This window comes from Neopsephotus bourkii, unplaced genomic scaffold (genome assembly GCF_033783945.1).
Source record: "Neopsephotus bourkii isolate Nb327-2 ecotype Australia unplaced genomic scaffold, CSIRO-AGI_Nbou_v1 NB_168, whole genome shotgun sequence".
Classification (NCBI taxonomy): domain Eukaryota; kingdom Metazoa; phylum Chordata; class Aves; order Psittaciformes; family Psittacidae; genus Neopsephotus; species Neopsephotus bourkii.
Window position 1 is genome coordinate 5448299 of NW_026900684.1, and position 62096 is coordinate 5510394.

At 45.0% G+C, this 62096-nt stretch overlaps 1 protein-coding gene across 9 annotated transcripts; it reads left to right on the plus strand.

The window, feature by feature from the left end:
- The first annotated feature begins 13800 nt into the window (after window positions 1-13800).
- IRF2 (interferon regulatory factor 2) lies at window positions 13801-56077 on the plus strand. 9 transcript variants are annotated; one of them, XM_061371970.1, is made up of 10 exons: window positions 13801-14080; window positions 31744-31877; window positions 33289-33392; window positions 38739-38838; window positions 39435-39611; window positions 40741-40787; window positions 44475-44586; window positions 48131-48295; window positions 53355-53401; window positions 54726-56077. In XM_061371970.1, the coding sequence occupies exons 3-10, from the start codon at window positions 33306-33308 to the stop codon at window positions 55035-55037; spliced, it is 1047 nt and encodes a 348-aa protein (XP_061227954.1). In that variant the 5' UTR covers window positions 13801-14080; window positions 31744-31877; window positions 33289-33305; the 3' UTR covers window positions 55038-56077. The 9 variants fall into 9 exon arrangements, with proteins under 9 accessions (XP_061227954.1, XP_061227962.1, XP_061227971.1 ...); XM_061371978.1 differs by having other exon boundaries at window positions 31744-31873; window positions 33300-33392; XM_061371987.1 differs by having other exon boundaries at window positions 31744-31838.
- Window positions 56078-62096: the final 6019 nt, after the last annotated feature.

A 62096-nucleotide genomic window follows, 5' to 3' on the forward strand; every position in this document is an offset into this window, starting at 1 on the left:
ATCCTTATGCTGAATGCAGTCAATCCATCCCCTTCCCACAGTAGCCTCTGAGAGTGCATATTTCAAATCTAGTTTCGTTAAAAGGAAAAAAAAAAAAGGGCATGTCAAGCACTGATGCTTGTATGTCCCATGGAAAAGGTCTGCCCTTGGGAACAGAACCCACACTTCTGGTGCTCTGCTATCCCAGCTGAAACTGGGACACTCCGTAACAGAAGAAAACCCATGCAAATTACTCAAGAATGCAATTTTTGTGTTGCTCAGATTGGAGAGGAGAAGGTTCTGGGGAGACTTTATTGTGGCCTCCAGTACTTAAAGGGGGGCCTAAAAGAAAGGTGGGGAGAGGCTCTTTACCGGGGCCTGTTACAACAGGATAAGGGGTAATGGTTTTAAATTGAAAGAAGGTAAATTCAGACTAGATTCCCTATATCAGACTAGATACAGGGAAGGAATTTTTTACCATGAGGGTGGTGAAACAGTGGAACACATTGCCCAGAGACTTGGTAGATGGCCCATTGCTGGAAACATTCAAGGTCAGGTGAGGAGAGGCTCTGAGCAACCTGATCTAGTTGAAGATGTCCCTGTTTATTGCAGGGGGTTGAAACTAGGGGAGCTTTAAAGGTCTCTTCCAACCCAAACCATTCTATGATGTGTTAGCTAGTTATTACGTCCTTTTATAAATATAATGCATTCCTCTTGAAAGTATATATGGTTTCTCCTTCATTTTAAACTAGATTACTATGCATTTATATACAATTTATATTTTTAACTATAATTTCACATTTATTTTTCTGCTGAAGCTTGGCAGTATGCATATGAAATCACTTTTTGGGATATTAGCAGTATGAGTAATAATGGCTAAATTATAACAGTAATGGGAAAATACATTCCTATAAGGAATGCTACTCATTACCCGGGAGAAGTACCTTTCAGCTGTGTATTTCCTCCTGCTACTGGCTGCAGTCACAGCAGTTGTGTTTCCTAGAGGTAACAGTGCCCAGAGAGCAACTACTGCTTCATCACCACAGGGTGTCACTGCAGATAGCAGAATAGTGGCCAAGCTCACATTAATAAACCATTCAAAAGTAAAACCAGAATCCTCCTGAATGAAGCAACCCCGTCACAGCTCTCAGGGGTTGCTTGCTATCAGCTTGAGCGTTTATTACATCCTGGGACTTGCATCCTGAAGTATGTGAGAACATCGTGTTGCTGTCTCCCTGTCTCAGTGCGTATCAGAGTAAACCAGGATCAGCTCGTTTTGAGGCAAAGAGCATTGTCTCTGCTGTCCTAGACCTACCTAGGGAACTCTTCCAGTCATGCAGCATTCTTCCCTGCAGTTCCCTGCCATACCACTGATAGTCCTGAGACGTGTAGTGAAAAATAATCCCACAGCATCCCCCTGAAACTTCTGCCATACCTGTGGTGACTGCCTTTAAGCAGAAGGATGATACAATAGCTTGCTTTGCTGCATTGTGAAAGGAGATTACTGAAAGCAGAACTTGACTCTTAAATTTTATTCTATCTTAAAGACCAAATTCTGAAGTTGGGATTTTCCTCGATAATCACAAAAAAAGACCTGACTTTTCCACCCAAATGAAACATGATTTATTCTTGCTGGACACCAAGACGTTCTGTCATGGAAAGGTCACATAATTAAAATGCCTCGAAAGGAAACAAGGTGCACAGCTGTTGTTTTCCAGCGTGGTCTTGTTTAGTGTTTGCAGTCAAGATTTGGCCTCAGATTCAATAGTTCACCACTGCTGACCCTGGCGGTGCTCTGCCTCTTCCTGCTGTGCACAAGACTAAAATGTTTCTGCCCAGCTGAACATAGTGAGTGTCACAGGGACTTACCCAGTGAAATTCAGTAGCATGGGGTGTGTAGAAGACTGACCTAGATGATTTGATAGGTCCTCCTGGCTTCAAATTATATACTGAAAGGGGCCACACAAAGCTGTCTCACTACATCTAAAGGAGGACCAGGTAACAGGTTTTCCTGCATATGCATAAAGCTATAGTGTTACTATGAGGGGTTTGAGAGTATCTGATGTAAATATGTATCTGTGGATGAAGAGCACTTCTATGGATGAAGAGTGGTACCATAGTGCTTCATGACCATTAAGAAAATACTGGTTCCGTATATTTAACCACAAGACATTTAAAGAGAGCAGTGGAAACAACTAGCACTGTGCAATTTACACTCTTCTGTACAAAACCATGATTAATGCTAAACACTGACTTACAGGGGGATTTAAATTTGTAGGATCCTTCTTAAGAGAAACAAATATTTCCTCTTTTGCTCTGTGTCTACTTCTGGTACTAAACAAGGAACATTTGGGGTTCCCTTTTATTCCATTCAGCTAAAAGCAGCTTCCCCAAACACAGAGCCCTCACCTCTGCATGATGCAATTCAAAAGGCTGGCTGAAGGCAGATATAACCCCTGTGTATAGAGCAGCTCTCTTGCAGAGCCCCTTCACCCTTCTTTGCCTCCTCATCCCCAGCTCGTTCTCTCTGCTCTGCTCTCCCACTTCTCTTCTGCCGAGGCTGTGGGATTTCTGGGTGCGGGCTGACCTTCAGGGCACATGGATGCTGCTGCTGGTGCCGCCGCTGCTGCTGCTGCAGGAGGTCCTGAGCCCAGATGTGCACTCAAGGTCTCATTTCCTCACCTGATATCTGGTCCCATTGTCCAGACTGCTGGTAGACCAGTGATCCCATGTGTGTGGCATTCTCCATTCAGCCTGCCTGTTATTAAGACCTCAAGAAGGCAATAAATAACCCCAAATGAGCTGTGGTCTCTCTGCCTTTCAAGCTTGACATTGTGAACAGACACAGGTGATCCAAGAGTCCATAATTCTGGGTTAACCTTTTCTTGCCCAGGATAGGGTCTATATAAGATTACAAGATTACATCTCTTATGATAAAAATGTCTCCTGAGATCTATGGAAGATAGGAAAAGCATCAGAAGCAGGAAACAGCTTTACTGAGCCTTCGGTGGCACACTAGGAGCTGATGCCACTTGTGTTACGCTTAGTAGCTGGTGCTTGTACTGAGCAAAAGTATCTAGGAGTGAAATGAAAACCAGACTCTTCCCCGTATTTCATGCCTGCAATCCTCCTAGGGGTTGTATGTGATGTATAAGCCTCACTGGCCAACACGCTGCTGTAGCGGGGAGTCCTGGTCGCTCTGTAGCTCTAAGGGCCACTGTTGCACAGGGCTTAGTGGTCTGCAGGACTCTGGGTTCCTGTAGGCAAGCCCAAGGGATGGCCCTGTCTTCCCTTTGTAAGTGATGGAAGAAGGAGTGGGGTTCAGTTGTGCTGAAACCAGTTAAAAAATGACAAGTGGTTTAGCTGCCCAGAGTGTCAGGGTCTGTGATGACAGCAGGACAACAGCCACATACTGCTGAAACCCCCAGCAGCAGGGAGCGACAGGAGCCCTCTGAGCATCACCTATGCCCGTGGTCCCAAACTGGGTGCTATGAGGGCTGTATGCCCTGGGACCAGGTGCAGGCTGTGTGAGCTGGGGAGACCCTGCTGTGGTCTGTGGTGTGCAGGCTTGACCTGCTGGGGCTTCTTTTGATCAAATGCAGGCATTTTTTGATCCATTTTTCCCAAGGGTACCTCTGTGGGAGGGAGCAGGGAGGGCAGGGGATGGGAGGGGGGCAGCAGCGAGGTGGGAGACCCAAGAGGGACATAGCACCTTTGACTGCAGCCTTTCAGTACTGCCCAGCAGCTCTGGAAACCTCTGGAGCAGAAGAGGCTTTGTAGCAGTGTGTCAGCTACTCTCTTTTAACTTGGAAGTTGACCTTAGGAATGTAATCAGAGAGCTGATTATAAATAGTTTGCACAGTTGTTGACGAGATTAAAATGTGCTGTGGCAGGCGGTTCAAAGCAGAGGGTTACTCCAGTGTGTGCCCAGGATGCTGCACCCTCGTCATCTACGGCTGCACGGCAGGCCTGAAAAAGGGAAGTGGCTCAACAAATGGTCCCGGGGCAGGAGGGGAAGAGGAAGCAGCCTGGCTTACAAAACTGGGGTGAGGGACAAGGGGAAACAGGACAGGGAGCAGAGAAAGTTAAGGAGGAGGGAGGACAGTCATGGTGAGGGAACCAGCAAAACCCTAAAACTCAGCAGAATGCCCTGAATGACAGAACTAAAAAGCGCCAGCTGAACCATCGGTGCTAATTCATGTTGAGATGGCAGCGTGTGATGGAGCTTGGGAGAAAGAGAAGGAAAAGGAGGTGGGGGAAGAAGCGCAAGAGGTGGGTGACCCAGGAGGTCAGGGCACCTGCTTGAGCCGAGAGCTGTGGCAACACCCTGAGGCAGGCACAGAATGTCCCCGGGAATGGCTGTGGTTGTATCCTGTGGTACAGTGGTTGCATCAGCCACAAGTTTGGGCAGGAGCTGCTGCCAGACCTGTGCTGCCTCGGTGAGTGGAGGAAAGCCACTGCCTCCTGGAAAGCCCCAAACTTCACAACCTCAAAGATTTCACAAGTGAAGGACAAGGAAGGAACATGCAAGTAGGTCAAGTGGGGCAGGAAAAGGAGGCAAGGAGATGGTGCTGGGCAGTGTAAAAGGCAGCACTATCAACCTGCTGTGGGGCTTTCTACAGTTGCTGTGAAGAGTTTGAAGGATAAAATGGAGAGGCGTCCGGAGCTGAGTAGAATGCTGCTTTAGAGTGTTATCCAAACGGGAGGGCAGCTGGGAAGGAAGCAGAGGAGTGCTTGCTGGACATCAGGGCAAGGATGGCTTTGGCGGGCAGTGGGGGACCAGGAACGGCCTTGAAAGCAAAGAGAAGCAGGCTGTGTCAGAAATCTGTATTTGGAAGAGAATGGTGAAGCAGCAGAAGATGCAAGAGGAACAGGGCAATGACCAGTGGAGGGCTGGGAAAGCCACCAGTACAGTCACCTCCAGGAAGCTGCTGTCCATGGGGAAAACCACCTGTGAAGAGTACTGGTGGTGGCCAAAACGTGGAGCTCTTGAGCGTGAATTGTAGTTGTGTATCCATGTATCCATCCCTGGAAAGGCCAGGCCATGGGATACTTGTGTAGGTAAGGTGAGCTCTGCCGGCATCCCGAATTGCAGAGGTGCTGAGGTCCCCCCATGCTGGTCCCCGCCAGCTCATGGTGCAGGCAGATCTACAAACAGGTATTACTGAGAACAGATGGACCTGGAAGCTGCAGGTTTCTTTCTGCCCTACCTCTGAGGGCCACATGGATTATAGTTTGACAGGAGAAGAGTGCTAGAGCAGGGAGTGGATCCATCAGTCAGCAGCACAGGAAATGGAGTCAGGTTTGTGTCTTTGGATGAAGTAATCCCCAAGAAGTGTGTCAGAACAAGAGGAAGAGACCAGTGTGAAGCATCCCTCATTCACTGCTGAAACCTGGAGGATTTGTGAGAAAAACTGCTCATCTGTGTAATTAATAGATGGCAGAATTTTGATGACAGAAGCATCTAAAACAATGCTCTGAAGGATTCAGAGGAGTGCTCTCAGAGATGCTACAAAGCACATTATTTTCTTCCCCTTACTTTAAACAAAGTAGTAATTATCAGCCTTTTCCTGGTGACTGAAACGTACAGAGCAACTGAGAGATGTCTTATTGCTGATACTTGAATTCATGCACAACATAACAGCAGCAACTTTCACAGATGCCAAGCTCTATAAACCAATTTAAATCAACGTAATATTCCCATTGATCCAGTCTTCTCAAGCTCTGCCTGGTGCTGTACCCCTATGGCTGGACTTCAGCATCCTTTGCTGAGAATTTTTAAGGTTCAGCATTACCAGGTTGTAAAAGCAATCCATAGCCTGAAGGAGCCATATTTTTCCTTCCCAGGGTCTGAGCAGAGTGAGAAAATGAACGCTCTTCACTGACATAAAGCAAGGCAATAGAGCTAGTAAAAATAATGCTTCTATGAACAGTGAAACGTCAGTCATCGAATTTCCTGTGGCTTTATGTTTCCTGTTTATGTTCCTTTCATGCCACGTGTACAAAGGGTGAGCTCTCTTCAGGGCCTTCTGGGTGCTTTGTACAGTCCTGGCCCCCCAGCACCGCAGCTCCTCTGCACCTCTTCTCCAGGCAGCAGAGGGGAGGGCCAGGGAGAAGGGGCATTGACAAAATGACAAAAGGAAAGCTGGCTGAAAAACAGCAACAAAAGCAAAACCAAAACTCTCATCAGAACAATCGACTCCTGTGCACGTTAATTCTCTGAGGAAGAGGGACAGTGACAGCTGCCACGGGTGATTTGTTCTTGCACTGATTAGCAAGCGGGACTCCAGCACCCAGAGATTGATGTGCTGTTGGAACCTGCGCACAGTGAAGCAGAGTGGAAGAAGTGCAAAGAGAGCATGACCTTCTAGGAGTCATTCATTTTATTGCTGGAGGTGGTTTGAAAATAAAACCCACTCTGCATTTCACAAGGTTGGTAACAATCCCAGTAAACCAACCACCCTTCTTTTGCTATCTAGCATTTACATTACAAGCACAAAGCACTGGGGAACTTCATGGGGAGCCAATTCTCCCAGTGGCTTTACTCAGGGTTAAAAAAGCCATATTGCTTATAATCAGATGTGCAGCTGCATCATGATAATAGGGGAATAAAACCACTTTAGTAGCAAACTTAAGCTGAGAAACAAGATTGCAGCATAGCCGTAGATGCAGATGCTGGCACTGAGTGAGAAGGCAGTCCTGTGCAAGGGCCCTGCAAAAGATCCAAGCAAAACGTCACAAACCTCTGGAATACAAAGGTAGGAGTTGAAAAAGTGTGAAAATAGAGAGGCAAGCCTCCCCTCTCTGAGGTGTTCTGGCTGTGTCCTGATCTCTGCGTAACTGCAGGAGATAAGGTGTCTGCAGTGCAGTTCCCCATTTACCTCCTTTCTAGAACAGAAGATCGTTTTTTTTGCCACCTTGCAAAATACCTCGATCACTGATTGCGGGTGCAAGTCAACAGCACTGCAGGTGCTGCCCATTTCCAGGCTATGTTTACTCCACGTCCTGGAGCCATCCAACAGACAGTAGCACGGCCACAATAAAACTCAACCCACTGAGATCCCGCGGGGAATTTGGCTGGGAAATGGGAAGACCAAAACTCGGATCTAATGAGACTGAAGTGAGATGAAGGGGTAAAAAACCATCAAGGAGACTTTATCCCTGTTGTTTTAAGGCACAGGAAGCCCTGCTAACCTCACCAGCATTGTGATGGGCAGTGAGGTCTCACCTGCGTGCCCCACCTTATCTGGAGTTCCTGGCAGTGCACTGGGGCTTGCAACATTCTGGGGGTTTAATATCCAGGCAGGATTAGCTGGTTTTGGCCTGCCAAAATTAAGACAGCCATTTTGGGTCAGGGCTGCAACTCTGCTGTTCCCAGTTTACCATAAACACGGAATAACAGAGACGGCCTGTGGACAGGAGCCTTGTGATGATGGACACTCCACGAACCCTCCAAGCCCCTTGGCTTTTGTCTTTCAGGCATTTTCTTAGGTTAGCAAAATAACCATCAGCTTTGTGTGCAAGCAACAGCATCTGAGTTCTGGTGGGTGGTGGGAGATGAGATGAGGAGCAATCTCGCAGGGCTGAGCTTTTAGAGAGGCCATGTCTTTCACCAGCACCACTAAAAGTAGGAGAAAGGTTTTGAGCAACCTGTCTTCTTTTGCCTTTCTCAGTGCCCTCAGCTCATCAGGAATACCACAACCCACAGCCTGTGACTTCAGAAGAAAAACAATAGTGCATCCTGATCTTCTTTTTTTTTCATTGATATTCTGGTTTAGGTGTGCTGTTGGTCAAGGGACAGAAGAGGAACAGTGAAGTCGAACTGCCTGACATGAGTGATCAGATGGGACAATTGTCTTGTCTTCTCAGAGCCTCCTTCAGTGTTTGCTCCCTTTTGCACATGAAACCATATAATGCAGCAGCATTTAGGTTTGGCCAAAGTGGAGAAGCTGTTCAGGGAGACAGGCTGTGACTTCCTGCTTGGAGAAGTGAGAGAGATGTTGCTGATGACAGAGACAAAAAAAATCTCACCACTCTGGACAACGGGCCATGGGGGAGCACCTACAGCCAGCACATATTGGCAGATGAGCTGAAATGTTCTTTTCAAGCAACAAGATTCCCCTGATCGGGAAAAGAAGGGAGATAATGTGATGCAAACTTTAAATACACAGCCAGAAGAAAGAGGGAAGCCTGTGCAAACACCACCAGCAGAGCTGCTAACAGCTTTTGTGTATATGTTCTCTGCAAATGTTCCACAAATTATTTACAACTGGTTTATGTGCATTAAGCATTGGCTTGCCAAACAGTGAAACATTACCCTTTATTTGAAGCTGACTGGGAACTATTAACACCTGCTTATCAGGCTTTTACGTATCTAGCCCAAGGTGTAATTTATAAGGCTTTCCCACACAGAGAACTCCTGACTTTTCAGCCAGATCCACTCCACAAGTGAAATGGTGGTGCAGGAGGAAAAGAAATGCAGTAAAATTACATATAATTGCTTTGTCTCCACCTCTATTATACAGTGAGTAGGTGAGTCAGCATTCCCATAGAATTGCTTTACTGGGAAAGGAGGAGCTCTGCCTCGGCCTGGCAGCTGTCTGCCCTTGCCTCTGTTTTTGGTACCTGCATACTCTAACTTCCCTGGAGGGCTGCTTGCTGCTTATCAGCGCCATAACATGCATACCTGTGGAGTACTCCTTTCTGCTTTCATTAGAAGGAGATACTTCATCTCATGATTTCATTTCATCCCACATGTAATTGTTTAAAGCAAGGTGCAAACGGGCAAATAGTAACCACAGGCATCTGAGTTGTGTTTTTCAAAACAGTCCCACTAATTTAATGTACAACTGAGTCCAGCTAGGTTCATGGGTCTAGGTGTCTTGCCATGTTTTACAGAGCTAAGGAAGCAAGCTTTAAGTCGCCCAAATAGCTGGTTCTGGTTGTTATTTCCTTGAGATACAGAAAACACAAATAACAAACTGAGCTACTAGAGAACTGTTGTGAGGAGCACTATTATTTCTTCTCACACTGAATAAAAGCAGGGCTCCTGAGAAACGGAGACATGTTTGTGCCAGACACTGTGTAAGACTAAGACGAGACAGCTGTTAGGGAGCTTCCGTTAGGGAGCTTGCCATCCACACAGACATAGAACACACAGTCTGAGAGAATAAGAGTAGCGGGAAAACCTGGTGGTGGGCAGGTGAGGCTGGGAAGGTAACTTGCATTTCCTGAGCCTGAGCTGCACTGACTCCACCAGCCTACATCCAGAGACTGTTCCCCTAAAGATCAACGTTGATTAATCTCCTGATTGTTTTCTGATTTGGGCATTTTAGCTTGGCCCTGCATGGCAATGGTTTTTTATCTGTCTGCTTCTCTCTAATCTGTGCTTGGGAAGTCAGCAAGTAGAATGCACTGTGAGCCCTGCCTCTGCACTGCATGGCACTAATTAAAGAAGCCATTCAAAATAAAGCTCCTACTCATATTCTCTATTAATAGCCAACAGCTTTCCTCCTCCCTCCCCTCCCACACCTCTTTCTTTTAAAGCCACCCTGTCCAGGGGTTTGAGATCCCTTGCACTCAAATACCAACTCATCATCTTTTCAGTGGCATTCCCCAAAGGCAGCTTCCTGGGAAACATGCCCCATTGATACCCTGGCAACCCCATCAAGACCTTAGTAGCGATAGCAAATTCTGCGAATTGATGACTTAAAAGTGATGTTGGCTTTTACTACGACATGACAGGTTTCTTGTTCAGCCCTGATGCTCCCTCTGAAAGAGCCTCTCCTTGGTTACATGGGCTTACCAAACCTGAGAGTGGAGCAACGGCCAGAGCGACAGAGATGACTTGTCAAGAGAGAAGTGCAGTGAGATGGGTTGCAGGAGATGTGAATCATGGGTGAGCTGCACTCCAGAAACAGCTCAGCAGGGCCAGCTGCTGCCTTTCAGAGCATGAACTTGCTGGACTCAATGGACTAGCACCAAAGGGCCAACAGAGCAGCTCAGCTTCACTTCAGTGTATTCAGAAGGAGCTGCATCTGCTCCTGCTTTGGGAGGATGATCAGTTGGGTGTGCAGAGGCTATGGAGAAACTCCCTACAGACTGGTGCAGCCAGCCTGAATGCAGGCGGACAGTCAGCAGATGGGGTTTGTTATCCAAAAATTACCGTTCTGTTAATAATTGAGAACCAAAATGATGGTACAGTCAGCTCCACAAAAAGACAGGATGAAGCCCCACAACAAGAGAAAAATTCATAAATATTGTTAAACTTTTCAAAAATGTTATTAAACTTTAAAAATAAGCTGCATGGCTTATTTACCTTCTGGAAGTTAAAGGATCCCCAGTTTCAAGTTTTTCTCACAGAAATTCAGGCCAGGCCAGAATAGTGGCTCTTTTGTGAAGGAAAGGCAGGATGCTAATGGAAACAACCGATTCCAGTAGCTGGATCCCGAAGGAAGGTGATTTAAAAAGTTGCAAACTTTGGCAATTCTGCAGAGAAAAAGCTGTGAATATTTGATGCTTATGGGTTAAATTTTCTGATGTTAAAGCTGCCAGGTCTTACTGAAACGGCAAAGCCACTCGAGGTATAAGTCCCATTCTGGAGGGAATGAGTCACCACTGAAAGTTAAGTTTAGAAAACTAAAGCTGCCCATTCCCTTTACCTTTTAGCATCAAAAAAAAAGAGAATCACAACAGAAAATTTAGCTTCTGGCATATATATCCTGTGAAATTGTAATGTTAGAAGGCCTGGAAGGAAATGCCTTTGTTAATGCCTTGAATATGCCCCATAGAGATCTTTGCACGTGCCTGTTGAGATTTGCTGAAGGCAATGGGAAGAAATGGCAAGCGCAAGGTGCAGATTCTGCTCAATGGTTTGGTCAGTCTTTCTCAAGGAAACCAACTGTGTTTTATTTGACCAAAACCAATTAATGTCATTCACGGCATTGCCACTTTGTGAATAAACAGTCCTCCGAGCGTGATATTAAATTATTAATACGGCTTTAAGCATTTTTCCCCCCACAATATTTGCTGATACATAAACTACAGTCTTTTTCACAGCTGGCTTATTCTGTAAACAAATTGAAAGCACATACTAGAAATGGCAACAGCCTTGTAAAAGCCAGCCCCAGCTGCTCTTCCCATTGCTTGGAAGGAGGTTTTGGAGCAGCACCGAGCACTTCCCCTCATCCTGAGCCCTTTGCAGGCATTCCCAGTCAGACCTTTTTCCACGCTTAGGACAAGGGCATCATCTGAACAGCTTCTATCCCCTAGAAATTTGTGGCTTAGGGGGCTGCTTGAGGCAGAGTTGGTGTCTTTACCTTTAACCCTCATGGGGTTAAAGGCAAAGAGTTTTTTATTTTGTGAATGCATATGGGTGCTTTTATGGATCCCCTGTGAACTTTTGCACCTCAAAGCAGGATGTCCTACTGTTTAACTGTCTGCTAAATGAAAATGCACCTCCTTCTGTTTGCTCTAATTCTGCCATCTGCTAGTTTCACTTGATGCTTTCTAGTTCTTATATTAGAAAAGAAAAAAAAATATTCAACCCTACTCTTGCGTACTTCATGATTGTATGTTCCCTCCTATCTGACCGTTTTCTGTTGGTTATCCCTGCTCCACCCTAAATAATCCTGATCACTTGAATCCTTGAAGCACTCTGACGTCAAGGTCTCTCCATATTTTTTATTATCTTTGTTGCTCTTCTCTGGATCTTTTTCATTTCTGCCACATTTGGGCCAGAGCTGCTGGAGGCAGGCACTCTGCAGCCCTCCCACGTTCTCCATTGCACTCTGTCCTGGCAGGGCCCGCAAGCTTTGTGACAGTACACGAGCACCAAACCAATCCTTCCATGGAGCTGTTATAACTACAAGGTATTATTTCTGAATGGGAACAAGCTGGTTAGAGATTTCTCGCTTTCAATCACTTTACTGCTCTCTAATCACACCTGTCATAGTAACTGCCTCCACCCTGGTCAGAGACTCATTGATACCATCTTAATACTTACTGTTCTCCTGGTTAGACTTAGGTGTGTAAAAATTTGGCTTTAGTTGCTGGAGTTAGCTGATCCGACTTCTGGCATGGAGTCTATGGCCCCTTTCCCTCCAGCCACAGCCAGCCTAGTCTGACGCTCCTATACAAGCCATGTCCTGTCACTACCATGTCCTGCTGATTATCTCCTCTCACAACACATCTATTTAGTCAATGTGCCACTCCAAAGCCAGGCGTTCCAGGTCCTTCATCCTCATTCCACTGTGGCTTCATGGAAATCAGTCCTTCTTCTCTACTATTCTGAACATATCTGGGAGTATCTGCCATGTGAACATGACCCTTCCTTGCTGCTCCTTCGCAGCTGCTCTGGGGACCTGTGTTCCTCTCCACTGGTGTGGACCTCTCCGTCCTCCTGTGAGTGTGTCTGGAGAAGTTTTGGAGATGCTTGATTTTACTGTCATGTCTAGCACCCTACATCTTCCTTCCAAACCTCTGCCCTTTATTACGTCACTGGTGCACTCGGGGACCATAGATACCTGTTAGGCCCCAGCATTTTTTGGAAGGTGGTGGGATCCTGACATCTGTGACTTCCTTCCAGTATAAATCATCCTGTGATTGTGCTCTCCTCAGTGCAAGAAGAGCACCCTCTGGAACAGGAGGACTCGTCAGCCGCAGGGGTGGACTCCCCACCACGTCACTAGCTTGGTGTCCTCTGCATGTTCAGGGCTGCCACCTCAGAGGGTCCTCAGCACCCAGCACCTGCGGAACAGCTCCCTCTCCATTTGCCATCCCATTGGAGAGCAGACCGCTCCTTACCCATTTGCCTGCACAACCTCCTACTGCTGATGCCTGTGCTTCATGTATCCACACATGTACCTGTACTGCTCCTTTACCTGAACAGGTGTATGTACATACTTATAGCATATATATAGCATGTGAGAGAAGTGCACACCTCCCCCCAATCTTCTGTAATGACTACATTTCATATCTCTCTCAACCCCCCAGTGCTTGGTGCCTTTCTTTAACCAGCTATGGGTAAGGTTAGGCATGATGTATTGCAGCCTCTCCTCAGTTGACTTTATATGCTGTTGTTTGCAGAATACTCCTGGTCTCTACATAGACTCCATGACCAACAGCAGTTTGCAAAATCTGTTGAAATCCAAGAGGTATCTTTTGAAAGAATCCAGATGCTTGAGACTTGCTGAGTTCAAAGGACCTGATCTAAAATTGTCCTTGTTGCAGGACTGTCACATAGTCCTTTTCTAAAGGCAACGGCAGTCCCAGCACACGTATGTGCCAGTCTGAGACCACGGCTCCCACCTCAGCAGGGAGGGAAGAGCCTCAAGGAGTGATGCGGTTAGTGCCTGGGGAGCTGAGCTGCAGGGATTCTCCCAGGTCTCCGGGAAAGCCCGCTCTGGGCCACGGGCTTGTGCATCCCAGGACAATGCCTGCTCACTTCCCGCTGCCCGGAGCCATCCCAGCCTGACTGGGACGTGGGGCTGGGGTTGACATCCCTCCTCACCACCCGCCAGGAGGCCAGGGCTTGTTTAGAGCTGGCCATGGGAGTTATTTCAGTCACAAGTCAGGCTATGAATAGAATCCAAGATTTCCACACGCAAGCCAGACCGTGGATTAAAAATATTTAAAGATGCTATAGGAGCCGCCGCAGCAGCACCCGAGAACCTTTAGTGCCGAAATCACCCACCGCCGAAACGGCTCCCGAGACCGAGGGGCGCGGGGAGGAAGGGGATAACAGGGATAACCGACTGGGGGGAGCGCTGTTCCTTGCCGTGCCCTGCCGTGCCGTGCCCTGCCGCGGCGGTGACGGGCGCAGCGCGCTTCCGCGCCCGCCGCCGCAGCCCTGCCCCCGCCGCCTGCGCGGCCGGCCCGGCCCGGCGGAGAGGCGGGGGGATTTCCAAGCGCCGGCGGCCTTGTCGCTTCCTCTCGTTGTTTTGCTTTCGGTCTGCACCGCTCTCCGCCCGGGCGGAGGCAGTTAACTTTTAGTTTTGCTCCCGCGATTGCTCAGCGCCTGTTTTCATTTCCATTTCGCGTCCCCTGGCAACGGCGGTAACCTTGAGGAATTATATAAGGGCCGCGAAAACGGGCCGGCAAGGTAATTTTTAATTGGCTTATGCTTTTCTTTTTATGTATGTTTGATTTTTCATCTCGTCCCTGCTCTTGTTCCGGTTCGCATCGCCGCTCTTTTCGCGTGCCGTGCTCCCGGGCAGATGCGCATCGGTTTAAAAACAAAAGGTCGGGCTGCAGCGGCTGCGGCCGAGTCGGGCTCCGCCGCTGCCTGCGGGAAGGGGCGGCGGGGAGCAGGTAGCGGGGCGCGGGAGGGGGGCCGGTTTCGGGGCAGATGGAGCGGGGTCCCCGCCATCCCCGGGTCGGGAGCTCCGGCCGCAGACAAAGGCGGAGGCGCTGGATCTGGAGGGCCAGGGCGCGGCGCGGGCCGGGCAGGGCAGGGGGCCCCGGCACTTGTTGCGGGCGCGGCGGCTGCGGGTGTCGCCGGTAAGGAGCAGGGGGAGCAGCGGCGGTGCGGCGGGGCTGCGGGCGGGGGTCGTGCTGTGAGGGGGGGGAACGCTGCTCCCCGCGGGTGCTCGGGGCCGGTGGGGGGGCGGTGCCTCTGCGAACCCTTCCCCGCCCCGCGGACGGCCCGTTACACAAGAGGCGGGCGGCGCCGCCGCTTCTCCCCGTCCCGTCTCTAGCGGCCCCCGATGGCGGTGGGGTGCCCCGAGGCGTCGGGGTGGGGGGAACGGGGGGGTGGGGGCTGCCCCTGTGAAGGGGACGGCAGCGGAGGAAGGTTAGCACAAGATGGAGCGGGGCCTGAGGAGAGGTCGGGCCGCCGCGGGTGGGCTGTGTGAGAGCGGCGGAAGGAGGAAGTCCTGCGGAGCGCTGCACAGGGCAGGCTGATGGGCGGTGGTGCTTCCTCGCTCCTGTGCAGCAGGCCTTTCCGGCTCTGCGTCTGCATCGGAAAGTAAACACGCCTCTAGAAAGCGAGCGTTTCTGGCCCCCGCCCCGTGTGGTCCCGGTGACTCCGGGCTTTGCAAGTGCCTCGTTCACAGCCTTGAGCCACGCTCTTCATTCTGCTTTTTGCAGGAATAGCCCCCTTTTTTTTGTGGGTACAGGCTCCTTGCGTCGCTGTCCTGCTCCAGGCCAGCAAGCGGAGGGCCCAGCCTTGGACGTCTTCCCCCGGAGGACGTTCATGAACAGGGGTTTCGTTGTGTGTACTACGGAGGGTCAAATTCCAAGCATCTCACAACGCATCTCACAATGTCTGGGGGCAAAGCTGCAAGTGTTTGAAGGATTTGATCCCTCGGCTTAGGTTCCCAGAGATATTTGGGTCTTTAATTGCGGTTTAGATTAGCGTGAGCACCAAACTGCAGTGTTTAATGCTTGTTATTTAGACACAGAGCTCAGATAAAGGAATTTCAGAGTGCAGAACTTTGCTCCCGGTTAGTGGATGGTTATAATTTATAGCCCAGCTCACCATGCTAAGATCTTGCAGACGGTTGAACGTAGGAGCAGTTGTAAACTACAGCCTCCGTTTCTGGAGATGAAATACAGCATGTTAAAGTTGATATTTATTGAAGTCTGAATGGTTTGCAGATCGTAACCTTTGCAGAATGCCAGAGTTAGCACCATAAAAAGAGAGTTGAGTGGAGCAGCAACATTTAAATTCACCCTAATACGGAAACAAAAATGATAAAATTATTAAAGCAGCAGAACCAATCTGCAAGGCAAATGGCTTCTGTTTGAATCTCAGTCTTTCTGTGCCACCAGCCCCTTTGGCAACATTAGTGTACTTCTCTGGCCCCTGTTGATAATGTCCCATACACCTGTCCCTTGTGTACAGCGGCTCTTTTTCACTTGTAAATGGTGGTGGGAGGTCTGAGTAACTCCTTTGACATAGTATCACTTTGTTGTGGTCATATGCCACACTGCAGTTCTTCAGCTGGGTGCAGGCATGGGGAGGTGTCAGTCTGCTGACCCTCGTGTTACACCTCTGAGGCTGGGGGTCCCAGCTGGTCAGCAGAGGTGGGTAGAGGTTAGCCTTTAGATTTGACACATATCTTTGCAGTGCCACCTGGTTACTTGCTTATTACAAAGTGACAGATTTCAGAAGATGTCAAGTCAGCCTCTCAAGAAAAGCTGTTAATCACAGGCCACATTACTGGAAAAGGGTAGCCAAGAGGTATGAGAGATAACATACATGCTGTTAGGAAGGAGGGTTAAAGACTGTAGTCTCTAATGAGTGGAGGTCTTTGATACATGGGACCAGGTGGAGTTAGGAAGGGACAGAGTCTTAATGCACAGTTGAGAAAATGTTGCAGAAAAAAAGGAGCTAAGATTCAAGAGGAGATGGAAATATTTTTGGAACAGGAAGAGGGAAGAGTACACATTAGAACAAGCTTTACATAAATCCTTTTTTTTTTTTTTTTTCAATTAAGCATTAAAGCACCACACAGCCAGGATATGTACACCTTAAATTAAAACATATATTTAAACAAATGGTAGGGAAAAGCTGACAGGTGAAGAACGTAAAGTTTGCCGTGACACATCCTCTCTGAATAGATGGTATTAAAACTTGTGTTAAACATCACCATGATGCAATACATGGAGTATTAGAAACTTTGCAGAAGCTCAGATATTGTAGAAACAGACTACAGATGGCAGAGAGAGGACAGAGTGGCTTGCACGTGCATGGAGTGAGATATTTGCTGTTAAAGAGGAAATAACTGTTTAGGGAAGTAGCACAGGATCTCATGAATTAATGTTCTAGGCCTGTATAGGAAGAGTAGAGATTAGGACCTATAGGACTGTTTGCCCAACCAAGGTGCTGACAGCTATTGTCATACATTAAGGGAGAGTAGAGAAACTACAAAAGTGGGAAATACGATGATACTGGGAGTCTTCCCATGGTAGGTGCCCCTACCTAGATTATGTCATGCTCCAGCATGGAATTTCCCAAGGTACTAATTTTTTAGGTGCCACAAAAACTTAGTTCCTAGGTGTAGCTTGTAAGTGTACTTTGTGGGTAGCAACTCTGGACAAGGTCCTGGCCAGCAAGAATTAAGTTCTGAATTTTACATGAGAAATGCCAGCCAGCTATGGTGTGACAGTGATCGTAATGTGCTTAGACTCAGTGTTGCTTTGGGGGCAGTAATGGCAAGGGTGGTTGTGGCAGCATTTAATTTTCTGAAGTAAATGTTCATAAAGTGAACTAAAAAAAAAGAAATAAAATGGGGAGAGGCAGCCAGAAGTGTAAAGTACTTGCAGGTGGCGTGTAATTCTTCAAAATTGTAGTAGAACCTCACAGCAATTGCATGGCATCTGTCAGAAATACCAAAAAAGCTGAGCAGGCTGACAAGCAAAATAAAGGAGTTTAGTAGAAGTAAAAAGACATCTTTCAGAAGTTTAAGCTCCGAATGGGAAAGGTGGAAAAGAACATAAAATCTGTGCTAGACACAATGAGGTAGGCCAAAAAGAGTCTTGGAACAAGTTGCTAAAGGCATGAAAACAATTAGTAAATACTCTTTGAAATGCATCAAAAGCAGGAAGCCTGGTGATATGTGATCCATGCGTACGTGGAGTGCCCAAGGAAGATAAAGTCATAGCAGAAGAGAGAAACAAATTTTTGGCCATTGCTTCACTGAGGAAGAGTTAAAGGAGATTCCTTTGCAGGAGGCTTTTTCCTGTTTTAAAGGGTGAGCCTTCTGGAGCATTTCTCCCAGACTGAAGTGTCTGTAAGAGAGGGCATCAGAACGAACCATTGAGAAGGATGAAGTAGATGGCAGGTGTTACTTGTTGAACAGTTTTGAAGGAATTTAAAATGCCTGTTGTGTGTAACTTGTTGCGTAGGCTTGTCTTGGTGCTCTGGGAATAGGAGGTGACAAATGAGCTGTCAGGCTTTCAAGGTTTCCAGAGAGGCTGAGAACTCCAGGGTGATCATTTTTGTTTGCTTGTTTGTTTGCCAGGGATTAGTGAATGGGATTAGTGAATACAGGTATAAACATAATGCATTGACGTAGACTAGACCTCACTTTTGTTGGGTGTGTTGGGAGACTTCTGGAGTTCTCTAAAGGCATTGTTGAGCTGTTGTTGAGGTCTGTTTGATACAGTCCTTCTTAGAGCAGGGCCATTTTCAAAGTGGGATCAGATTGCTCTGGGTGGTATGGTCATGGTCAGTTTGCTCAATGCTAATGGTCCCCTCCAAAGTCTTCCCAGGGTCTGTGCCTTCAATGGATGGAGGAAGGGGTAGGTGGTGATGTGACACGTCTGTTGGTTGTATTAACTCGTTAGGAGAATAAAAATCCTGAAAGAGGAACCACAAAGACTACAGAAGGATCTCATATTGAAAGTCCAGTTGTGAGTTGGAGGTGAAACTGTATTAACTCGTTAGGAGAATAAAAATCCTGAAAGAGGAACCACAAAGACTACAGAAGGATCTCATATTGAAAGTCCAGTTGTGAGTTTGCAGGTGAAACTCAGCACATGTCAATGTAAGTGTAACACACATGGAAGAGAACGCAGATCTTTCTGTACATAAGGACTTTTTTACTCAGGAAGAGATCATACTACACAGATAATCCACAGATGAGATCTGTGCTCAAGAGTGGCTAAGAAGGGAGAGGGCAGGCTAGGAGTTACTAGGAAGGAGTGAAAAAAAACAAATAGAAAACACCGTCATGCCACTATAAATCCATATTGCTCCCCTCTCTTGAATAGAGTTGACAATTTTTGTTCCTCATTGCAAAAAGGTTGTAGTGAAATTTGATGAGCTACAGAGAAAGACATCAAAGATGATCAAGGGTAAGAGCTTTTGTAAAAGAGTAAGTAGCTTGGAAAAGAAACGACTGAAGAAAATGTGGGGATGTTCTTTAAAATCACTAATGTCATGAAGAAAGTGGATAGGTTATAGAACAGATAAGATAAACACTGCCCAAGTAAAACAATTGGGAGGCAGCTTCAAAACAACAGGAGGTGTTTGTCCTGCAGTATATAAATTGCAGTGCTCATGGTCACTGCCTGTGTGTTAGGAGTTGATGTGGGTTCACGAATGATTAGGCGGTCTGTGGGAGAAAAACTTGCTGTGCAGCTTAGCAGTCAGAACAGTTCAGTATCAAGTTTTGGGCACTGGCTGCTCACAAAGAATTATTGCAGATGCTGATTAAGAATTATTGATAAAAGCTGCAAACAAACCTCCACTGAGAAGCATAAGCTGTGGTCTGTTTGCAGATAACATTGAGAAATCAAACTGAGAATTGCCCTTTGTTATGTGAATCTTATGGCATAAGATCTTACGAAACTTGCATCAAAAACCTCCGTTTCTATGACGATCCTGCTTAATCTGTGCTTGTTATCCTTGGACTTATTAACCTGACACAATTTACAGTCAGGTTAAGTGTATCCTGTATGCATGAGAGTGCATGGGAGTGGTACCCCAGCAAGTTTTCTCTGATATTTGCAGGATTAGAACCTCTATTTATATTTTGTGGATCTTGCATTGAAAGTCACGGTCCATTTGTAGGTAAAGAACTAAAACTGATCACGTGTTACTCTTACTTATCTCTGCAACTCGTTTGTAAAGATTGCCCTTTTGAAATTCTATTCTTCAAAGGCCTACCATGACTGTGATATTGAGGGCATAAACCATAAGGTAGTGTTTACAGAAATTTTATTGTAGCTTATGGTGCTGTAAACTGTGATTAGTGTAAAACGTTTTCTGGTTTGTCCTTTCAAATCACAAGTGCAAAAGCAAACCAAGAAATAAGCAAGCCAAATGGTACAGTGAATGAGAGGAAGAAACTTACTAAGTTGCATATTCCTCATATATGAATAGCATTATGGAAAAATCATTCAATGTAATTCAATAATCCCCCCCCCCCCCCTTTGTTTTAGAAGTTTTTTTGGGACTATATGAAGGCTCTTCCTCATATTGACTATGTGTGAACTCTTGTATTAAGATTGAAATAGATTAGTCAGTAAGAAAAACTTTAATTGGCAATTAACAGTTATTAGCAGTGAAAGGGAATGCATGTTAACAGTTAAGAATTTAATGTCTGCATGTATGTGCATATATATATATGCACAAATGCATAGGTACATATATATAAAAATCAGATGTGTATAACATAAATAAAATATTGTACAGTACATATTTATTATTGACAGAGTGTAAAAGAGTTTTAAAACTTGCTCTTCCAGTTAGTGCTGGATAGGTTTTCAGTTTCTTGGGAGTTGATTAAAAGATTACTGCTTTTTGAATAAGCTAGGGAGGAAAGAAAGAAGTGCTAAGCAGTAAAATAATGTTTGGTTTCTCAGTGTGTAATATATTGCAAGTCTGGCTTTGTGTATATTGGAAATCTTCCGACCCCTTTGTTTACTTGGGGGCAGATTGAAAAAAATGTACAGCAGTTTTTAGGACAAGGCAGACATTTTATCTTGTTGCAGCTTGGACACAGGCATCCAGGAGCAAATCCGGTGCACGTGGCATGTTTCACCCAAGGTGCAGAACTAAATCCTAACCTGAAATTATTGTAACGTTCAATTGTTGCTGTTGCTGGTTGTTAGCTTTTGAGATGAGCTTGGAATAATAATAATAATTTCCATATTCTGTGCCCTTAAAGAGTAGAGCAGGTTGTGGTTTGGTAGTTTTTCAGCTAAGCTTTACAAGCTTGGTTTGTAGCTCCCAACAGATCTGATGTTAGGAATGGAGTTAAGGTGTGACAAAACCGAAAGTGTCAGTTTTAGACAGTGCATGTTGTCTAACCATTTTCCCTTTTGCTGCAAAATTATTTTAAGTACTTTTAAAGACTTAACATGCTTAAATTTGATATAGTACAGAAGAAAGGAAGGATTGCGTATAGGTTTTGTTTAAAGAAGTGTGAAGTGTGGTTAAGTTCTGCTCTTTGATGTGACTTGTGGAGCTTGGTGAGTGTACAGAAGACAAAGTGTACTGTAATGCTCCTTGATACTGATACTGGATACTGGACGTTGCTTGACACAGTTAATGTGCAGCATTACAGGCAACCTTGTATTCAGGAATTAAGGCAGCAGTAAGTTTAGGTCTTTGTGTGCATTTAATGCATAGATATAACATGCATTGGGTGCCTGATGTGGGCTTTTGTGTGTTTGGTGCACTGATTGCTCTTGTAAGGTGTTTTGTTGAATCATGTAAATATACTTCGTACGCAACTGAGAGTTGAATCCAGTGGAAAATACTGAACTACTGAATTAAATTGCATGTTGCATATAAATCTGTAAAATCAAAATCAGTCATTCCCCACCCCCAAATGCATTCCAGAATTGTGACAGCATCTTAAAAAGTTTACCTAAAATACAAATAATTGCACAGTAAGAAAAAAGGCAGGATAGGAGTTAAATTACTCAAAGCTTTCCTGCAGGATCTGAAATCCCAGTAGTGTTACATGAAAAAGATGAAAGCAAAACTTGAGGATAAAATTGAAACCAAATATAAACAAAAGTGAAACCAACTCCATTGGTTTGCATTTCCCAGTTGGCAAAAAAGAAAGAACAAACACAGAGCAAAGACATATGAGAGCTGAACTTGAAAAATTATTTCAGTGTTATTATTTATTTCATCTGTCATTAAATTTGACTTCAGCATGACAACATTCCTTTAGCAAACTACACAGGAGGAGCAGGGGTTGCTCTCTCCCTGATTTATCTGGGTACCACTTTTCCCACCCAGTGGTCTGGGTGATGGCCCCACAGTATGGGAAGTGGCGTTTTCTTCAGTCATGGAAGTAACATTTTGAAATGCTGTGCCAATCATGTACAGAAAGTACAATGGAGGTGATGACATCCAGTATGATGAAAGGGAGTCATTCAGCTGGTAGATGCGCTTGAATTTTATTCTTGTTGAGATTTGAGTTGTTTAATAGGATCAGGTATAAAATAGGTGGTGGGTTTTTTCTTGTTCCTCACCTTTGGGATCTGGGTCAGCCACAGTAACTAAAAGATATTATTTGTTATCAGAACAGCTGATAACATGAAATGACTGTGAATGATTTCACTTCATTTCCACAGATCAGTTGACTTTTTGACCTCAAGAACTAGTGGGTGAAATAGTCAGATGGCCAGACATTGGGTTGCTGTGGACTCTTGAATGAAAATCTTGGCTAAATTGTCAAAAAGGTTGGGTGTTGAGGAGAGCCTTGGACAATCACTGCTCTGCTGGAGCTGTACTAGGGTGAAACGAAAGACGTCAGTTCCAGAGGGTTAATTCTCACACATTTGCGTGCATTGCGTTCGAGCATATGAAAACTAAAATCTTTGAATACCAAAACTGTTCTGGAGATTTGAGATTGATGAAGGAAGCTGATGAAGACTAGCTTTGTTTAGTTTAATAGTATTTATCCAGCCTAGATGAGAAATGAAGATGAGTTCAGTGGTCGCACTCTAGCTCAGTAGTATTTTAGGAAACTTCCAAGATAGAAATAGCTGCTGCGCATCAGAAATTGAGGTTGTCTCGCTGCTGCTGGTCTGTGGTCAACACAGGATCTTAAAATGAAGAGCACATTCTGTAACTGATCCTATTAACTATTCATATCTCTATACGAAAATGAGTTAAGACATTCCTGTATGTCATGTGGCAGTGGACAGAGTAGCATTTTTATAAAAAGGAGAATTACATCATACCATTTCAACAAGTGTCAGTATTAAGCATTTAATACTTGGCTCTCTTTAAGTGCAAGCCTTTCAAGTGTATGTACAAAAGGAAGACATTTTTCTCTTAAATTCTAGAGTTTAAAACAATATCTCTGAAATAACTACTTCAATTTAAATTTTGTGCTCAACACATCTGCTTCTTTCATGGTGCTATTTTTGTAACTGTAAATAAGTGCATGTGCCAGACATGTTTCCAGCTCGCAGTGTGGATGATTCAGAGGATCCCAGCCCCCAAGTCTGTGCCTGCTGTGGTCTGTAAAGAAAGCATCTAAGTAAGCGGGAGAGTGTTTTTTACAAATTCGAAGTAGTATATACTTTTCTTTATTATCTTCTCTTGTAAGTAAAGGAGAAATTGCTTTCTTGAGGGAGCTGGTTTTGGTGCTCACTGTGAGGTTAAGCTGAGGTAGTTTGTGTGTCTTGCTCTTGGTTCTGAGTGCTGCATGAGTGATTAGAAATTCTGGTAGCAAAAGTGTAGGTGTGGGTTAGCTATTAACTTCAGTGGTAGAAACTGCCCTTGCCCAGACAATAAAATGAAAGCTTTAAGCAAATATTAAATTGCGCTTTAGTGTAGTGTGCAAATAGTTTTTGCTGTGTGTTGCAGAACAGTATGTTATACAAACAAAGGTAGCTGTGAGAAACAAGACCAATCCGAGCAAGGTGGATTACATCAGGTGCAGGTCATGGCCGGGGAATGTGAAATCTCTTCCTTGAACACATTTCTCAGTGTTAGCTATCTGGAATAGTTTTTCTGCCTCTCTGAGTGCCTCTGAAATGTCTTTTGTCTTCTCTGCCATCCTGCCGTAGCCTCACAGGACACCACTGTGGGAACGTTGAGCTTAAGGACTTTTGTTTTACGATGGCTGCTCTTCTTATACATAGCACCCTATAAAGCATTGACCATCTCCTTAGGCAGAGGAATGCAGAACAGGATATGGAGATAAAGTCTGCCCAGATCTTGCAGATACTTGCATATGTGATTTTCCACTGCTTTCGAAGGGACACATGTAAGAAACATGTTGAGCTTATTAAAAGTTTTAGGGATGTCTCCTGTAAACCTAGACACAGAGTTTGTAAGAGTGTGTTAGTCAGAGATGTGGAGAGACTTAAAAAAAATGTTTCAAGTTAAATCAGTGTGATAAAAGAAGTGATTCTTGCTAATTGTTTGAGCCTTAATAACCTTCTGGTTTTCACCAGGCTGGGAAATTCTATATGAATCAGGTGTCAAATGCTGACTTTTCCTGGCAGGTTTCAAGGACACACAGGGTTTGGCTTCCGTGGATGCTGACTGACACAGCTAAGCAGCAGCAGCTATTATGTGTGGGGTATTCAGGAGTGGATCCGTATGTGAGCACTTAATTCCAGAATAAAATTGATTTATTGGGGGATAACTGCTCCCCAATGCAAGGAATTAGTTCTTCTTTGACAACCATGCCAGCAATTTGCTTGTTGTAAACAAGCCCTTCCCAGAGTTGTCTGAGTGAAATACAGCTCTACTACTGAAAAGTCAACACCTCTTTTCTAGGCAGCGTTTTGGGAAAAAATAGTTAGACATGCCAGATAATGAAGACAAATCATGTTTGCTCATCAGATGTAACACATAGATTAAGAAGTAAGTAAATCAGGTATTGGACTGGTTGTTAATAATCATGTTATGGCTGCTTTTGAGACTCTTGGAGGAGGTGTCCAGGGGAGAGTTTTCTGTAATCACATGCTGTTGAGTCTCACTTGCTTAGACCCATTGTCATCCCAATGCTACCGGAGTCTGGCATCTTCACCCCAGGCAAGACCTGGGAAACAAACAAAGGAAACCCCCTGGAAACAAAGTGTTCCTTTAAAGCTGAAGGTAAAAGCAATCATTATGTTCTGTTGTCAGCAGACTTGCAGACACTGGTGTGTGCGCAGATGATGGCACAGAATACTGCAGAGATGATTTTTAACAATTATTTGTTAGAAGCCTGGGCCAAGTTCCCAGCTGATGTAAGTCACTGTGATGCCAAAGAAGTGAATGGGTTCAGCCACAGACATTGTGTTGTTCAAGTGGCATGATAGTGTTTAACATAGGAGCCAGTGGAAGGGAAATTTTATTGTAGATATTGAGAGGTTGAGGCGTTGCTTTGTTATGGCTAAATCCAGAGCCAAAAACCAGCCTTCTAGTTCTGTTGTATTAAAATAAGATGGCTTTTCTTCAGTACACTTTTAGTCTGCAAATCCAAGGGCTACCTTTAATGATGCCTGAGATCACTGCAAAGTAACAATTCATGTCTTTGCTGCTGAGGGAGAATAAGCTTTGCATGGAAACTGAAGGAAAGAGTCTGTTTTGATGTGTAATGCCTGAATCCCAGCCAGGGCATGTTAACACCCTTTGGGTGGAACAGAAATGCTATAGGGCTGATGAAACAGACTCTATATAAAGTATGAGTTCCCATTGTATGTCTTCCTGGTCATGTTTATCATGCAGTCTGTAATGCCTCAAATAATAACCATTTGGGGTATTTGCTGCCTTTGTTTCTGTGTTTTTTCTTCTGCAGGCAATGTTGAGTTGATTGGTGGGTTTTGCCCTCTGTCCCTGGAAGGGCTTTTTTTCCCTTTACCTTTGTGTATCTTTCTTCGGTACAGCAGCATGAGAGGAGGGCATGCTGAATGCCTGCCCCCTCATCCATCTGCCTTGCACTTCCCTACAGGCTGAGGTAGGCACAGCAAAGCAGGGGCTTGGGAAGTTGGGTAGCTGTTGCTAACTTGAATCCAGCAGTGTGGGTTCCCAGGTGTTTCACAACCCCACAGAGCTGTCCAGCCATGCTCCTGTTGTAGCCCTGAAACATGTGGTTTGGGAACCTGGGGAAGCAGGTGGAGTGTTGCTTGTCGATTGCCTGTTCAGGTTCTTCCCAGTGGTCAGGCTGTGCCTTACACTGGTCTGCCCAGGACCTGTGACCTCCCTCCCTGCCTGCTGTCCAATACTTGGCTTTCCATCCTGTCTTGAAGTTTCCTCCTTCCTGCAGGCACCTGAGCAAATAAGATACCACCTTTCCTGCCCACAGTGAGTTATTTTTCTTGGTGATGGAGAGGAAGGATATAGCATGCACACGGCATCTTTGCAGCTGCCACCAGTGTTAGGAAAGAGCAGAAAAAATACTTCGATTGCGACAGTGTGGATCAAGCATTATAGCCAGTGCGGGAGCTGGGTCTGTGGAGCAGTCAGCCATGGGGTACACTCTAAGGAACCACAAAGCAAGAGGTGATTAGTGATAAACAAATCTGCCAGGAGAATGGTGATGTTTTCCCCATTCCTCCTTGTTCAACAGGGTATCACAGACAGAATATTCTTGTGGAACAAAAGAGGCACCATTACATGCAATTAAAAGACCAGGGTAGGTTTTGCTGTCTAACTGTCCATGAATGCAAAAAGTCTCTTATAGGGTTTTTTGTGTTTTCTTGCTTCATATCTGTTTTCCAAGCCAAGAGCCTCAGGATTTTATTTTGAACCCTTAACCCCTGCACCTCTGAGAATGGTGATACCCACTTTTCCTTGTTTAGTAATCCAACTTTAATTACATGGTTTGCTGTTGGTTCCAAAAAAAGATCTGGATATTTGCATAGTTTGGGGTTATCAGAAAAAAGGCATGTTAATTCTGCTTCCACAGCATCCGTGGTGAGGTTCTCCTTCTCCTTGTGGCAGGAGGGAGGTGCAGTGGGCAGAGGTCTGCCTCTGCATGGACTGCAGGAGGGGGATTCCAGGCATCCTGAGTAAAGAGCAGTTCAGTTGTCTGTGTTTCAGTGTCAACCTCGCATTTCCGAAGTACTTGGGAGAGCTGAGGCTAACAGATTTTCTTACCCAGGAAAAGTCTCTATCCCTCTGATGAGTTTGACCTCCAAGCAGGGCTTTACTCATAGTGCAGACAATTAAACCTTTGAAAGGGGCATCCACAGTGGCATAGCTGAAAAAAGTGATCCTGCATGTAAGATCCTGTATGAAGGCAGAATCTGAGCTGTGACCAAGGGGCAGAATTTTGCTGCAAGTACTGTTCCTTAAAAAAAGGTCATGTTTCCTTGTATCCTGGAACAGTCTTGGCACGGGGACAAACACAGAACTCAGTTCTCTGAATCCTAAAATTAGCGTATGGTCTCATTTCAGCATATCTGTTTGGTCACACAGGGTGACTGATGCTTTTCTGAACTGCAGCAGTGTTAGCAAACAAAGGGAGTACTTAAAAGTTTATCAGCAAAGCACAAGTACCAGATAACTTTAAAAAAAATAATGATTGTCAGTTCTGTATTTGCAGAGAAAAGAGAAACAGATACCATGCAATATTCTGCACGTGTCCTCTGGGGAACAGATGTTTCTTCACAGCTCTGGGGTAAGGCTGGGACTTACTTCACAAATGTCCCCTGAAGTATCTTGCCCACCTTACCTTCTCACAACCATTTAGAATATTTCCATGCAGTGACAAATCGTTTCACTAGGTACTCTACGATGAGGAAAAAATTGTTTTTTCAGATTATATTTTTTTTTACTTTCACATATTTTGTTAAACTATCCACAGGCACAGAGTAGCTGTGTTTTCAGGATAACATTTGTGCCTTTTCAGTTATCCCTGCCAGAGGGAGTGAAACTGAAGGGAAGAGAACATCTTGTACTGCTCAGATTTAATGCCTGCCATACTGTTGCTTTCACTTTCTCTCTACAGCTGCCGTAATGCTAGTGAAGAGCTCTTCATTCTCAGAGGTTACACTTTCTGTATGGCACGAGAGTTACCTCTGGCAGGGAGAAAAACAAGTCAGACTTACTAGAATGTTTTGCCAGAGAGCAGGGAGAACTACAAGCTCTTTATTAAACATGATGGAGTAGAAATATTTATATGTATGCATAGATGGAACCATTACTTCTGTCTTTTTCTGATGTCTCTTTAAAGATGAATAGCTCTTGAAAATAACCAATATTTTCTAATATCTCTAAAAAATAAATGAGTGGTGTGAGTTTCATTTTGAAGAGTCACATAAAGAACCTTAGAAAAATACATCTTCCAAAGAAGTATAGAGCTGAAATTGAGTACGGTTTATTGAATCTAAAGGATGCTGTGGTGACAGCTACCTGCTCAATGCCCTTTGTGTGACTACTCCTAAAAATATTGCTATATCTCTGTTTCCCTCTTTTTCACTGTTACGAGTCTTCTTTCAGCCATGTCTATGGAAGCTGGCTTCACCCATGACTGCCAGTGTGGTTTCCTTGTAGAAACTCATTTTCAAGTGCAACATGCAGTAGCAGGAGTGGTGTTACTGACTGGCCTCCTCCTGGTCTGTGTGTTCCTAACTGGATTGTGCTGGCCATGGCTTCAGCAGATCCTGTGCTGTCTGCCCTCCACAGCACTTCCTCAGAGTCACGTCTGCAGGGTTAGAACAGTTTATAGCTTGTCCGGGGGTAGCCTCCACTGTGTTTTTGTGGTATCAAGTTGCAAACAAAAAAGGCTGAACTGACGGCAGGGCTAGCACAAATAGTGCAGTAAATAAAACTTAGAAGCAGGTCAGAATAAGCCCCCTCCATAAACTCTGGCATCAGCTCATGGGCCATGTTTCTCATGTGGGGCTTAGCTCCTTGCAGGCTCCCAGTGGCCTCCTCCTCCTGGCAAATGCTGTGGGGTCTGTGTCTCACATGCTTGGTGCCTGTTTGGGAATTATTTTATTGCTGTGTTAATGTCTCATGATATATTAAGCTCCTACTACTGAAAAGGCAACCGCCCCTGCCTACACAGCCCCCTTTAAGAAGGAGGCAGGTGATAAAAATGGAGCGAGAAGAGGGAAGTGATATTTATGGAGCTACCAGCCACTGTAGCAGGCATGGTTAAAAATTGTGGTTCTTAAAGATTGGCTGTCTTCTTAAAAAGGTCTTAATAAAATGAATCCCCGGCAGGTAGCCCTGCTTCTGTCTCTAAATGAACTCCTCTTTTCTTGTAGGGCAGAAATATGCTTTCTTAGGTCACATCTTCATTAGCAGTTGACTGTGTTTCTTGGTGATTATTCTTCCCCCACCAGGGGACAGTGATAAAAAAAAAAGAAGAAAAAACAGGGATTATTTTAAAGTAATGCCAGAAAGCTTGACTCCAGTATGGGTTTCTGCCAGTGTCAAGCATTGTCCTGTGTTCTCCTCAAAGAGATGCTGGATTCACTATTGTCTAAGTTTCAATCTGTGGACTAAAAGCACAGGAGCTTCATTAGTGATTTTGGATTTAAGGAGTTCCTCCCTGTCCTACCCAGCTGCTCCTTCCCACTTCCATGCAGGAGTGCTCTCCTCTCTTGGTTCTGATGTCACATGTGTCTTTGAGTAGGATGAGAGCCATGGTCCAGATTCAAACAGACAGAAAAGGCTTTCTGGGAAGAGGTGCTACTTGTAAGCTTACTGAACTACTGGTCTTGTTCACAAACCTGCATGTGCAAATAGCATTAGCATGCAACAAGACTTAGATGGGACTGAAAGGTGGAGGTGGTGGAGTAAGAGGTGCTCCTTTGCCACTGGTAGAGCTGGAGATGTGCTTTCTCCCTGGAACCCCAGCTGGCTCTGCTCCTCTTCCCTGGCCATGTCCATTGATGGCCTTTCCAAGGTGGAGCAATATGGTGCCAAATGACCCACAGCAGGAATTAAGCCGTTTTTTTCCCAGTTAACCCGAGTGTGAAGGCTCAGGGTGTCAAAGGTAACCAAGCGTCTTGGAGAGATTTGCTTAGGCCAGCAGATAGGTACCCATGGTGAACCCAGGTGGGATCTGGATGGTTTGGCAGCTTAGAAGATGCTGGTAGAAGTCCACCTGTCCTGATGCAAAAAATACAGACAACCTTATGTAGCTGCTTCTATGTGTAAATGTGCAGGAGAAGTGCAGTGTTAACACTGACCAGGAATGGGAGATAGGTGCATAGATTTTACAGCTTGCTTCAGAGTATAACTTGATGTTTTGTTCTCCTTAAAAGGACTGACTGTTTCTGCTTTCCTTTCTGCTGGGTAAACACTAGACAGAGGCTGGAGCAGGAACTTGGCATGTCTGCTGTTTTGTATGGCTCACCCTAGTTTCTAGCTTTGTAGGTTTGTTTTATAATTAATGTATTCTGTTGGAGGATGAAGCTGGCTTGATGTTAGGTGAAACATCAAGCTTAAAACTTTACATGTCTTTGCTGCCTGCTTTGGAGAATTTCAAAGGTCTTTACAAACTTGAATGACTTAATGGCAGAATGTGCTCCTCCTACTCACTGATGGACTAAGGGTTCTCCCACCTGCAGCCATCAGAATAAAGCTCCCAGTCACACCCATTAACCCTGTTTAAGGACAGACAGAGGCTACTTTTAAGGCACTGCAGAAATTGGTATTTCTTTTTGTACAGTTAAATCATGCATTTGACAGCTCTGGAGGAAGGGGAGATGTGGCACCTTCATTTCCCACAGACAGTTACTCAGTCGAGTTGACTTGGGGTTTTCATCACAAGGATGCTGGTGTGCCAACTGCTAAGAAACCCCCTGTGTTTTAGCACTGTTGTGGTCAGTGCTGTCCTGATGCAGACAGATCTGGGGATGTCTTCTGAAGACATCAGGCATTATTTCCAGCAGCATGTGCTCACAAAGGAACACAGGGTGTGTTTTGATGAGCAGTATGCTGTGCTTGCCCCTCTGTGAAAGACATTCCCCAGAGGATGCCCACCTGCAAGTTATTTTTAGCTGGGTTTGGTTTTACTTTCAGATAAACAGATATTGGGAGCCACTCCTCCTTTCTCACAAGCCAGACCTCTTTTCTGGCTACCGTGGATTAATCTGCCTTGGTGTGTGTGGTGGATATGAAGGTGTGTGCTGACAGCTGCAGGTGCTAATCTCAGAGGAGTCCCAGCATGCTGAAAAGGAGATGAACACTGCAGCATCTGTGGGCAAGCAGCGGGGAAGCCCCTGGGGACATGGGAGGGAAGAGATGACAGGCTCAACTCTACAGTTTTGGGCAAGACCAGCTTCCTTGTAGTAGCAGTGTTGGCAGCTCTTTTGTCTCCTGAAATGCATTGCTTTTGCACAAAGGCAGCTTCTGTTCCTTCTGAGTTGTCTGTCCCAAGAGGGTTTTGTTGCTGCTGCTTTCAAGACAACTTTTCTGCCTTCCATCTAATTTGTTCTTACATATGGGCTCGAAACTTGTCTTAGGGGGTCATAACCCAGAAGACAACTCCCACTGCTAAATGGGAACACTCATCTATTGAATGCTGAAGATGATGCACAGCACTTCCAGGAATGGTGTCAAAGTGCATGCATACTTAAAGATATCTTACAAAGAAACACATCTAAGATAATCATTGCGTCTACTTGTTTCTTCCTTGAGAGATGAATAAAAATTTGCTCACGTTTTCAGTACATTGCTATTTGCATTCTGGAGCTCTGACCCAACATGTAGTAGGGGAACATGGTACAGATCTCCCATACTCACTCTGCTGCCTAGAAGAGGATCATTGATGTCAAGTGGAAGGGGCTTCAGTGGTGTGGTGGCTCCTCGCAACAACCCCGGGGGCTGAAAAAGCCGTACCCGCATCACCCTTGCCCAGAAGCAGCCTCACTCTTGTACAGAGAGGGGATTTGCACAGGGCCCAGCTGCTGTTGGGTCTTGGGGTTGGCTGTTTTTTGTGTCTGATGAGAACCCGAAAGGGAGCTGAGCAGTTGCAACTATTTTCTGAGCTATTTTAGAAACACATAGTTACTGCACAGGGCTGCGGCTGGAGCACGAGTGACCAGCTCCACACAGTAGTAAATAAAATGCCAGTATGTTTGCTAAGAGATTAGTGTGAGCATGGCTGCTGGTAAATTCTGTGAATACATCAAAGAGCCTTATTGTTGCACTCAGGTTTTAATTCCTTATTAGTTTCAGGAAATACATATCCTCAGAGCAATGAGAGGAAACTTTGAGCGTTTTTCTTCCTCTTGTGCTGGGTGTGGGCTTGGTACTGCCTAATTGTTAGTCTGTCTGATGCCTGTACTCCCATAGGAAGCAAGAACCCATTTACATTTGTGTCATTGCTGTGTGCTTTCAAATACATGACCTGCTCTTTTTTTTTTTCCTCTTATTTTTTATGTTTTAAGATCAAAGGTGACAAGAATAGCAGAGCAGAGAAGTCAAGAATGATGCAGAGAACACAGATGTGAAGAACAAAGGAGAGAGGAAGGAGCTGAGCCTGGTGCGGAGGGGGAAAGGAGAAGAAGAAGCCTAAATGCAAGTACTTGAACATAGAAATGATGGGTTGCAGGCTGCTTAACAGGAGTTTAACGCGGTGCTTTAATCTACATCTAGTGCCAGTTGGTGCTTCCAGAGCGGTGCCTGAGATAGGTTAATGTTTTGAAAATTTTCTGCCTCAGGTTCAAGACTTTGGACTCTTGTGTCAATAATTTACAGCTCTGAACAGGGAAGTGGCAGCAGGGTCACGTGTGTGTAAGAGAGAGGGAAAAAAAGCCAGTTTGAGTCTCGACTGAATAATATAATGTGGCGTGGTGCAGCTGAAGGGGATGTGAAGCGCTCACTTCCTATTTAAGCAGTATCAAAATGTAAAGTAGCAGCTAAAAAATCAGTGACTGGGTTGATCAGAGAAAGCTGGAGGGAAGGGGTCAAACCACTCAGCCAGAACCATAAACTGAGTCCCCAGCCCAAGAGGGAAATGGACCTGTGGGAGCGAGTCCAGAGGAGGCCACAAAGATGCTCAGAGGGCTGAAGCACCTCTGCTCTGGAGACAGGCTGAGAGAGCTGGGGTTGTGCAGCCTGGAGAAGGCTCTGGGGAGACCTTAGAGCATCCTTCAAATACCTAAATAGGGCCTACAAGAAATCTGGAGAGGGGCTTTTTACAAGGGCATATAAAGGATAGGACAAGGGAGAATGGCTTGAAACTGAAGGAGGGGAGATTTAGATTAGATATTAAGACATTTTTTACTGTGAGGGTGGCGAGACACTGGCACAGGTTGTCCAGAGAGGCTGTGGCTGCCCCATCCTTGGAAGTGTTCAAGGCCAGGTTGGACTGGGCTTTGAGCAACCTGGTCTAGTGGAAGGTGTCCCTGCCGATGGCAGTGGGCTTGGAACTAGATTTTCTTTAAGGTCCCTTCCAACCCAAACCAGTCTCTGATTCTATGAATTTCTGTGATGTAAAATGTATTTTTCATAATTTTAGTTAAGTTTGTGGGTCAGAACCAGCCATTTAAAAGTGCTGTCATTAGCAGGTGCATCGTTTTAGCTAGCACAGTGATGCCTTCTGCATGTGAATTTTTTTTGTTAGTTTTTTCCTTGTTAGAAAAAGGACTTGTGCAAATGCAGGTACATGGTCCAAAGAGGTCTTCACAGGAGTGTAATTGTTTTTCTTTGTGGCCTCTGGTATTCTGCCTGTATCAGCAGACAAGCTTTTGCGACTATGATGCATCTTCTTCAGGTGAAGATTTTCCTCATCCTGGCGTAGCAGAAGAGTGTTTTCTGCCATAGAGAAAGCTTTATCATCTCAGTTGCTCTTCGGGGAGGCTCCAGCACAGATACAGAGCCACTGTTATAATTTTTTTATGCCTGCAGAGCTGTGATAAGTTTGTACTGTGCAGAGATGGGGGAGCTGCCTGGGAGTTCTGCCTGGAAAACTTGTCCTTTGTTCACTGCAGCTCCTTCCCGGGTGACAATGCCTGTCGAAAGGATGCGGATGCGCCCCTGGCTGGAAGAGCAAATCAACTCTAACAGGATACCAGGGCTGAAATGGCTAAATAAGGTAAGGGGGGTACATGCACGTGCGTGTGTTCGTGTGCTGAAGAGGGACTTTATAGCGGTGCCTGAGCTTTGGATGGTTAAACCAGCTCATTCCTGGTTTTCAAAGGGGTGACACAGGGAGGAAAGGCAAAGCTGAATGCTTCCTGCTGAACCTGTTCCTCCAGCCTTGCCTGCCAGATCTGAGGCACCCTGTTTTGGCCTGATGGATCTGTGGCTCCTTTGAAAGCATTTTCCAACTCTTTGTTGTTGGAGCGAGCATTTCTAGAGACTCCACTAGGTTATTTTTTTAAGCTGGGAACAGATTGCTCACCAAGTAACGTCAGAGGGATGTGAACAAAACGCTCCTCTGAGGTGGAAAGCTATGTTCTGTGTTAGACTGTGGGTTGAAGCAACGATCTCGTGTTTCAGACTTGTGTGACTTCTCTGATATTCCTCAACCTGGGAGAAAATGGGGTGACTTTTCCCTTGCCAGACCCAAACCTAATATTCCTGGTCCTGAGCTCGGGCTGAGAGCTCTAAACACTTGGAGATCACTACTGTGGACTCCAAAATGTCAGTGCTCAATTTGATTTTTCAGTTGGCTCGATAAAACCAGGGAGTGTATTTGAGACTTTGAACAGTAATAAACCCTGGAAGTACTGCATGTGGTATGTGGGGGAGCAATTTGCCACACTGAAAAGCATGAAACAGTTTGTGCTATGGAGGCTACTTTATTATCGAAATGGGTGGAAGTGCACACAATCAGGTGCAGAAACAGGAGGTGCCACTCTGGTTAAGATACTCCCCCCGTTAGTCTGTTATCCTCCCTGTAGTAGTAGTTGTGGTGCTCAGGTGTTAATTTTTAGAGCTGAAAAATGGCAGTTAAGATTACTGCTTTCAAAACTAGAAATGTTCGTGATTGTAAAATTTTCAGCAGCCTTTTAAATTTCAGCTACAAATTTTGTTTCTCAGGAACTTCTTGCATCAGCGACTCTCAGGTGCTGTGGCTGGGTAAATAAATATTGCTTTATCCATTCCCTAGTTAGCTGCCCTGTGAATTTGAGTAGGTCCTTGTTCTTGCATAATGGGGTCACAGATGAAGAAGAGACCAGTTTCTGCTGTTGTCTTTGTAATTTGAGTCCCACATTTCAGGTCCCTATGGATTCTTGTTCTCGAGTATCTACTTTGGTGTCAGGTCTCTCCTGCTGACAGTCCATCTCTGCCGTCCTTTGTTGAGCATTCCTGCCCAATCCTGAAGAAATTTCTCTGTACTTAATAGGGCACAGTATTTCAGATTTGAGCATACTGCTCTTAAATATTATATCATCTGTAGGTTATGTTCATGTAACCTCTTTCAGTACACCCTGGGAACGTACTTGCCTCTTTTGCTCCGCAGTGTGAAAACACTGCCACTGTGCTACGGGCTTCATTTTGACAAGTTCGGCCCACCAGCCCATAAAGGCATTTTGCAAGGCACATCATGTTGCTTAATGTTCATATGTCTCTGATCTTGTTACATGGGTTTCTGCTTTGTACTTCTGGCATAAACCGTTAGCATGCAAGAGTCAGTAGAAGATTTTGTTTTTAGCATAGTCTATACTGACCAAGGCTTTTCTCACAAATAAAGTATTTTTAATTTTTTATTATTTTGTCTAAAACAAAGCCCTGGCTCCTACCAGGAAGAGAATACCAGGCTAAGTGGCCTGCCGCGATGTTTAGTGGAGTTGGATTCCCCACTTCTGCCTTCTGATTTGGCGTCATTCTGGGTTGTCTTTATTGTGCTCAGCAAGCTAATTGCACTTCTGAGGATTTCTGTTTAAAAATGTTTAAACATTCATTCCAACAATGAATCATTAAACCAAAAATATTTCTATTTTGCTGTAAATCCTGACCATAAACAGAGCCATGCATGGAATCAGTGATATAGTGTCATGTGTATCACAGCCTGTTCTTTACCCACAGAATAAACTCTGGAGGCTGTAGGATTTGGGGATTTGTGTGTTTTAAACAGAATTTGGCAAAGGGCATCTCACAGTACAGAAAAGGTGGGTCGGATTAGCAAGAGAATGACACTTGTGTGTGTACAGCTTTTAACAAAGTAAGATTTAAATACTATAGAAACAATCACCTTTTCGGGTGTGTCACTGGCTGTCTTGGGGGAATTTTTCCAGACTGAGAAAGGAATTAAACCCCTCTTGGTTAAAAGTGACAAAGCGGGTACAGGTGAGTCACCTAATTCCTACCCTGACTGTCAGTTGATCACATTATACCTCCTTTGTGCCCCCTCCAGAACAGACCCATCTCTGTAGGGTTTAAAAAATAAATATTTGTGCACCTCACTGGTGAAAATGTTATCCTGCTGGATGACATGAGGGAGGAAGGGAATTTCTTTCCCTTCCCAGAGAGAGAACTGGGAGGTGTGAAGGAAATTAACATGGTTCAGTGGAGGGCAGAGGTGGCGTAAGAAGGGGGATAGTGAGAAGTCAGTGTCCCTCATGGAGCTGGAAAAGGAAAATAGAGTGGAAACATTCAGAGTAGCTGTAACAAGAGTTGAGGGGCAGCCTGCTGCTTTGATGGATGCTTGGAGTACTGCCCTCCAGACAGATGCCTCTATTTGAAATTTGGCCTATGACTTTGTAGCTAGTATGTGATCTCATGCTCACTCACCTGCTTGGAGCATTTTACAATGCTAGGGTTGCAAGTGTTTGATACTATTTTCCACTTCCTGGCTATTTCTAAGAATGTGACACCTTTTCCATGTTGATGTCCCCACAGAGATTGGTAGCAATTCCTGTTACACTGCAAAAGCTTTGTGGGTTGTGCTTTTGGCTTTAGGTTTGGCTAATTTTTTAATGGAAATACAAGACTGCTACACAGATATCCGGTGATGGAGTTCTCTACCAGGCAGCACATGGTTTTCCGAGGCTTAAGAGAAAGCACTGATGAACCTTTTCCTAATAAGAAAGCACTAACTGAAGAAGGAGATAGGTAAATGTTTGCTAATGTATGAAATCAAAGTTAGTATTTGAATAGAAAGCATCTAGATGAATTAAAGCAGAACACACAGCCACTGCAGTCAGCAGTTTTGCAGGGTTTCAGAGAAGATTAGATGCTTGATAGTTGATAAGAAAATCAGTAGTGTCTGTATAGATATGTAAAATTATATATGTATTATAAAATCATGATAAACGTGGATTCTCTTATTTTGTTATTTATATTATAATTAGTTAAATGTCCATGCACTTCAAGGCATCTGGGATTGGGAGTAACGTTCTGTAATAACCAGAAGCACTGTAATGAACACTTAGAATGTCATTGAGAGGGTCCTGGCACCTTCCTTTGAAGCCGTCAGTACGGTTGCTGATTGCAGGATGCTGTGTCTGGAGTCTTGTTCAGTCTGCTAGTTCTTACAGAATTTTTTCAATTATTGTATGGAATATGAACCCCATGATAAAACTTCCATAGCATTTTGTAGCATTGTTCAATCCTCTCCCTGTAACCAAGCATGAGAAGACTTCTTAATCTGGTCAATTCTTAAAGTTCTTGTTAATAGAAATAGTTTTCTTTGGAAATACAAATTTTTTCCATGTTCATTATACTCTGTGGGAGAGCAAAGGCAACAAAGTTATTCTAGCTCTGATGAATACAATAGTGCTGTGGGCCACAGGATAGTGGGGTTGAGGCTTTCTTTAGACCAAATCTGCTTGTGAAAAGAGAACATCTCTATAGGACGATTTAATTGTACAATGGGGGAAGAGTAAGGAGGCAAAAGGAATGTGAAAAAAGTGATGGGATTAAAAGGAGGAATGAGAGTGTAAGGGCTTGAAAGGCAATGAGGAAGGTGTTAAGTCTGTGCTTTCAGCAAATTAAAGAAAAGATGAAGCCAAGCAAGAAGGGAAAAATGCAGTCCCAAACAAGTGAACATAAATGAGAGAAAGGATTCAAGACAAGTATTGAAGGACAATACAAAACACAGGATCAGAAAAGGAGAGATCACATGGAAAGGAAAGGAAATAAACCTAACCTTGACATTAGTGAAATATTAACCAGAACAGACAAGGAAGAAAAATGGTTGTTGGAGTAAGGGGAAAGGTAATTCATCTCACCCAACCACTGACATCTGCAGTGCAGTCGTTTAAATGAGAGCTGCCTGTCTAGAGTTGTTTGCTGTCATTGTAGAGAAATAAGCTTGTTTAGGGTGCAATTCAGTTGGTGTGACTTAGGTGGCCCCTCAGGAGGAGGCTACATTTTGCCCTGGAAGTGCTTTTCACAGACTGAGAAGTGGATCTAAACCAGTAGTTGCAGTATTTATAGCACAAGATGCCTGCATATGAATCCAGATAAGATGTATTCCCCTTCATAGGGAAGAAAAACAAGTGTTGTGGAACAAACTTCTATATGGCTTTGCAGAAATGATCATGAAGAGTTCTGAATCAGCCCTGTAGATCAGCCCACAGTAATTTGTTCTGGTGTTGTATGACGTACAAGCTCATCTGACGCAGCATCCATTTGGCCTGGTATTCTGTATGCTAAGTGCTGGTGGGAGGAGTATAGGAAACATGCTGTTCACCCTGTGAAAACCCTTGGGTCTTCCAGAGCTGGACCTGCATCCCAAAACTGTCATTGTTAAGTCACCAGTGTACTATCTTCCATGAGTTTTTCTGATCCCACTGGGAATCAGTTCATACTTCCACTACATATGGCATGTCCTGGTTTAACTGCATGCTGAGTATTAAAAAATAATTGTAGAAAAAGCCTTCCTGTGGATTCCTTTAAAAGCATGTCTCTTTGGCCTGAAGTTTCTAAAGTAAAATACATTCAACTGTCTTCAGTGCCACCCCTTCACATGCATGTCTGATTTTTTTTATCCCTGCTGGAGAAATGTGCACAGTTGAGAGATTCATACATCCATTTGCTTGGCATGTAACTTTGAGAGATCCCTTTCCTTTACTGTTCTAATATTTTACTGGCTGAATGCTAAATCCCTTGAATTTGCTGTGTTCCCGTTGTTGTTTAGTTTCAGATGTAATTTTTCTAATCATAAAAGTGCGCTGCCGAAACTAGCCTTTGTTTGAATGTTTAGAAATGTGCAGCACTGCATGTTTTATCCATGTGTCAGCTTGGAAAGCTGCCAGGCTCATCATTCATGAAGGGGCTTCTGAGTCTTTCGTATACTTAGGGCCGCATTCTGTGTTCTATGACGCTAGTGGATATTTTCCTATTGACTTCAGTGACAGCAGCGCTGGGTTAGAAGGAAGCAAAACACTTGCAGATGCTGGAGCTGTGCTTTTAAATAAGTGACTTAAAGTCATCAGAAGATCCCTCAAGTCAGTCAGTGTTGGCATTTCCTGTTTGTTTTCCCTTCCAGGAGAAGAAGATTTTTCAGATTCCCTGGATGCATGCTGCAAGACATGGTTGGGACGTTGAAAAAGATGCTCCCTTATTTAGAAACTGGGCAATTCACACAGGTATTGTAACCCTCTTTCTGCAGGACAGGTTTTCACATTGTTTTCCCTTTAAAGTTACATTTTCATTCTTTCTTGTCTTTTCTTGTACTCACACAGAAAGTGAATCTAAGTTTCTAGATTTGTGGGAGGCTAAGTGTTTTTTCAAGGTCTGCAATACTCTCCAGCTTTATTGAAGTGCCATAACTCATTTGCATTGAGGAACACAGTAAAACTTAGTTGATTTAAATGTTAACAGAATTGTCAGCGAGCATACTCAGCACTTTGTAGACTTGGGCCCTTGAGCTTTTATATGCCCTTTTTATGGATTTGAGCCAGGCATAATAAAGGTAAATGCTGTGCAAGCTTTTCCACATTGTTGTGCAGTCACATCTGAGCTGCAGTGTCCTGGGTCTTTCTTGAGCAGAAACTGTTCATCACGTGGTCTAGAAATGTGCATGGGAGTAAGATCACAACACTGTCTTACATCCACAGCTATTGTGTAAATGTTTGTCATGGGAACCAAATGCTGACAACTTGACGTTAACCTACACTGTTATTAATTTGCCTTAGGTTTTCAGTTGCAAGTCGTGTGTGCCTAACTTTCTTTTCTTGCTTAGGAAAATACCAGTCAGGAGTAGATAAACCTGATCCAAAGACATGGAAGGCAAACTTCCGTTGTGCTATGAACTCTCTGCCTGACATAGAAGAAGTAAAGGACAAAAGTATAAAGAAAGGAAACAATGCCTTCAGGGTATACCGTATGCTGCCCTTATCTGAAAGACCTTCCAAAAAAGGTAGAGGGGACGTGAAAATGGTGGTGGGGACATTGTTATTATTGTGGGGCCCGCAAAATGTGCCAGTTCTACTTCTGTGTGAAGCTGAACATTTTTATCCTGATATTCCCCAGAACTTCCTAACAGCTGTATGAAAAATGGGCTACGTTCAGTTATTTTTACCTGAACCGTAACCTGTCCCACTGTGGTAAGATTCCTCTCATAGCTCTGAGAATCAGAAAAGTTCATCATGAAAGCTGAGATTCTGTAGATGGGGGCTGTATCAGGAAAGGGTTCTGTAGCAAGTCCAGTTATTATAAAACTCTTGACATATTTTGGGCGCTGTATATATTCTCACGTGCCCTTTCTGTGCGGCTAAATTTATGTGTGAATGAGAACAAAAGAATTTGGCTGCAAACATTTCTAATTCTCAGTGCTATCTTGTAGTAGAGATGGGAGAAATTCCTGGGGCATGTCTCTGCAAACTGGGGTAGACCTCAGCTTGCAGTAGCAAGTCTGAGCTTCCACATCAGGGTCTCGTCAGGTCAGAGCAGGGGCAGCAACACAAGGATCTGCCAAGGCACATGACATTGTGTGAAGTTTGTAAGCTCTGTGATTCTTAAGTCACCATGATTGCATAAAACACTTGTGCATGTATTATAATACACCACCCCCCTTAAATTGCAACTATTTACAAAAATATTTGTTGAAGCTTATTGTGATCTCTTTTCACGTTGAATCAGTGAACAGTCTGCCTTTTTTTTATAGCTGCAATGAGAGTGTCACAAATGTGATGAGACATACATTTAACTTTTTCCCCTTTTAAGTATTCCCCCCCCCTTGTGTTTTTTTAACAGGACTTGCTGCTTAGTTTGTCATTCTTCCACATTTTTCACCTTGATTTCCTCAGTCCCATCATAGTTCTTTTTTGTAGTCCTTTAAAAACAAACCACAAAGCCAGGATGTTCAAGGTGAATTTTTGACTGCTCAGGCTTTAGGGGATTTAAAATCAAGCAAAGTGTGTTCTCGCTTTCCTAGGAGGTGCTGCCATTTTGAGGCACCTTATGGGGCTGTTTGTTGGTGAATATACTAAGTGTGAAGGATAATTCACATACACAGGACTTTAAGAAATTTTCCTCTGTCGTTGCAGGAAAAAAAACGAAGCCTGAGAAGGATGACAAATTCAAACAAATTAAGGTAAAAAGTGGTTGTTTAATAGTGCAGAGCTTGTGAAAACAATCTGTTGCAAATTTTTTTAATAGCCCCAATAGTTTATTGTGGTGGATATTTGCAAATTTCTCATGCTTGTGGTTTGGTTAAGTAGCTACAGTTACATGGGATGTTTGGGTTCTTTTTAAAACGTGAAGGCTGTTAAAGCCATGACTGACGTCATCAGTTGACACAGCCCTTGTGTTACAATGCCTGGAGGTTGGAAAACTGGCAGCCGCAGCAATACATTTGCCTTTTGTTTGTCTGTGTAAGTAGAAATACAGTAATTATGGAAGGAATGCGTCTGAACAATGGAGCTACCTTTTTGGAGCAATTAATTGCTGTGCATAAGGCATTGGAAATGCATTTTCTTTTAGGCAAAGGGGAGTTCTTCTAGAGCTGCTGCTTCTGTTCCTATTCTGTCAGTTAGAAGACCTCAGGTATAAAGCTTCTCAGTCACTGCTGGAGATTTCTGCTTGTTCAGAGCTTGGACGCAGACTGATGTTACCTTTCCCTACAAAGCATGGTGTTTTCTAGCTTTCTTCTGATGAGCGCCTCTACTAGGTGTTCAGTATTACACACAGGCAAGATTTTGTCTGCCTTATATTTTTGCAAAGGTTTGCTTTCAGCCTTCAGTAAAGTTGCTGTCTTTGGGTTGCACCTAGCAGCTGTGTTTGCTGCAGAAGGGCATGTCAGAATACTGCGATTTTTAAATTGCCTTGAAGGAACCACTTTTTAACCATCCTACCTGGGTCATGCAGCCACATGTGCTTGTTATAACATGACTGATGGTAGGTAGCCTGTGTTCGGCGGGAGCCAGTAAACTCCTTTGGTCAGAGCAGTATGTAATGCCTGCTAAAGCTGGCAGTAGCAGTTTGATAATTCCCCTTCATAATCTTAGTTTAAATTGAAATATAATATTAAATGCATTAAAAGCTGTAGACGTGTTTGAATGATCTTGTCCTCTTAATTAAGATTAATCTCACAAATAGTCATTGCTGAGGGAGTCCCAGTGATGCCTGGGAGATTAGTACATGTGGCATTACACCTGGGAGTAGGTGCTGGTGGGGTGATGCTCACAGCTTTTGGGAGCACTTTCTTCCTGCTTGGTTGCCCTGAGCTGTACAGAAGCATTAGCCAGGTGATGCGGGAGCAGTGAGCTGAGCTGGCCATGCCTCCAGCACATACAGTTACTAGTGATGCTTATTATGAGCATACAGCTTCCCAGGCAGTGACTGTGGTATGGCCACTTGGCTCTTGGAGGCTTTGAGCTGGGGCCAGGTAGTATCGCTGTCTGTTTCCCCTTATTTTGACAAAGATGTACACGGGCTGGCCTCCAGATATGCCTGGATTTTAAAGGAGGGGCTCCTTCCATGCTCAGCTACAGTTAGACTGCCTATTGAATGTTGAAAGCTTTAATAGTGGAGAAGGGTGGTGGATAAACTAATGCAAATGCACATTTCTGAGCATTAAAAGCTTATAATGCTTTGCTTGGTGATGTGAATTCCTGAGATCCGAGTTGTGTGTTTTGCATTGAATGTCTTGCAATTACTGTAAAAACCTCTCTTCAGTGGAGCTGAGTGGGATTCTGCTCCATGATCTGCCTGGTAACTGCCATGGGGCAATTATTAGCAGAGGGAAAAGATGAGGATCCAAGTACAGATCTGCATAGCAAGAGTCTCACGTTGAGCTCCCCTGTTGCCATTGGTGCACCCTGTGTGCACCCACAGCAACAGTGGTGAGGGTGAGGAGCCCTGCCAGACCTTGCTGAGCTTGAGCAGCATGCTTGGAGCTCTCCCTGCTTGTCCCGGTGGATGTGAGAGACTTACCAAATCCCTGCTCTGCATTAGGCAGTGGGGGCTGCAAGCAGGTTTCCTAACTCACAAATGTCTCTACCACTGGGCTTCTGAGCAAATGGAGTCTCTCCATTGAAAGAATGACAATGGGAAGAAGACATAAGTGTCTAAATAGCCCAGATAAAAATAAGCTCTTACCTTTGAAACATCTCAAAGGACTGAGCTGCCTGCCTTATCCTAGATGTATCCTTTTGACTATGCATGTAGGTCCCTATTGAGACATTCTTCAACTCTGACACCCTTCCTCATGTATTTACCTTAGGCTAGGCATCTGGACACTGAAAATTTAGGTAATTTAACACCAACTGTGCCAGTGTCCAAGCCTCTTTGTGAATCTGGCATCATCACTGAAGTTCCGAGATGCATGTTTGTTTCTGCAGCTCGAAAGGGGCTACTAAATAAACTTCACAGAAACCAAGCCTCAGCAAAGCTGAGCAAAGTTCTGCGTATGCAGCATTCCCATGGGGCAGCTGTATTTGCTGGGACATTGCACAACACCAGAGGCTCAGGGCTACAGCATACAGCCCTAGCTGTCTCTTCAGTTGTGATCCTCGGTGAATCAATAGCAGCTAATTCTGTCTTTTCCAGCTCTCCAGGTCTTTGACCTCTGGGTCGACACAACCGGTGCGGCTCCTCAAATACCTAGCTGCCATTAATACTGACTTTGCACATTTGTGATTTGTAGAGGGGCCTTGGGACTGGGCATGTGTCTGCCTCACTTGATGGCTGGGAAGATGCAGACTTGTGTCGAAGTGACAGCTCATTTTGAGTGGATCACAGTCACAGCATGTGGCATCCAGAAAGGCCTGTCATGCTGTCCCCAGTTTTTTTTCCCTGTGATAACAGTTCATATGGGTAGTACTGTGAAGGGCTGGCACCACAAGCCCTGGGGCTCACGTGTGCCCTGCTCTTGCCGAAATGCTTTAAAGCAGTGAAAATGAGCATGGTGTGGCATCACATCCAGCTGGCAGCCCTGCACCTTTCTGTGGGTGTCTCTGGGTCAGCAGCAAGGTAAAACTTGCCTTGCAGGGCTGGCATAGCCAGACCAGGGTAAGAGAAGACTTTAGACTTTGTAACCGATAACCCTGTAAGGGAGCCAATACCAGAGAGGAAGTTGGACCTGTAGATAATTCTTGAGATGTGTTTATAGCTTTTTAAAGAAAACCTGAGTTTGTGGAGTTAAACATTTTGGTGTCTATTCTGGAGGGGTTCTTTTAGATTCCCACTCAAGTGTACCAGACCTACAGAGATGTATCTTGTAGACAGCTCAGTCTATGTAGAACAGGTGGTGTTTTCCCAACGCTGTTGCCCTCTGGTAATGTTTATGATGTAATCTAAAAGGCTGTGTTTAGTGTAAACACTTTGGTTTGCTTTTAGGCTTGCTGCAGAGAAAAATTAAGGTTAGGGTTTAGTAATTGCTGTACAGAAGCTTTCAGTAAGAGATACAGCGTGTTTGGAAGGGAATGAGGGTGAATATTAAACAGAGCATAATTTTAAAGCAATGTTTCTTCATTATTTGTTGCAAATGCTAATCTCTTGTAGTAAATAGCACATTGATTTCTTGCTCTCTGAAGGCTCACTCTAAATCTGAACATTAAAAATAGCTTTCATCTCAAAGCAGAAGGTTTGGAAATGAGTAGACTGGCTTCTTCTCAGAGAACCAAAATAGTAATTCTAAGACCGTGTCTGTCAGAGAGCAGGGGGTATAATGGCAGGCAGAAGCAATATGATTTATTACTGGCACAGAACAAAATGATGATCTGAGTCCAGGCTCCTAAAAAAAGTCAAACCTGACCCAACTGTACTGTTTTCATTCTAGCAAGAGCCAGTTGAATCATCTTTTGGGATTAATGGGTTAAATGACGTCACTTCTGACTATTTGCTGGCCTCCAGTATAAAAAATGAAGTTGACAGTACAGTGAACTTTGTAGGTAAGTACTTCTATGCTTTTCTTACATGCTAAGCATACAGGTGACTTCAGAACTCTTTTGACTCTGCCAGACTCAGCTGCCATCAGCATTTTGCACTTTGGAGAAGGTTGTGCTTGCAGTCAAGTTGACCCATTTTTCACTAGCCTGAGCCACATGAGGTGCTGGTTGCAGGTCAGCCCCACCATTTTGCAGAGACAGAGAGCAGCACTGTAGCGATGTGGTGGTTCCCCTCCAGAGTAAAACATTTATAGACATGCTCAGGTGGCTTTTCCTGACATGAACCTATTCCACAGGGTAGTCCTCAGCTATGAGAAGACTGTAGCCAATGTCATGTGGGAGTTAAGCTGTAGTGAGCTTGTGGTTTCCCATTGCTCAGAGCAAAGGTTTGCATAGGGTACTGTTTCATTTGGGAGATTAAACCTGCAGACAAGATTGAGGGATTTGTTTTTTTTTTACTGGAACCTCAGTAGCAGAGTTAATTTTTAATGTTACTGAGCTAACAACAAGGATCAGTGAAGATTGCTTTTAGAAACTGGTACATTAGGAATCAGCTGTCATCTCAGCATATGAATAATTGGTTCTCAGTAGAATTAATCGGGCTGTTTTTTGACAGCTCATTTTTGGTTGAGGTTGTCAGCAGTGAGGGCTCATAAGAATGTGACCCATATACCATTTTTACTAGAATTACACTTTTATATATGACAAACAAGTGTTTGAAAGATATGTTAGTCTTCTGCTTGCAGAGATGGCAGAAATTATGTGCAGTGACTATTTTTGATCCCCATTTCGTAGGTTGCAAGGCTTTGCATAGTCATTCCCCTCAAGTACTTCTGTGGCTGAAGAGTTTGTGAGTAGTCTTCCTCTCTTTATGGCAGTTCATTTAATCATCTGTTGCTTTGTAAAAGTGTTAGAACACAATTGTCACTTCGGCTGCACAAGTTTTATAACTTGAAGGGATAGCACTGCCGTGCTTTTAGTGCTTCCTATTTACTGACTGACTCACTAAGAAATCTGAAACACCCCCGAGGCCACTATGCAGTCCCAGGGAAGAAGTTCTGAACACTTTTGCTTTATTTTACAGTCTGAAAGTCAAACAGAGATCATTTAAAAGTAGTCTTTGGAAAATACCTAGTGTTCCCCAAAACCCATTAACATCCTACAGTCATTATATGCTGCAGACACCTTGGTTTTCTACAGTACAGTGAATCCCAAACTCCTGTATGATTTTACGACGAGATGAATGCATGTTGCACCTTAGAAGATCTCAGCAACAGTCTACAGGGCAGGACATAGTAACATCAACATCTAAGAGGTCTGTTGTGGAAATCAAGCAAGAGATTCAGAATAGCAAAACTGAATTTGCATCTTGAGGGCATTGTTTTCTCTCTGGACTCAGAGAGTCCAGTTTCAGGGGCAGGACAGCAAGGCTTGAGTGGGTAACTGTCATCCACTGTTGTTTAATGGCTTATGAAGTGTGCTACTTATGCAGGCTGGAGAGAGAAGTTCTTATTTAGGATTGCAATTGGGATTTTAATGTAAATAGGGAGAAAAGGGTAAAACAGATCTGTTATGCAGAAAGGAGGGAAGACAGCTGGATGGGAGGAGAGACAAATAGCACCTGTAGTGTTTCTGATATACGTGCAGTTCATGGGAAGTTGCGGCATATTGCCCAAGTAAGCAGTAATTTTTGCTGTGCAAGTTATCTCTTGGGGTGGGTAAGAATTCGTCAGGTATTGAGGAGAAAGATAAAGCAGTGCAGATGGCTTGGTCGTACCCTGACAGGATTGCACAATATTGGTTTCACCCAGATAAAAATTCACTCTATGTGTGTGCGCTCTTGCCCCTGCTCCCCACTCAATAAAAGACTGATTGTTTCAGAACCAGGAAAGGTGAAATAGAGTTGAAATAAAACATGTGGAACAAAAGTGCAGTAATTGTAGTGATTCAACTTCAAAAAGAAAACAACCAACCAACCAACAACTCTCCAGTATTTATGTGATTTTGTTTATGCTGGAATTGCATCACAAAATACATACCTAGGTTTGGGGGATTTTCCAGTGGTTACCTGGCAGTTCACAAAGTAAAATGATAGGCAGCTTTTCCCTGGGAGAAAAACCTGTCACTTTTGAAAAGTCGTGTTCTAGCCTTGTCAGAAGATAGAAGGCAGGAATGATTGTGTGTATATACATGTGCATTCATGTGTATGTATCTTAGTTCATCCAGGAATAGATGCTATCTTTTGACTTTTTAAAAATTAATAATTAGAGTACTTGGATTACTTAACAGAAGAATTTCAAGATGCACTGGGTTTCATTGCCTGCGTTTTTCCAATCATGGGTTTAGAGAAAAATGTATTGTCTGAATTTCTAATAACACAACAGCATGTTTATACAGATTTTGTTTGTATGAAGATTGCTCTTTTTGAAGCTTTATGCTCCAGTGAAAAAATATCTATAGTTCCTCCCTTTCTCTTGGACAACTGTGGATTCAGGTTCGCCATTCTCTGAGATGGCTCCATCACCACGCACTCTTCTGACCTAATAGTGACTTTCTGCTCTGTGCTGGATTAATGCAGTTGTCATGTGTTCATATTTTTGGGGCTAACAGGGGAGTTATACAAGACAAGAGGAAATAGTCTAAAGTAGCTCCAGAGAAGTGAGATTCTGGATTTCGCTACTCTTTTTCTCAGTAGCTTCTTGGTACTTTGGATTATTCCCGTTTCAGAAAGGTGTTGTGTACCACAATTAATATCTGCAAAGCACTTCAGGGCACTTGTAAAGCATCCATGGTGCCTTCGCTTTGTAGAAATTAATTATGTTGCTTTGGTATTAAATAGCAAGTACCTGGGGGAATAAGAAAACCCTCTCTTAATAACTAACCAGACTGTAGCTTTCTGTCACAGACCATGGGGATTGCAGACTACAGGTACAACTGTCTTTCCACATGCTATCAATGGTATTGCGAGGATGAGTGAAAATAATAATCTAATTGGAGGAGAAAATTCTCACAGATCCATGTCATGTATAGATCCGAGTCCTGTTTTGGATGACCATGTGGCCATTGCATGCCATTTCTGGTCTTGTGGTGCATAATTTACATGAGAGCAGCATCCAGAGGCCGTGGGATGTTGGCAGCTTGCTTGGTGAGGATGCTTTCCCAGATTAGGAGAGATTGCTGTGGTCCGTGTGTCCTAGTGAGACCACATTTATGGGTGGAGGAGGAGTGTGGCTGTGGTTTTCCTTGCAAAAGCTTTTCGATAGCTGGCATGCCAAGGAGGGCTCAAGGGTATTATGTGTGAGAGCCAGGGGAGAGCTGGGCATTTTCAGTCATCACAAGTCAGGAAACAGAGGTCTCTGAAGGTGATAGAAACTAAGTTCACATGAGTTTCCTTTAAACGTGCCATTGAAAGCAGGTGATGGGCATGGAAGAGAGTGCTGAGGCAAAATTGAACTCGGTCACATACCAAATGTTCTCCAAGGACAGACTTAGAGATCCAGTGGGATTGAGGTGTGATGAGTAATCAATTTTTATTTCTAACCCTGAGTTGTAGGACAGCCGCACCTTGATGGCAGCAGCGAGGAGCAGGTGATAGTTGCCAATCCTCCTGATGTCTGCCAGGTAGTAGAAGTGACAACAGAAAGTGATGAACAGCCCCTCAGCATGAGCCAGCTGTACCCCCTACAGATCTCCCCTGTCTCCTCCTATGCAGGTAAGCATCCTAGCATTTCTTTACATTCTTTTTTGTCTGGAAGACACTGAGTGAAAGGAGGCTCTTCCAGGGTAGAAATATATATTCATCCACCTTCTGCATTTTTAATGCAACTCAGAAACTCACAGTCCCCATTCCACCTGGGGAAACAACTCTGCACATCTGAGGTGGGAAATGTAAGTTGCAGATTTTAGACTGTGACTACTGGAAAAAGAACCTTTTTAGATGTAATGCAGAGAGGTCTTCTCGTCTTTTACTAGGGGGACGTTTTCAGTGGTACAAATTATGCGCTGCAGATACAGTGTGTTCCCTTTGCCCCTGACTTACTAAGGATTAAAGGTCTTCTCTGCCTTTCTTCTGCCTGTTTCCTCAGTGCCTACTGCAGTGGACACAGAGTGCTGAGGGCTGCACTAATGATGTATAATGTAGCCATGGAGCTGAGGGCCCTGGGGGAGTAGATCTGTCTTGTTATGAGTAGTCTGCAGACTAAAACAGCCATGTAGTGGCTGATAACAAGTGGTCCTGTGAGCAGCAGAGCTGTGGACATCTGGCTTCCAACGTCTGCCTCCCTTCTGGGTTCACTGATATCTAAAAAGGGGTGAGATAACAAGCTTTCCCCTTGCACTGCTTCCAGTCAGGAGGTGCTAATGGTTTTTCTTTTTCGTCCAGGGCCCCTTATTTTCATTAAACTGGTAGGAAGTTCAGAGTCTTTGGCACTCATTTGTCCCTTATCCAAGTCCGACAGTATGTTCAGAAGTTGTTAGGGCAGAACAGACATAAATGCACATGTGAGCGTGCTATATTAGAGTCCCTGCAATCTTATAAGCCTTATTTCCGTAGGAAGCAGGACAAAGCCACATTTGAAAGTACAAGTTGTTTCAGATCCAACTTGTCCTTCCTTCTTTGACATGTTGCTAACTTGCAAACCTCAGGAGACAGGGTAGAAATACAAACGTCATATTTTTAGGCAAACTTAAGTATTAATTGTTCCCCAGGCAATTTACTATTTTACACATGGTTTTGCCTTTGACTCATTAAGCTGAAATTACTTCCAGATACATTTTATAAATTACATATTTAGTAATTTTTATCTTTGGGTCCGGGTGAATAATGTTACGTTCTTTTGAATAGCTTCCAATGTTAGTCTCACACATGTTAATAAACCATTATGCCTCCCAGCGTGTTTAGTCTGTAATGGCTAAAGCATTTAGGAGAGCTTTGCAAAGTGTAAGGCAGAGAATGAGGGTGCTTTAACTTACTAGCAGCTGGGAGAGAGGGCCTTGTGGAAGTCGTGGTGTTTGCTTGGGCTGGGATGATAGAGAAGGGTGGTCTGGTGACAGGAGAACCACCCTGATATGAGCAAATCATGAGCTACCTCCCCTGAAGTCAATGCAAGAAGCCTGCATAAGGAAAATGAGACATGGCTGGAGTACTTCTGCTATCCTCTTACGCTGTCTTAGTATCCTGGTGAACTTCAGCTGGCCTAACTTATACCAGGACCTACTAGCCCATAACTCAGTTAACAGTGAGATGATTTCAAGCCACTGACATATTTCTGAATGCATCTGAAGACGGTTCTTGTTGATCCTGGTTACTCTAGCTAGAGGCCAGTAAGAAGTGGAGTACTGCAAGGGTCAGTCCTCCTGCAAGTCCTGTTTCATGTATCAATGAGCAGAAAAGGTGTTGGTGTACACACTTGCGAAGTTTACAGGTGATACCAAGGAGGGGACAACAGTCGACATGCTTGAGGGCAGGGCCACCGTCAGAGACCTAGAGAAACTGCAGGAACAGACCAGCAGAAGCTTTACCTAATTCAGCAAGGACAGGTGCCAAGTCCTGTACCTGGGAGGGAAGAGACACTTGCAGCAGTAGAGGCTGGGGCTGATGGGATGGAGAGCAGGTCTGCACAAGGCGGGTGGGCAGTGAGCTGAACGTGAGACAGCAGAGCACTATAGCCACAGAGAAGGCTACCAACTTTCAGGAGCATGGCCAGGGAAGTGATTAGCCCCCTCTGTTCAGCAGTAGTTATGTTACTTTCAGGTTGGGTCCAGTCTTGAGCCTCCCAGTCCAAGAAAGACACAAACAAAGGGGAGCAAGTGCAGGGAAGGGCTACCAGATGATAAAGGGCAGGAACACTCCCTCTGTGGGGAGACACTGAGGGACTGAAACTTGTTCAGCCTGGAGAAGAGATGGTTTTGAAGACCTCATAGAAGCCTGCCCTTATTTCCGTAGGAAGCAGGACAAAGCCACATTTGAAAGTGCAAGTCTTTTTGGGATGTCATTTGAGAAGACAGAGTCAGGCTCTTCACAGTGGTGTGTGGTGGGACAATGAGGAACAGCAGGAATAAACTGAAGCAAAAGAACTTGGTCCAGCTGGATACAAGAAAAAAATGTCACTCTTTTCAGCACAAGGACTGACAGGCAGTGGAGCAGGATGCCCAGGGAGGCTGTGCTGCCTCCGTCCTTAGTGGTTTTGAAGACTGATTTGATATGGTTACAAATAACCCAATCCTGTCCTATAGCTGGCCCTGCTTTGAGCAACAGGTTGAGCTATAGATTTCTTGAGGTCCATTCCAGCCCAAATTGTTCTATGAACCTTTATTTCTGAAGCATGCGTTTGTCCTTGAAGCAGGAGAGAGAACAGGGTTCTATGGTTTCTTAGAACCCTGAAACTTACAGGACATCTTGTGACTATTTCTGGCTTTGTTTTGTTCCACACAAACCCTTGTGAGAACAACAGGAGGCTCATGGTTTTGCTGGGTTGAGCTGCCTGCTCTGTCAGGTGCTACTGCTGAATGGCAGGAAAGAGTATGACCATAGCAGCTGTGCAGGAACAGTTAGTTTAGCTCTTCTGAAATGACAATAACAAAACGTAGTCTGAGGTTTCAGCTGTCCTGCATAAATCTGCTTTATTTCAAAACCACCTCTAGCTCCTTTCTGAGGTTACTCAGGCAAATGGTGTGAGTGGCCCTTGTGAGTTTTCTCATATTTCCGCTGATGTCTACGAAAGCCAATTTTTTAGTACCAAGGCTGTTTTCAGCCTCCTCTTGTGTCTGACACTGATTCAAATAATCTTCGTGATTGAAATAACCTAACTTTCCATGCCTGAGTGATTAGCTTCCATGGCTTTGCTAACTGTGGTGCTATCTCTTGCTCAGCATTTTGTTATGTATAAACACCAAGCATAGATTCCTTTTCAGCTGCATCACTCTTTTTTTTATTGCCACATGTTTCTTCATGTCAAGGAATATCTTTTTCTTGTCTCTAAGTGGATTCCTCCTATTGATTCTATCTCCAGGGCCATTTTTGCTTTACATGGATTATTTCTGCCTCTTCTCTCCCCAGTATAGCTTACCTAGCCAGATTAATCACATTGGCGCATCTCTCCTTACCTGGGTCAGTGAGTGAGAAGCCCTGTAGCGTGTTAACTTCACAGGACTTCACAGTTAGATTCAACGTTTCAGACTGCTCCTTTGCATGCTGTGGCGGAGACTCTGGCATAGAGGAGGTACTGGCTTTGGAAGTCATAGTCTGGAGCAGCTGAGCTGCTTGCTTCCTCATCTCAGAAGGACTGGGTGCAGTTTAGACCCTGAGGTCTGACTATTGATTTACAGCCCTCTGCCTAAACCTAATGCTCAGCCTGAGAGAAGGGCAAGGCACTGCCAGTATCTCTGAAGATGTGCAGGGGCACAGTCCACGGTAGTCTATGCACCCCTAGCACTTATGTGCAGTGCAGAGCATCAGGTTGCTCTCTGGGAGGGCAGGATCATGGTTTATGGTCACAAGGATGGAGGGGCTGTGCAAAGAAGTCTGCATGGGCTAAAATGCATAATGCAGAATGGAGAGTGGAAAATGGGACTTGAGAGCTTCATTGCCTGCTACAGTTGCTCATCACATTATTCCATAAACCTTGTAATTTCAGTGCTCCTTTTGGCTTAAGGTGTGGATGAACCCTCTCTGTTCAGCCCTGGTGGGGCTTTTTCAAATGCTCTTGGTAGCCTGATACATGCTTAGGAAACAGGACACATGGGTTCAGAACCCTGCAAGCTGAAGGGGACCTGCAGTCCAAGCCTCCACTTTCCTGGGTGAGAGTCTGGGCACTGGGCAGCTGTGCTGAAGGCAGCAGCCATCGCTGCAAACTGGTTCTGAAAAGAGGGGTTTGTGCCCTGTCTCAGAGGTATCTGAGACACAGCACTGTAAAAGAGCCCTTGGGCCAGGAGCCTGACCCTCACTCAGGCACTGGGAGACCTGTGTTCAGACATACATGGGCTTGAAAATTCAGTCAGAATTCCTGGATTTCAGGCTCCTCTGCAAGTGAGGGATACAGCAGCAGGAGAATGGCTATCCTGCTGGAGCTGTGCTCCTGTGTTTGTGCTCTGGTTGAAGTTAGGACACTGAAGGAGGCCTTGTACAGTGGCGGAAGGTGATGGGGCTGGAGAAAGCAGCATTCCTTCTTGCCTGAGTGGTGGGTGAAGGGTTGAGAAATAAGCGGGGGAGGGGGGGGCAGGCATGGGTGGCAGAAGCGAAATGAGAGCAAAGTATAACAGTAATGAAGCACCAGAAGTCACAACAAGCCCTTGAGGCAGCAGGCTGAGATAACAGTTCATGAAACAAAACCACACTTATCTCCTCTGGGGTGGAGCTGTTGCTGGTTTTGAAGGGAGATAAAATAAGGATTTGGACAGAACTTTGCTCTTTGACAGGCCTGAAGCTGCCAGGAGAGGAAGAGGGGCATCCTTGCTTGTCAGAGGCTCTTCCCTCTGATCAGAATGCACAAATCTACTTCATCCCTCTACATTGCTGTCTCGTCCACGGTATAGCCATACTAACTGTGATAACCATGTAAATTTACCCTAGTTGTTCAGTGCAGCTGTGATGTCTAGCCCTTGGATCACTATTGCTGCAGTAGGGTGTCCATGCTTCTCTGTTTTTTTCTGGTCGTTTGACTTGACTCTGCTTGCTTCTACTTGTTGGAAATAGATCAGATCTCTTGAGATGGATTTTGCTACTGTAGGTAGAATAGTGCAGGTTTCATTTCTGGTTTTGTTTTGTTTGACAGAAAGCGAAACGACGGACAGCATTCCAAGTGATGAAGAAAGTGCAGAGGTAAGAGTGGGATTTTAGCACCTTGGAGCAAGGTCTTAAGAACAATGTCCTGAGATATTCTTCCCCCTCCTAATAGCTGGGGAAATAAAACAAGCCAGGAAGATTCAAGGGAGACAGACATTTTGATGATTGTCACAGGATGAATCTGTACAAGTTCTTTCCTCCTCATCTGTCCAAACTACAAGGAGATTAATTTTCATCATAAAATGTTCTGGAGAGCCATCAATAGTCCCAGCTAGTTTGTTAATATGATGCACTGACATTGCTGGGTAGTGAGTATTTCGTCTTGGTTGAAACCATGCTCATTTTGTTTTCCTTAAGTGGCTCCTGAACTCTTACAGTTGGAGGAAATGCTTACATGTATAATAGAAATGCAGCTCGAATGTTTGAGGTATGTGAGGCAAAAGGCATTCCTGAGCACTCATTTGGGTATTGCTGGGTGAAAGGAATCAGTGGGACAAGATCCTTTGCAACATCAGAACTTGCCTTTTTCTTCTGGGGCTGCCATCAGGTGACAGGACCTGCTGATCTCCATGAGTACTTAGATGCCACGAGCCCCCTGAGGGCACTTAGAAGCCCTGTGCTGCAGCTGCATTTTTGCAGGACAGCTGTTGCAGATCTCTCTCCTGCTGTGCCCTCAGAAAGCCCCTGAATTCTTGGAGAAGTGCAGGTTGTGTGCAGCTGTGTAACAGTACAGCTAACCTTGCTTTGCCTCTCGTGCCTTGGTTAGGGTGAAGACCGTGTGTAGACTGCCAGTAATGACTCCCCAAACCTCATTTGACAGAACATGCCATTGTTGCATATGTGATGGGGAAAGGACTGGATGCACATCTTTCCTTGGTGACCCTCCCCCTGTGATAGAGGACACACCATCAAGTGACAGTGATTTTCCTGATAGCCTCACCAAAATGTGTTGACAGTTTGGGTGGTGCTGCTTGAGAGGTCTTGGGTTTCTGTTGCCTGCCTGTTGGCAAGGGCATGCTGTCTCTGGTAATGAAGGAGACACTTCTGTTTGGAGTGTTTGGTCATCCATGTCTATTTTTGTGTCTAGCATACTGGGAATAAGGCCTTTATTTTCCATCAGAAGAAGGGCAGAACCTCTTGAGTGCTGACGAGCCACCAGGGTTTAAGCACGCTTCAGAAAGGGAAGTGGCTGAGGCATTCAAAGCCAGTGGCCAGAGGCTCTAAAAGCCTTATGCTTTTAGAGATGGGGTAATTCCTGTGCAATTTGTGGGTGCTTTTGTCTTCATCTTGTTACTCAGAGCACTTCTCAAAGTTGCATCTGCTCATATAGTCTTCCCTCCTATTTCCCCCACTTTTCTAGGGACGACTTCATTGGCAGAAGAGAAACATTGAAGGCAAACAGTATCTCAGCAATCTGGGGATGAGGAACACTTCTCATATGCTTCCGAGCATGGCAACTTTTGTAGCCAACAAGCCTGACCTCCAGGTCACCATCAAAGAAGAAAGCTGCCCACTGCCTTACAACAGCTCCTGGCCCCCTTTCCCAGACATCCCTCTGCAACAAGTAGTGTCCACAGCCTCCACGAGCAGCAGCCGGCCAGACCGCGAGACACGGGCCAGCGTCATCAAGAAAACATCAGACATCACCCAGTCGAGAGTCAAGAGCTGCTAAGCCTTTGACAGTGTGGTTTTTTAGCTTTCTTTTGTTTGGTTTTGTATTTTACGTTTCTCTAGGAGAGGTTCGTCCCTTGACGCACACAAGACAAATCTAAGGTAAAGCCTTGGCAATATAAAACATTGCTGTGTCCGACTCCGCTTTCCGGAGTGTTTTTAACTCAGGACTCCAGCCATCAGTATGTACACCTGAACCCAGGTGGATTTCCAAGGTTGCTACGTAGGAAAACAACCCCAGAACTTTGGCCCACTCGCAGGTTCCAGTGTTTCATAAGAGGACCAACCAACCACAGGGGAAGTGGTGCTGCTGCGCTTCTTGCTGTCAAGGCTGTGATGGAACTGAAAGCCTCGGAATGGAAGAGAAAATGTGAACTAGCTGGAATATTTTTAAATAAAGAAAAATCTATTGTGAATATTGTACATAGTGCAGTACTAGCAACGTTGCAGTCTGCTTCTGCACCTTATTAAGAAAGCACTTACAAAAGGCCTTTTATTACCTTGCTCTACTTAATGGCACATTGAAGGTCCCTCCCCACCTGTATTCTTTTCCAAGGCTATTCTTGCTAAAGCATCTTTAAAGAATAGAGGAAGGGAAAGGAAGTTAAAACTTCCCATGTGGATTTAATATGTTTTAAGACTGCTTTTATCTTGTTTGTTTCTAATCTGCTATGCTTGAATGCCGCGTGGTACAATAGGAAAAAAAAAGAAACCTATTACAGAGATATTATGCAAATTCCCAGATTTAAAAAGGAAGAAGAAAAATAATTCTAACCAGAGCAAGCTTTTTTATTTTTTATACAGGGGAATATTTTATTCAAAGTAAAATTCTAAAGTGAATATAATTTTTTTTAATCTTTTCTACAGCAAATTTATAATTTTCAGATTCAGTCCTTGGTTATCAGCAGTTATTACATCCTTGTGGCACATTTTTTTTGTTTTTAATTTTGTAAAGGTGAAATAGCTTTTATGAGCTCATGTAGCAATCAGATTATCCTGTGGATTGATAATAAATATGGTATATAGTTAAATTTTTAATAACCCTCTTGTTGGTCTCTCTTTTTTTAATCTTCCAGAAGCCTCAAATGGCATGGGTTTGGCACAGGAGTGGGACCCTCTTGGAGTGAGCAATAGTTCGAGCTGTCTTTGCAACTTCTGGAGTCCCCATCTAACAGGGTGGGAAGTGCTGTGCTCCAGGCAGCTCAAGGCAGAAAGAGGAACTAGAGGTTAAAGGTGGTGTACTTAAGTTTGGTTTCGTGTGCAGAGGCTGGGAGTTGGGGTGCCTCTTCTGCTGTTATTGTGTGGCTGGGGTTTGAGCATGTCACTTCATGGAAGGAATGTTGTGAAAGTCCATCACCTACCCAACACACAGGCTCAGCTGTGCTTGCCTCATTCCTCATAGATCTCTCTTTAGCTTGCTTACAGTTTCCTTGTCCAGAAAAATCTCTTTTTGCAGAGTTTCAGGCAATAACTCCTTATTAGTGGGATGAATCAGAGGTCAGATAAACTTTCCCTCAGGCTTTTCACATCTACAGTGTGATGACAGGTTGTGATTCCTCTGGCTTCACTGGGGGAAACTGTTGAGTATTTGAGTGTGCGGTGGCTTGCAAGGTTGATGGTGGAGGTGGTCAGGCTGTGCCATGGACTCTGTGAAGTGCTGTACCCTTCGGGATAGCACTGGCACAGCTGGCTATTGAAAAGGGAAATCAGAGAGATGTTGCTGTGTTCTTAACCTGGTGCCAGGATTCTAAATTTCATCACAAGTCCGTGTGAAACTTGCAGTTCAGTCTTGCCAGCCCACAGCCTGGTAGGCTAGGAAGGCAAGGTTAGAGCTTTGGTTAGGGTTGGGAGGAAGAGGAAGCCACGAGCAGTGTTTGAACTGAGGCTGAAAAGCAGTACTGGTTGCAGCCATGGTATGTAAACTTTCTGGTTTCTGTCCTTTTCATATGGTTGTGCGTTTACCCTTCCAGTGGCCACAAGGTTTGATCTTCCTCGAGGAGCTTGTGCCTGTGTGTGTGCACAGGGTTGTTGCAGTGAGTCTCCAGCATCCCTAGTCCTTCACCAGCAAGGTTATGAGGCTCATGGCTGGCTGCTGTGTCTTGTTTTGGGGGCTCACTTGGGTTGATTTTCATACATTCTTGACATGATCTGCTTTGGGTTTTGGAAGTTTTTCCAAACAGCCCCAGTAAAGATCAGCATCTCTTATCCCCTTGTAAGATGATGGGCCCTTGTTTATTAGGGAGGGACCTCATAGGGTCACAGGCAAGCCAGGGCTGGAAGGAACCCCTTGGGGCATACTGAGTCCACCCTTCTACTGAAAGCAGGATGTTGGACTAGGTTATTCAAACCAAGTCTTGAATATTTCAAGAAGGCTTCGTGAATCCCTTTAATCCAGCCTTGCCTCATGTAGTGAGTTCTGTGCCCTGCAGCTGGCCATCAGGGTACTGTTGTGGTTAGGGCTGGGAGCTGCAGGTGGAGTGTGGATGGAAAGGGGCTGTCTGGGGAGGCCTGAGGCCTGCAGAAGGGTCATCTGATGAACTTGTGTTGTGAGAAAGGCAGGCTTGGGGTAGGTAGAAGGGACAGCCCAGAGCTGCGTTTGTGCTGGGGCTGGGAAGGGGCAGCCAAATTCAACAGAGGGCTGATGCTGGAACCCTCCTCTTGGGTTTGTTTTCGGAAAGGAAAAACTGCAGCTTGGGTCTGATCCTAGGGTGGGTGTCAGGGCTGAGGGAAAGGGAAGGCTCAGTCACGTGGGGCTGGAAAGCATCATGCAATGTAAACTAAGTGCTAACACTCATCTTGTCCTCTGAGGAGTATTTAGTCTGTGGACAGAGAGAGACTTTTGCCTCTGGCACAGCCTGGATTTAGTGTTGAGAGTTATGGCCAAGAGAAAGCCCAGAGGTAGGGTTGTGTGGGGACTGGAAAGCATCTTCCCGAGTAAACAGAGCTGACTTAAAGCTTTTGCTTTGCTGTGAGGAAGGCTGCTTTTTACATCTGCCATGGCCTGCTCTCTCCTCACTGTTCAAATTGGTGGTGTTAAATGTTGGCACAGATCCTCCCTGACCTCAGTACTGTGTGTCCATCTGAGAGAGGGAGCATATTTGCCCTTTATGGTGAAACACTGACTTTCTGAGTTCCCCAGGCTTGCTTAGGTGCCTGCATGGAGCTTGGCCTCCTACAGGGTTGCCAAAGAGGAGTGAGTTCTGAGCTGCCTTTTCATAGAATCATAGAATCAGAATAGTTAGGGTTGAAAAGGAGCCTTAAGATCATCAAGTTCCAACCCCCCTGCCATGGGCAGGGACACCTCCCACTAAACCATGTCACCCAAGGCCTCGTCCAACCTGGCCTTGAACACTTCCAGGGATGGAGCATTCACAACCTCCCTGGGCAACCCATTCCAGTGCCTCACCACCCTAACAGGAAAGAATTTCCTCCTTATATCCAATCTAAACTTCCCCTGTTTAAGTTTTAACCCATTACCCCTTGTCCTATCACTACAGTCCCTAATGAAGAGTCCCTCCCCAGCATCCCTATAGGCCCCCTTTCAGATACTGGAAGGCTCCTATGAGGTCTCCATGCAGCCTTCTCTTCTTCTGTGTGTTCTGGGTGACTTTGTGTGAAAGCCTGCTTTCAGCCAGCCCAGCTGGTTACTGGAGTAAGGACATAATTGCCCAAAGGCTGCCAAGGGATTCTAGGTATATAAATGCTTGTCTGCAATGTCAACTGTCACTTGCCAGGAGAAGGATTTGCCATTCTTAGCATCAGCCTTCTGAAACTTAGAAGTAGTCATCAGGGAAAGGCAGGCATTTTCAGTTTAACCCATGCATTAACCTTTACGTAGTTAAAGTGAGTTCCGTGGTCACATCTCACCCCTGGTTGTTGCATGTGAGAGATGGTGCCAGCATGCTGATGGCTGGGTAACTTGGCTTGCTCTCCCCTTGGTCCCACTAACCCCCACCCTGCGCAACAAGAGACACACAGACATACCTCTGGGAATGGCATGCAGACTTGGTAAATTCCCCTCTTTCCAAGGCTCATGTGTTTGAAGCTCTTCCAAGAAGTATCCAAGCACGGGAGTTACAGAGAATATCTACCACACAAAGCTGGTGACGCTGCTGTAACTTGCTCAGACCAAGAGCAGTTGGTGAACCGCAGGGTGATGTAAATGCAAAGGAGGATTTGTTCATGCTGGGACGTCAGACATTAGCTCTGAAATGCAATGTTTAATTACATTTGCTTGCAAAACTATGCAGTCGTAAAATTCGGTATTGGCCCAACTGCCGATTTGGTTCTGGAATGCTGGAAACCGGGTGCCTGTCCATGAGCGCTACGAGTGCTCTCATAGTTAATCTTGTTGTGCAACTGTGATGTGGTCAGCAGGTGAGCCTGCAGAAATTGCCCTGAGCAAGGAAAGGGCCAGGCCCTCCTCTGGAGCACACACAGGGCTTGTGGCCAGGGTGCTGCCCGTGCTCCGAGAGCTCAAAGCAGGCCCCGTCGGGGGAGCTTGGCTAGCAAGGTACCATGATACCAAGGTCTCTGGTAAAATCTGATCCCTTCGAAAGAGCTGTCTGCGGGGCTCAGGTGGGATAAAAGTCATCTGCAGGGCAGCAGAAACGGGGAAGATGGATTTGTTTGGGATCTGGGCTGTGTTCAGAGGTGTTTCCTGTGGTGGATAATATTGCTGCAGCCACCCTGTTGATTAGGGCACTCACAGTCTCCCTCTCTCCCACCACCCACTCTCCTTAGGAACTTCCTATTGAAGGGTTAACCTACACAGCAGCCTCTCCTCATTGAGGGCCTGGTGAGAGCTGCCTTTTCTATCCAGGCTCGTTTTCTCAAACCTTTAGAACTTTTCACCAGTAGGACACATTGTGCTGCAGAGTTGTAGAACACATCGGGTCAGCAGGACCTCTGGAGGTCACCTGGCCCAACCCATGCTCCAAGGCTTCAAAAGGAGGTCAGGTTGCTCAGAGCCTTGCTTGGTCAGATTTGGAGAATCCCCACAGATGGAGACTGCTGCCTCTCTGGGCCCATTCTTGGTGGTTTCACAGCGTGAGTGGGATGGGGAGCATGGTCTGATGGGGTTCCACATAGAATCATATAATAGTTAGGGTTGGAAAGGACCTTAAGATCATCTAGTTACAACCCCCCTGCCATGGGCAGGGACACCTCACTCTAAACCATATCACCCAAGGCCTCGTCCACCCTGGCCTTGAACACTGCCAGGGATGGAGCATTCACAACCTCTTTGGGCAACCCATTCCAGTGCCTCACCACCCTAACAGGAAAGAATTTCCTCCTTATATCCAATGTAAACTTCCCCTGTTTAAGTTTTAACCCATTACCCCTTGTCCTATCACTACAGTCCCTAATGAAGAGTCCATCCCCAGCATCCCTACAGGCCCCCTTTCAGATACAGGAAGGCTGCTATGAGGTTTCCATGCAGCCTTCTCTTCTCCATGCTGAACAGCCCCAACTTTCTCAGCCTATCTTCATATGGGAGGTGCTCCAGCCCCTGACCATTCTCGTGGCCCTCCTCTGGACTTGTTCCAACAGTTCCATGTCCTTTTTATGTTGAGGACACCAGAACTGCACACAATACTCCAAGTGAGGTCTCACAAGAGCAGAATAAAGTGGCAGGATCACCTCCTTCGACCTGCTGGTCACTCTCCTTTTGATGCAGCCCAGGATAGGGTTGGCTTTCTGGGCTGCAAGTGCACACTGCTGGCTCATGTTCATTTTCTCATCGACCAGCACCCCCAAGTCCTTCTCCTCAGGGCTGCTCTGAATCTCTTCTCTGCCCAACCTGTAGCTGTGCCTGGGATTGCTCCGACCCAGGTGTAGGACCTTGCACTTGGCATGGTTAAACTTCATAAGGTTGGCATCAGCCCACCTCACAAGTGTGTCAAGGTCCCTCTGGATGGCATTCCTTCCCTCCAGCGTATCAACCGAACCACACAGCTTGGTGTCATCGGCAAACTTGCTGAGGGCGCACTCAATCCCACTGTCCATGTCAGCGACGAAGATGTTAAACAAGACCGGTCCCAACACCGATCCCTGAGGGACACCACTCTTTACAGGTCTCCAGCCAGACATTGAGCCATTGACCACAACTCTTTGTGTGCGGCCATCCAGCCAGTTCTTTATCCACCGAGTGGTCCATTCATCAAATTGATGTCTCTCCAATTTAGAGACAAGGATGTCGTGTGGGACAGTGTCAAATGCTTTACACAAATCCAGGTAGATGACATCAACTGCTCTACCGCTGTCCATCAGATCTGTAGCCCCATCGTAAAAGGCCACCAAATTGGTCAGGCAGGATTTCCCCTTAGTGAAGCCATGCTGGCTGTCACCAAGCCCCTTGTTGTTTTTCATGTGCCTTAGCATGCCTTCCAGGAGAATCTGCTCCAAGATTTTGCCAGGCACAGAGGTGAGACTGACTGGTCTGTAATTCCCTGGGTCATCCATTTTCCCCTTCTTGAAAATGGGGATTATATTTCCCCTTTTCCAGTCATCAGGACACATGAGAGTGTGTGTCTCAGGTCCTTGGGAAATCAGAGGTTTGGTCCTTGCAGCTCCAGGTCCCCATGGTATCAGCTGGGGACCTGGCTTCATGAGATACTGCAGCCACAGAGAGAGCTGCTTTGAAGTCAGAAGTGAGGGGTGGAGGTATGCAGCAAAAAGGGGATGATAGAGCATAGGCTTCTCCTGTATATCCACATTTACCACAATGGGAATCACCCCCCTTTTACCATGGGTGCCTTTGCCCTCAGCTGTTGCTGACATCCATCACCTGGGCTTGTGTTCCTTGTTTTCAAAGCTGACTGGAGGCAGCCTACCCTCACTCGGGGAAGGAGCAAGAAGAATATTTCTGTAGCGCCTGAGGGAAAAAAGAGGTCAGGTACAGGGTCTTGGGATTTGAAAGGTGCAAGTCTGATGTGCCATGACATGCTCTTCTGCTCCTGTCCCAAACAGGAGTCTACTGAACGGATGGTGTCTTGAGGTGGATGGTGTTTCTGGAGGGGGAATATGTATGTCTGTGTGTAGGAGATGAATTTACAGG

Bases quoted from the DNA above. Each gene is read 5' to 3' on its own strand.
- IRF2 (XM_061371970.1), top strand. From the start codon at position 33,306: ATGCCTGTCGAAAGGATGCGGATGCGCCCCTGGCTGGAAGAGCAAATC. The intron at 40,788-44,474 runs GTAAAAAGTGGT...TTTTCATTCTAG, and splicing joins ACAAATTCAAACAAATTAAG to CAAGAGCCAGTTGAATCATC. The intron at 48,296-53,354 runs GTAAGCATCCTA...TTTGTTTGACAG, and splicing joins CCCTGTCTCCTCCTATGCAG to AAAGCGAAACGACGGACAGC.